Source organism: Anomalospiza imberbis, chromosome 7 (assembly GCF_031753505.1).
Source record: "Anomalospiza imberbis isolate Cuckoo-Finch-1a 21T00152 chromosome 7, ASM3175350v1, whole genome shotgun sequence".
NCBI lineage: Eukaryota > Metazoa > Chordata > Aves > Passeriformes > Viduidae > Anomalospiza > Anomalospiza imberbis.
In genome coordinates this window covers 13,943,528-14,015,616 of record NC_089687.1, presented here as the reverse complement: position 1 = coordinate 14,015,616, position 72,089 = coordinate 13,943,528, and the positions used below count along the sequence as shown (strand labels likewise).

Below are 72,089 nucleotides of genomic sequence, written 5' to 3'. Positions count from 1 at the left end.
GTGCTTGAAATTAAAATATGATGAAAGTTCAAGGATGTATAATGCAGAACTAGAACATTCAGGCTTCACAAGGCAGCAGTTCAGGACCCAGGGCATTTTATTTGATATATTCATTTTTCAAGTGATCCATGCTGAATTTAAATGGTGATAACTCATATGTCTCTCTTTTAATTTACTGCAACTGGGTACTTCCTACAGCAAATCAACTCAGGAGTTGAACATGCATGAGGTGGGTTTTGCTGGGTTTTTCTTCTTATCAACAATATATTGCTTGCATTGATGGGTTTATGACATATGAACTGTGGTCTTGCACTGGTGGGTGTCTCTGTGCTGTGTCTGTGGTTGGGGAAATTCTGGGCTTCACTGAAAAACAGGGTAAAGCCTGGAGCTCCAATTACACAGTGGAAATTGTGTTGTATGACACCGCTTTCTTAAGGGTAACAAATGCATGCTTTTACGAAAAAAAAAAAGTGAAAAAACCTAAAAACCCAACAAATGTGTCCCAGGAAAATTTCTGATTGCATTATGAAACATAAAGACTATTTGTGTTGTCAGCCAGGGAACATTCGTGATTCATTTGATTCCATAAGGAAAAAAATCCAACCAGCTGACAGAAAAAATAATTACTTCAAGCATGAAAGGAACATTTTATTTTTATAAATATACAGGAAATTCAAACCAGCTGCTGTTAAAAATATCCTTTGTTTGCAACCAGCAAGTCAAAATTTTGTTTTGACAGAGTTTTTATGCAAGTATTTGTAACCATTATCTGATATGAAAGCCTGACATAGTGACAGAAGTTTTTATGTGCCTGTATGCCACGTGATCCTCATCTCCTTCCGACATCCCTGTAACTAATTTCACACACACACCTCCCTCAGGACTTGAGATATGTATAAATGGTCAGCTTTGTATTTGTTCTGGAAGTCTTGTTATACATGTTGATACATATACAATTCAAATATAAGTCAGATATTCACAACCAGGAAGGGGATTGCTTGCCTTCTATTGCTATTTTTTTGATAAACAAATCCGTATCAGGATAAAACATTTTGCAAGTCCTAATCAATGTCTCCAATCTAGCAACACTTTTTTTTTCCTGTGATATTTTCAGACTTTGACCTCATGTTTTGTTATTACATCTGTCCTCTTGCTTACATAAGTATGAAAGGATCTTCATAATTCTTGCATTGAATATTTGGTTGACATTGTGGTCCTAAGATGGTAGCAGGAACAAAGGACCTGAGGGAGAGGACAGGTACACAGCTGGCTGCTAAACAGCATAGGAGTGATGTGAGCAGTGTGGGATGGTGCTGGAGTGGGTAGGTAGGTCAGGTGAAGGCTGAAACTACAGGATGGATGGATGGGTGGATGCAGGAGGAGGCAGCCAAGAGATCAGCAAAGAGACAGAGAGGGCAGGACGAGGGAGCCAAGGAAGAAGGGGTAATGAGATTAGAGGATCAGAGAGTTCAGCTGCAAACTAGCTTGGCGGGTAGGTGTGAGAGAAAGTTCAAGGAGGTCAATGTGCTCTGGCTGGAGAAGCGGTGATGCACTGCAGGGGAGCGCTCGGGGCTGCAGCAGCCGGGAAGTGGCCTCTGAAACAAGCACAAAGATCACGAGATCAATAGCTAAACTATTTGAGCTAATTAATTACGTAAATGCTGCATGTTCCTTATTTAACGAATGGAAAATTAAAGAGGCTTACATTGCAAAGCAAACAGCAATTAAACCTGCTGCATCTGCACACGTGTATGTGCACCTGGATACCAAATCACTGCTACCCAGGGCCAGGACGGTTTGCTTCAGCGGTAGCAGCTGAGGTAAAAATAGTGGTGAACTGGTGAGAAAAGCAGTAGCTGCTGCAATGCTTTTAGGGGACACACTTTCAACTAAAACATAAATATTTTAATTGAGTTATTTGCCGTAAACCTATGGATTTATTTCCATGAATCTATGGAAAATAGATTTCTATTTTCTAGAAATCCATTTCTAATGTATATGCATGAGAGAGAGTACTGGAAACCAAAAGTTAAATCCTGTGGTACGTAAACATACATGCATGCATATTGTTTTTGGAAATACATTTGATATAGAAGTGGCTCATTAAGCTGCTGTAGTTTTTAATTAAAACAAAAAGTAAGAAGGCTGGATGCCATAAACAGTACTGACGTGAGTAGAAAAGGGTCAGGCAGGGTGTCAGCCTTGAAATTCAGATTAAGGCAATTACTCAAACCAAAGGCACAAACAAGAAAGCCAGATGTAGTGAGTACTGAAACAAATACCTTCTTCAGAGGAGAGCAAGCAGAGTGAAAAGCTGCCATTCACCCGCAGAGTGATGCCCTAAGGCTGAAATATAACAGCTGGGGAAGGACTGCAAAATTTCGACTGAAGTGCAGATCAGTTTGGTGTTGTGCCTCTGTGCGTGGCATGTGGAATGGGCTCAGCCCGAGTGGGGACAAGGCAGGTCCTCCTCTTGACAGTGGTTCCATCCAGTCCATGGTGTTGCTTAGGGAGGATCAAAGAGCACTGATACTTAGGAGAAGAAATGCAATGGAAACTCAAAAAAAAAAAAAAAAAAAAAAAGGTTGAATTTATGTCTTGTGACACATTCCTTCTCACGTTGTTGTTTGATAACCTTTATGTATTTCACAGGTGCTAACTTTGGTCTCTCTCACCTTCTGTAATCTCTTCTCCCTCACTAAACGCATTTTTACTCCTCTTGCTTCTAATGCCCCTTTCCCTTCAAGTACCTGATTGAGTAAAACATTTAGGTTAACCTGAGGGCATAATTTCTAACCAGTGGTCACATCTTGACTCTGCATCCTTGTTGGGACTGATGAAGGAGCTGCATACCTTTTAGCTTGCATGCTTTTCTACCTCTAAAGTGTCAGCTACAGACTATGCCACTTAAAATGCAAAAGCTGCATTTTTGGCCCATTAAAGTAAATTTCCTCAGGAAATCCACCAAGACTTTAAACTGAAAAGAAGAAAAATAAGAAAAATGTGGAAGATTAATATGTCAAAGTCATACACTTTCCAGCCTGCACTGAATCCCCTATGTGGCAATTCTCTCTCTTCTGACTATGGGAATTACCAAAGCCAACAAAAATATCTGCTCCACTCCAGAGATGAGTGTGACCCTGGAAGCGCCTGCAGTTCCCCTGGGTAGGAATGACAGAGCTTTACTGGTAGCCTTTTTGTCAGCTTCCAGGCACGAGCACAGCTGCCTGTATTTGCAGACTGGAAGGGAAGGACGGTGATACCTGGGAATCAGCCATGGCCCTGTTCATCCTGCTGGGCCAGCCTGACCTCTCTGGCCTTCTTTCTCTCACTGGTCAAAGCAGGGGCTGGCTCTGCAGCTCCTCGGTGACAGAAGCACCAGGCAAGTGCTTTGGTTTTACTTCTCATGTAGTACTTGAACCCACAGATTTATATCTGTGCAATGTACAGTTTTGAAAACACATCAGTGCTCCAACCGGCCACAAAATGCCTCATTACCTTCAAAAAGCAGGACAGTTTATAGCCTGTGAGAGGCCACAGGCTGAGATGTGGCCCTGGTGTAAAGTTCCCAGCAGGAGCCAGGCTGGGAGGAAGCAGCCTCTGAACACCCTCACAGAAATGTGTATGAGCTTGAGCCTTGTGGACGGAGCCCCAGGGCACTGTGGGGAAATGTCTCAAAATGTTTCTAAATTTGGCTTCTGGTTCAGATCAGTTCTTTGCTGATTTAATTTGGGATGAATGAATAAGTAGTTTAATGGATACTAAGAGTCCCTCTTGGCCCTCCCACTGATATGTTGTCAGACACAACTGCACTGGACTGTGGTGCTCCTCTGAACCAGATTATCCAAAACTTGAGCTGGACACCTTAGGCAACTGTACAGATGCTGCTGTTGTCCTATTGAGGTCTAGTGAATCTGGGCTGGTGTGTGAGGTACTAAACTTTGTCTGTTCCTGTACTCTCCCTGAACACTGTAAGTTTGGATTCCCAAAAAGTCCAGAATCTCTCCTTTCAGTGTGCTCAGAAAATTACTTTCAGTCAAGACATTAGCAGTCACAGGTTATTTGCAATTCTCTTAAATGTAAGGACTTAAAACAGATCCTCTTACTTTTGTTCTCTCTGAGCCTCAGGGCTTTTTCATGCAGAGCTGCTACAGTTGTTCCTTTTGTTTACTCGAGTGTGTAATACCCTCAAAGAATTTCCTTCTCAGAACCACGGCAGGAAAAGTCCTGGTGCGGCTGCTGGAGAGAGCTCTGCTGTGCTAAATTAAGGCTGAGTCAAACCCTTCTTTGCAACCCGAATTTGCGCTTATATGGGGGATTGTAAAGGCAGAAATTTCCCTACCACTAACAAAATCTCAAAGTGCTGAGGCGATGAGAGCATTCCTGTTTCCTTCCAGAGGGCTGTGTTACTTCAACTACACAGGGAGAGATGGATGGATGGATGGATGGATAGATGGATGGAGAGGGCACACTAACCTGGTAATGGGCAGTAGTCTGATAAAAGACTCATCAGGGTCAGTCTTCAGGTCAGTCTTCCACAATTCCTGCTTTTCCCAGTGTGGCTGTCTGTGTGAGAACTGAGACACTAAGGGATAGAAATGACCTGCTGCCATTTTACCAGAAGAGTGGAATGTGAGTGTCTTCCTTCAAACACCAACTTCTGGGAAAGGAAATCCCAACAGAAAACTGCAATGGTCCCTGAGGCAAACGTTTGAGCTTGGTTTTGTTTTCTGCTCTTCCACTGACTGTGATGAAATCACATGGTGTTGAAGGATGGGAACCAGGAAACATGGATTCCTCTCTGATGAGCCATCAGGCCTGCTTCCTTCTCTATTTTACTAGGAAAAAATACTTGAGTTGCCTTGAGAATCAAGCCTCTCTCTCTCCTCAACACCCATGACTGCCCCACTCACCTGGGATGTGTGGGGTTCTGATTTAACATATACAGACCTCACTGCTGATGTCCGCCTTTTTCAAATCATTTAGTAAACTCCTTTTTTTTTTTTTTGCAGGTTACCTTAACCTTTTGCTCCACATCCAAACAGACAACCATCTTGTTAGATGTAGAACACTGCCATTTTAAGGCCCAATTTCTCGAAAAGTTTTAGTAAAATCAGAAACAGACTCACTCAGTGTTTAATTTTTTTTTACTTAGGAGGGGTTATAATTCACCCTACAGCTTTCAAAAGCAAATCCAGGGAGTTCAATCTGTGATAAGTATGCTCTAAATATGAAGGAAACCAAACCAGATAAGTGAGCCAGGATCAAAACACTTTTGGGGAAATTCAACAGGCTGTTATGGGGATATAGATCTAAATCTTGCAGGTGGCTTTTCTTTCTTTTCTGATAAGCTGAGACAAATCCCTGCATCTAAAGGTCTCACATCTTTCAAATGTCCTAAGCTTGGAGCAGTTCTGAGTTCCATGGTGGGAGCTGGGCTCCATCCAAAGATACATGAATTTTTTGCTCATCTACAAACACATTTGCCTGCACTGACTCAACTTGGGGCTGTGCTCAGCATAAACCACCTGATAAGCTTATATGAAAAGGTGCAGAGCACTGCCTTGAGCTCAATGGTGAACTGTGAGTTATAAAACTGATTCCCTGTTAAACCTTTGAACAAGCTACAAGTTACATCACTGGCTTGAGGGTGGTGGGGAGAGAAGCTGTGAAAAATATGATGTCCCAGCTATGGAATACACAAGCCGAGATCCAAAGATGTATTTCTAACTTAGTCAATCAAACATGGAGCAAAGGATTGAACCTCAGGCCAGACAACTTTCACAAGCACCAATGATTTAAAATCTGGACTTAACAACAGACCATAATGTCTTCATGTATTTGGAAAAATGAATACCAGTTTCAGGAAGAAGTTGCCAAGGAGTTGCTAAGACTCCAGACATATCACATGTGGTTTGAACAGCAGCTGTTGTTGAAACATCTCAATCAACATTTTCTTTAACACAGTGTCTTTGTGTTACCACCTAGGAAGGAATTCTTAAAGCAAAACATTTTTAGAAATACTCAATTTTATTAAGGAAAGGGGTTCCAGTGGAAACTGATGACAAATTTGTTCACTTCTTCTAAATTTTCTTGGGAAAGGTAATTTTTTTTACTCAAAACAATTTTTTTTTTACATTTTCAGTTATCTAGCAAAACATTCTCGATATTTTCGAGAGATGATGGCAGTTCTTTTGTCATCTCAACCTCTTTTTAACCTTTGATGAAAAATTGTAGCTTGGCAGGTGGTTTCTAGTTGGAGACCCCATCAAGAACAGCAGCAGCAAAAAAATTACTAGCCTCAAGAGCAGAAAAAAAAATTAAGTGACATCAGTACATCCAGTAATTACCTGCAATCACTCTTTGTTTCCCTCTTTAGTAGCCAGGCCTTCCTTTATTAATTTAATTACAGCTCTCTAACCTCAGGTGGCTGCCAAGTATGGGTCTAAGTGGCAAAAGGAGCAGTGTGGCAGAGAGATTCCCCCAGCCCTTAATTTTAGTGGTTCAAAGCACGGCATCTTATTATTTAATAACTTAATTGCCAGCAGCTCCAGTGCTTTTGTAGATCAGAAGTTAATTCTTATTTTCTCTCCCTTGCAGCAAAGCATGCCTCCCTGCAGTCACTCTGTGGTGGTGCCCCTGGCTGGAGGGAAATGGTGTCTCATAGTTTTGGGGAATATCTTCTCTCTTTTTAATTTCAGTGGCCTGGTAATTATAAAAATCTATTCCCACCCACATTGTTAATTTTCATTAAAAAACGACAAGGGTAATCAATCCTTAAGCTTGTATTTGAGGACCTTTTATAAACTGCCTAAACCAAACTGCTCCAAAATGCCACAGCTTTTATTAACACTGGAGAGACTGAGAGTCCAGCCAGAAAGTTAGTGAGGCCTCCCAAGTCCTCAGCACGGTAGAGGAATTGGCCTTTTAGTGAGAATAGTAAAATGCACCCTTTTCACTCTGTCTTGCTCAACCTAAACAACTGATGTCATCTCATCCATCAGGATACTGAAAATTATATAAGCCCATCATTTACCATCAGTAAAAACAGATTGAGTCTGGCTATGGAGCCTGAGTTTAGTTCAATATTTAATGACTCATGTGTTGCATTTTATTTCATCTGCAGTAGTTTTCTGCTTCCTTATTTATTACAATCATCTTTATTCCCTGTAGTAGCATCTTGCAGTCAGACTGTATTCCCAGCTGCTTTGAGGGGATAAAGAAGCCAGCTCCAGAGCTACGATGATGTGAACAGAGAAAATGAGAGGGCGAAGGAAAGACAAGATGGATGGAGAGCAAAGGAATGGCAGTTGTGCTGGTCTACCTGTTTTACATAATGAAATACAGGGTTTTTCAAGGTCCTTTTCCATCCTGTTTGTGATGGTTCTACTGTCCATACTAAACCTGTATGTGAAGGTCTCAGAACTTTGTGATTGCTTTGTTTCTGTGAGATGCAGCAGGACTCTTACCCTGTTGAATGGTGGGGAGCTGTGCACTGCTCCCCATCTACCTGAGGTATCTCAGATGAGTTTAGTAGTGATGCTCCTGCAAATGGGAAAGAGAGCACTAAGGAAAGTCTCCAGGTAAAGTAATTTCTGGAACAGATGGCAAATGTAGAGAAGTTGTCAGGGTCACTGAAACAAACAGCAGCTTTGGGCTAAGAAACTTACCCTGTGTAATAATTTAAATCCAAAAAACATGAAGATCATGAGGATGAAATCAAAGGACTCCCTTCTACCTCAGAATGGGAAACTGGGATTGGTGTCAGGGTTTGTGTAAGAGATTTCTGGTGAAAGAGGCTCACAACAATAATAAATCCTGTGCAAGGTTATTGGCCACACACAGCCAGAGCTGAGCCAGTCCCTTCCAGCTCTGAGGGTTCAGCTTCTTTCTTCCTCAGAGGAAGGACTGTCGCACCAGCCTGGCACATAATGATACATATGCAATGGTGAAAGGGGCAGAATATAGTGAGTCAAGTAAGATGTCCCCTGAGAAGACAGCCCCGGAGTCAGAAACCTGTCCTTGAGAAGCATTTGGAAAGTTGGTTTGCTGTTGATATAATTTTTGGGAGAGATAGAAATCACTCAAAACTTGCTATGAGATTGAGGCATTTGTCTGCCAGCAAGGATTGTGGTGTGGAAACTGCTGAGACAAACAGGATTGTAGAACAAGTTTTGCTAAATTTGAAAACACTGCTTTGTCCTTTTTTTTTATTTTCTTTCTTTTTTTTTTTTTTTGTCTCTGTACCTTGTAGTTCACTAGTGTCATAAATTTAGCTAAAGCATAAGGACAATGCTAGATAATTTGGGTGCTCAAAATAATTTGGGTGGTCTGTTTGAGAACCTAGTGTATCAACATAGGGAAATAATGGTCTGACAGATTCCTGCACATCAGCCAATCTGTGATCAAAGTCCAAAGGCAAAAGGCAGTTCACATCTTGGAAAATAAGGTACCACTCCTATTTAGAGTGCTGTTACGCCAATCCATCCCCTGATTACCACACCCTTACCCGCATTCCAGGCTCACATTCCTCCTCCTGGTAGGAGCTCTCCTGTGGACTTTTGCAGGGCCAGTTCAGCACTAAGATGAAATCAAGCAACTGTTTCACCAATTATTGCTACTACTAGGTAGAACAGCTTTCTGCTTCCCAGCTAAATTGCTGTAGGCTTTTGTGGCAATGCTGCTCGAGGCTGTGGTTCCGTGAATATTTCTTTTGGCAGCTGGGTGAGATGGGGTCCCTCTGCTTGAGCTCTCCATGCTGCTGGTGCACTGCTTTCCTCTGATGAAGAGCTGAAATGGGCTGTGAGGAAGGCATGTTTTCACTCACACTGGACAGTAGGTAGTAAGGCTTACACAGTCATGCGGTGCAGTTTGGATGATGTGCAGTAGTAACTTGTTACCAGCAAAACTGCCATTTTTCCCCTAGATCTCTCAATGACAAAGGCTAAATGGATTATAGTGGAAAACCACACGAAAATTCTTTCAAATGGATCACATATCATGAAGAATTTGACCACTTCAATGGATAAATGTAAGCAGCTATAAGCCATTGATTTTATCTGTGTTCTTGACTAGAGTGATCTTAACTTCAGTGTTACACGTTGCAGTCAGGCTTGCAGAATCCTTAATGGCTAACAGACAGTCTGACCTGGAGAAGAAATGAAGCAGATCTCCAGTGTCCATTTGCTCCTGGTTCTCCTAGAGACTCTTGGGGGGTGCCCCTGTGTGTGTCTGACACTTGCACATCTTTGTGCAAGAGATGGGATTTTTCTTCTCTCTTATTTTGGTTGACTCTTTTGCCAGAGGGAAGGAAAAATACTCAGTGGGAAAATGTTTTCTCAGTAAAGGAGGATTAATTAATGTTAACAAGAAGGTCATATTATTTAGATCAAGACAATTTTTGGTGTCTTAAGGGGACAAAAATGTGCATCTTCATGAAAACCAGAAAAATTTACCCCTAAATATAGTTATCCTCAAACAGAAGACACAAGATTTTACTTTATGAATTTGAAAAGATTCTGGTGACTTTCAAAGCCTACTGTTTAGGAAAATTCAACCTTGGGAAAATGAGATTGAAAAACTGTTGCTGAAGTCTATTTTTTCCAGTGAAGGACAGCTTGTGGTATAGAGGTTTACTTCAGAAGACAAACTAGTGACTTGCATCTTAGAGAGGCAGGTGATAATATGGTATAAAAGGGCCACCTTTTGAACCAGGATTCATTAGAATATGACTTTACAGGATTTATGTCTGTTTGTCATAGATGGATTTAGAAACTCTATTGTGTCCTCACTGAGAAGGGGTATGATTTCTGTACAAAAAGAAATAAAAAAGAGTTCTGCCAGGGACTGAGCTGCCATATGTGGCTGCACACTGCATTTCACTTTTTTGTCACCTGAAGCTGCCTGGAAAGGTCTGTCCCAGCTCAGAAGGGAGGAGATAAGAGCAGATAAGGGCTCTGTGGCACAGGATAGTCCCTCAAATTCTTCATTATACCATTTCACTGACATAATTGGAACTAGTAGTGGCTGCTGTCTTGATTAAATCTGAACAGCCTTTGGGGTTCTCTGACTCTGAGATCAGTCCTGTACAGCATCATGGCACAGAGCTGTATGTCACCCATGGGTACTTTGTATTTCACAATGCTCCGATGAATTAGTAAAAAAGAGAAGAAAAAAAAATACAAACAACAAAACACTCTTCAAAGCAGATGAAAGGTAAAAACCAAACCCTAACAAATTAGTTAGTGACACAAGTTAGGCCTTCCAAAATTTTTTGAAAGAACCGGTCTTTTAGTAAAAACTCTAAAATATACAAGGAAAGGAAGAAAGCCCCAACCAATGTGATGTAGAAACTAATAGACTGATGTGTTTAAATGAGCACTTGTTACCAGGACTTCAAGGTAAAGAGCACTTAAGGGTCTGTACTTTTGTCTTGAGTGAAGAACTGACCCAGTAAAGTTATAAATATGTAGATAGGTTGACTGGGTTCCTCATTCTGGAATGAATATGAAATGGATATAGTTCTCAGTTTTACTCATTTGGAGATTTATTAGTGACTTTTGAACTGTAGATTGTTCCTAAACACCCAGTGCAGATAATAAACAAAAAATTTTAAAAAAATTATTTGTCTTGGTGTTTACTCTAGAGAAATGGGAAATCCCATTCCAATACAGGGAATGAATCTGGAAAAACAGGTCTAAAATTGAAGTTTCAGTGTAAGAGAAAGTTATATATAGTTCATTGAAGAAGTCAAGGCACGGGCTGAAAATAATGCCTTAGGTGGATTAAACATGCTTAGGTTTTTAAGATGTTTTCGGACAGTATAACCAAATTACTGGAGTGAAAAAAAAATGGTGCAAATAATTATATTTGGGTAAAGCATAAAGTCATTGTGAGATAAGATAAAAAAATCTTATAGATTATTTCTTGTTTACTAAAGTTGTCACTTTGCAAAGACTGCAGTTAAAGGAATTCCAACACAATGCAGACGAGTGAGTCATACCAGGGAGCTGGAGCTAATCAAGGTATTAATGAATGATCTGAGAAAAGCAGGGAGTGAAATGACAGTTTGTATTAGCACAAAACTTAGGTTTTGCCATCCTGAAGTTGATGGTGCAGATAAATAGTTGTGGATGGATAAAATGGAGAGGCTGAGTATTAAAATGAAATTCAGTGTTGCTAGGCGCAAAATAATACACAACAAGAACAATAACTCCAGCTATCTACATAAGTTAGATTGAAGTTAGTCATTGCAGATTTCCATGAAAATACTCCCCCTATGCTTGGCAGAGGTCAAAAATATCAGTCAAATGAAAGTATAGAAATGTCTATCAGAAGTTATGAGGAAACTGGTAAGAAAAGGGCATAAAAGATCATTAATTCAGTCTCTAAATCTGGGCTGTGCCCACCTTTCCTGTCTACAATATGTGAGCATAGGAATGACACAGTTTGGGTATATGGACCAGAACAGGATCAGTCTGTTCAAGTGTTGTGCTGGAACCATGAATTTCTCTGGGACACATGAAATATGACCTCAGGGACAGCAAAGAGGCATAGGCAAGGGCTGTCCCCTCTCAACACCTGGGTGAGATTGTAGAGGATTGTGAACGCTGGCCCTTTCCACTTGCTGCTGACCCCTTATGGAGGCCAAAGGCTGGAGCACGGTCACCTCTGGTCTGATACAGTGGGGAGGTTTGTTTCTTCCCATAGCTGCAGCTGCTTCAGCTGAATAGCAGATTGCTGTTATTTAGCTTTGGTAAATTCTTGACTTTGTAATATTCAGATTATGCAGCCAGCTGCATTTTAGACTATTAGGCTAAAGCTGCTTCTCACTTGCTGTAGTTCTGCTATGATAAATATTCATAGCTTCATTACAGGCTGTGGTTTTCCAACCTACGTACTAAGGGATTATTTGGGAGTTTTGCTTTAATGCTGCACAAAAACTGTAATAGTCCTTTCAGAGTCTTATGCAACAATATGTTTGCTTCTTCTAAAAGCTAAATAACTCTTGTTTTGAATGATTTAGTAGCAAACTCACTTAGTCACTGTGCTGTGGTTCAATGATCTGCAAAATTTTCTTTTTAGAAATACAAACCCATTATGTAAATACTAAGGAGCATCTTCAGGAAAATTAACTTCAATTTGTTTTTGTCGGGTTTTTTTTTGTTTATTTCAAATTTTATAAGCTTGAGATCACTCGTAGATTTTTCCCCCCCTTAAAATATGCAAAGTAAAATTGTTAGCTGACTCAAATAATTGATAAACTTTTAGCCATGAAACACTGCTCAAAGTGAATTTTGTATCTCCTAAAAATAGAGGATAGAAGAAGAGGGGTTTGCCCAGCAAATCCCTGAGAAAGGATGTTTATTTGATTAGGAACTGTGGTTTCACAACATGGTCAACTTCTATTATTTGGTCCCTCCATCTTCTTTCTTCTGAGTTTCCTACTTCCATCTCAAAATGCTATCATCTGCAGAAGGGAGGGATCTAAACTTAGTACTTGTTCAAAGATGTGAGATTGATTTTTCTTTACATCCAGCTTCTTCCACATAGGTATCTTGATTCTCTCTAGTAGGTTTATATACTTGTGGAATACAGTCCTTGCTAAACAATTTTCAGTGCCAGAAAAGAATTAGCTCATCAAGGATCCTCACAGTTTAATGACTATAAAATCTTCCACTGAATGAATTTCAAGACTTAAAAATACCCTCACTGAGAGGACTCTGTTTGGAGAAATGTTTTGACCTTACAGAAATGAACTGGGTAGATATCTCCTAGCATGTACTAATTCCAGGATTCATATTGCCCTAAAATAGACACCTGAAACCAAGAAAACTTTTTCTTTAAGCAGTTTGGGGAATTTGAGATACTGACTGAACCTATTTTTCACACAGTGGTATTTATTGAGCTATTAAGCCCATGTTATGAAAACTCAGGTCATTAGAAGAGCAGTGCTGGGCTGACAAGAACAAAATGTGTGAGAGGTGGCAGTGGCTGGAGAGGAAAGTCACATTTTGGTTTATTTTTCCCATTCTAAACAGCACAAAAGTAAAGTGTTTAATTAATTGTTTGCTCTGCAATTAACAACTTTGCATTAGTTCATTTGCTTAAGTGCAGCAGCAATCAAGAACACATTAGCTAATGCTGCTGCTCAGCGAGGGGGGAGGCTACAGGCAGGTGCTGGGGTCAGTGTGTGCAGAATCAGGGGACCATCAGTCTCCTCCTGTGTTAATTTGTCTGCAGGAGTTTTCCAGAGTCACAGCGGCACAGTTGGAGTCACCAGCTATTTCCAGCTGGAGCATTGAGGGTTTTTATGAGTAGATCCAGTTGGAAAAGGTCTGAAGTCAAAGAAGTGTATACTGATGAGTGACACATTGCACTGCCCTCCTGCCAGTCTCTATTAATTCTGCTGTGTGCTTCATCCCCTGCCAAGAAGGATGGTGAAAAAATGAGGGCACTGTGCAGGAGCCATGGAGATTTGAATTAATTTACTTCTTCTCCCTAAACTCCCTTGAACAAATAATTCATGGCAAGATTTGAAAAGGAACATGAAGGTATGGTTTCAAACTTTCAAAAGAAGGTTTAAAAGAAGTCACTGAATTATCCTCATTTGGCTTCAGTTGGACCAAGGCTCACAGTCTCACACAATTTTCAGATGAATAATATGAGACATTGAGACTCATCTCAGGTCTGCCAGATGCATTGTAAATGAAGTTTATGACAATTCAGTGGGAAAGAATCTTTAACAGGGGACCAGGAAATCGTATATGTATTTGTCAAGTTTTGTCAAGGGATTTTACTCAGAGATTTTTTTTTTTTTTTTTTACCTTTCATTGGAATAATGAGGAGTATTTTGGATTTCTTAGATACACATATTCCAGGTACATCTGCCCCAGAGAGGCCAGCTGGGCAGAAGCTGACACTTGTCCCAGATTTTACCTCAGTCACCCAAATCATGAGCTATGGTGAAAATGTAGGCTCCTATTTAAGAGCAATGAGATGTGTCTGAACAATGAGGAATTAACATTAATGTTACCTCCCCCCACCCCCCATCAACTGAACAGCAGTAACCAGCCACATATATACTTCATTTTAAATATGTTACAAATGCCTTGGCTTGAAGCACCACAGGAAGGCTGTACATCACATTTGCTTGTGTACAGGAAGAAGGCAATTGGCCTGTGTAATGACACTAAGATGAAGAAAATGCTCTGTTTTTTCATACAGATGTCTGTACTGGGGAACTTTGGGCCAAATACCAACGCATTCTGATACTTCATAGCTTTTCTTTTAGGTCCTTTGAGTGTAAAACTACCCCAAAGCATATCCCAAGTCTGTGACTGGGGACCAGCAGGAAGAGACCCAGGAAAAGGAACCAAAGAGGTGTGAATTAAACTATTGAGACACAGGAGCAGAATGATACATTTGAATACATCAAATAGATCTCATAGGCAGAAACTTCTTTTTTTATAATTCCCCCTCCACAACCCTCCCCCTTCTGCGTAGTTATATGTCTCTAAAAGCATATTTAATCTTGGCCAATTAAACTTGCTAGCATTCAGCACTTAACAGGCATTTTCTTTTTTTAGTTTGTTTTCAAAGAATGGCATTTGTTGATGATGACAGCCTTCTCAACCCAAGAGGCTCTTTCTGAATTAAAACAGATAAAGGAAGGGATCATTAAGAACAAACATGAGTTTGATTTTTGATTTTCAGATACTTTAACCTTAATTGATTTATTTTTATTCCCTGCTGTGCTTTAAATCATTTTGCTAAATATATCTGCTCTTTTCACCTGATCACAGTGACAGGCACAGGTAACTACAGGAGAAAGCTGTCTGGAGGTGCAGGAGAGGGAAAAAAAGGTGTATAACAAGGTCGAAATATCCCCCCCTTAAAAGTACAGTGAAAATCCAGGAACACTTACTGAATGTAGACCATGACAAAACCCTCTCTTGCTCCTACAGTCTCACAGTGAAACATGTATTTGCAGTCATCATGTCTGTTCCCTTACTCACAGTTCCTGAAGCTTTAATGGCTGGTGCCTGTTTTTGCAGCGCTGCTGTTGGGTTAAAGGTGTTGGTTGCAGGCTGCTGGGTCTGCAGGGGCTGTAGCACCAGCCCTTAGACAAACCCTGTGTCGAAGGTGTGGAGCACCAGGCTGCTGCTGCTGTCATGTATGAGGAAGAAGAAGGAACACCTGTATGACCAATTCACCCCCTCAATGCCACACCTTGCACCTCCCACTGCCATTCTTCATCTCTTCATCTCTTTCCCTTTTCTGCAGCAGGAATGGTCTCAGCTTTGCCTACAATATTCAGCTTTGCCTATATTTCAGAGAAGTGGCCTTCCCACTCACCACAGCATAGCAGAAATGGGCTTCCCCCATAGCTCCTTGCTCTTGGCAAGGAGCTGGATGGAAATCAACACTGACAATGGCTCCTCTGGGTTGCCTGATCATCCCACTGCCTGGCCCAGCTCTCTCACAACAAAGTACAATCTACATACAAATATAAATTTGAAAAATCTATTCTGGGAGCAAGAGCAAGATACAAGGCTCTTGACACCTTTTTTTTAAATTTATTTAAAAAGGCTTATTGAAATATTTTACAGCATTTAAACACCTGTCATTCTCAAATTGGTAGATAAAAGAGCACAGCTGTTTATTAACTGTACCACTGCAGAAGTTAGCTCTGTAAAACAAGTAGACTGGGCAGTTGTGAAATGTTCTTTGATTTAAAAGGCAGAAGAAGCAATACAGAGCTTCACTGCTTAGCTGTAATGTTGATATGCTTCAGTCTCTAAAAGCTTTCTTTTTTTTTCTAGTCTGTCACAAAAACCCTGCACCTTGCCATCATAAATGACTGGAAGAGAGGAGCCACAGGTGAGATCCTGTCAAAAATGGTGTCAATAGGAAATTCCAAGATGAGGTGCTGCCACACATAGAAATATGATCCCAGCCTCCAGGGCATCTATCTCCATATCTAACATCACTATTTACATTCCTATTATTTTTCCATTATTTATTCAAATTCCATTTCAAACCCATGCCAGCTTTTAAAATCAATGGCTATGGCAAAATCTGGGCCAAAACTTTATAGCAGGGCTGCCTAGAATAATTTCCTTAAGTTTTCCTTATTTCTTTGCTTTAGATCAATAAAGTTGTTAGATGAAATGCAGCCGAGCTCTTCAAAAGCTAGTGGGAATCTGCCAGGAGTTGCAGGTTGTTATCTCTCTTTCCAGTTCTGCTGCTGGCACAAACCCACAGCTTTCCCCAGAATGCCATTGGTCAAACAGGGTCAATAAATTCCATGTTCACCAGCCTGGAGGGGATCTCCTGCTCGCTTGCCTATAATGCACGTTAAAAGCTTTAACAGGATTTATGTAAAGCTTACTCCTCAAGTAAAATGTACACGTTGGGCTCTGGTTTATCCTTTCATGTGTGAGTTGATGGCATGCAGAGCATAAATAGCCAAGGAGGAGATATATCTCTGAAAGGATTATGCAGGCCTATTCCTGGTTCAGTCCACTGCTTAAATTGCAGTGATCCCAGCTCAGGCATCCTGCTGCTTCCTGGGAGTACCCGGGTATTGATCAGATCATCAGAAATTACCTGACATGTCTCCCAGCTGGCAAGAACTTGTGTTTATGGCAACACTCAGGATAGCAAACTTACAAGGACAGCATTTTTACAGTGAAGTTTAGAGCCTCAGTCAAAAATAATGGACCATAATCTTCCAAACTGCCCATTGGTTCAAACAGAGGGTTGGCAGTAAAAATGCTTTCCAGTATCCTGTGTACATCAGACCCATACAGTAATAACCCTGTAAAAAAGAAACATTTAATGAAGTAGCTGAATAAAGGATTTATATGGTACCCATGGAAGTCAGTGGAAAAACTCCCCTCGATATCATCAAGCTCTGAAGCTTCAGCTGTGTCCCACATTATCACGAGGACAGCACGCAGTGCTTGATCCTGAAAACAGATGCAGTTTTCAATAAGGGTAACAATAATTTTTCAGTTGTCTCAAGGGTGACAGGCCATAAAAATCAACAGCTTGTACCAAAGCTCTATCAGTGTTTAAAGTGAAAGGACTTCTCTGTTTCCTTTAGTGTACATGGATGTTTTACCTATTGCTGGAGCAGGAGGGTGTGAGGACTCCCAGCTTCCTTCCCTAACTGTGCCTCAGAATCTTTTCTCAGCTCAGAGGGCACCAGTTTTTATTTTTGCTGTGAGTCACACATAATGTTAGGAGTCAGGCCTGGGCCAGATGAAGTCAACAAAGACACAGTTTTAATGGTGTATCTCATGGATTTCTTCTGAGAAATCCTCCATCTACTCCTTATGGCAAATTCCTTACCTAGATTCTATTCTGCCAAAGCCAATGATGAAGAAAAAACTTTTCTTCAGAGTTTTCTGCTCTATCTACTTGCTTTTTGTTCCAAACTAAATAATTGTGATACATCTTCCACAGCTGGAGAATTTGTTCTCATTTTGCAGGGAACTGAGACAACTCTGAGGAATTGCTATGTCACAACAACAGCAGCTGCATTCTCAACTAATGCACAAGTGTCAGAGGCTTTGACCAAGCGCACACACAGAGCATGATGCCTGAGATCTGCAGCTCTGATACAGCATATTGCTGCTTTTAGCAGTGAATGAGCTGCTTGATGTAGCTCTTTGCAGCAGGGCCCAATCAGGAAATCCTTCCAGTGTGTTGAAGGCAGCATTGTGCACCTGCAATACCTCTCTTCAGCAAGAGCTGAAACTTGCATTTCATCCATCAGCAGAAGAGAGAAATTAGTTGTTTCACATCACTGCAACTTACTGCCCTCTAATCTAAACCTTTGGAACTTCTGGGTACAGGGATTGCCTTTACTGCATGTGACCAGAGTTAGCATTAACTGTAAAGACTTTCCAGTTGAGAGAAGTAACAAAATCCACAGTGGAGCCAATTTTTACAATAGAGTTGACAAAAGATGGCAGCCTGTTCAGTCCATAATGAAGGATTATTGTGGTATCCTTCAATGTGGCAGCAGGCTCCTGGATGTGCTTCGGAGCATTATTATAACTCACTCATGGAAAGAGAAGGAATTCCACATGGGATTGTCCTGGGCTGTGCGTCACAAACAGCCTTTGCCCACATTGCTCATGTGGCACTGCCTACCCAGGTGGAAGACAAAGTCTGCCTGTTGTATGACACACTCATCTGCCAGGTCAGGCTCTAAATTATCTGCTAAGGACACTGGAAAGCTCAGGATGTCACATATGCCAACTGGGCAGCTGCTGGCCCAACCAGACCCCACGATCAAAACTTTTGTTACCTGAACTGATGGTGAGCCTCATCATCACGATGGCCCTCAGTGGACAATACTCGGTCAGTGACAGTAAAACAATGGTTTCCAGTGCTACATCAGAGGATGGATTAGTCCGGTGACAATAAAGGGACAGCAATTATGGCCACCAAACTGTTCATCATTACTCAATGAGTGGTGCCCATGAGCTTTAGTCAGTGTTGGCTGCCATTTTGTTGTACAAGCCAAATCTTCCTCTACACCTTTTTGGTCAAGAGAGTATAAAACTCACATGTGGCACAAACTTTTTAATATTTGAGGTGTAGTCTGAGGATGAATTGTATAGGGTAGGCTAACTTCACATTTTTGCTCTTGCAGTGAGGATATTTGGGTGACATAATACTGGTAAAGATAGTTAAACCTGACTCCTTCAGTCCTGCAAAAGCGTTTTTTTTTTTTTTTTTTTCTTTTTTAATTAATGCCTCTGAAACACCGATATGAATTTTATTCAGTTTTTCATGGAGAACAGGAGGTGTCTATAGAGGACAACCCCAGTATGTTTGGTGTATATTTCAGAAGCAGATGGCAGCTTTATAGCAGAGATTTTGTGCATAAAAGTATTGAAGAGACAATCAACACATCCCATGAACTCAAACATGCTTAAACAAAGCCAGATGAAAATCAAAACAACAGGTTCTTGGGAATGTGCAGGATATTAATGAATATTCTATATCAAAAAGCTAAGGGTAGAGTCTCCCTGTGTTTGACAGGGTTTGACTGCCAGACCTACAGGCCCTGTTGATGGCAGCTGAAGGAGTACTCTAACGAATGGCAGCAACATTTTCAGGGTTCCCAATACTGACTTGTGCCCAAATATTCTAGTTATTTCAGCCAAAATAGTGCCAAACTACTAAAGTTTCCATTTTTAGAGAGATTAATCAAATTCTAATGCATAGCAAGTGATGAAAGTTAAAAACAGATTGCAAAATTCAATGGCAGCATCTCCTATGCCAGCAGAAAGTGTGACATGGGGTGCTGCTGTCATTCAGTACTGGAGATGAAACCATGCTATGACACCCTGGGCCACATAAGAAAATGGGGCAAGACACAAAAGAATTATTGTCCTCCACAAACACCATAGTTTTTATGGAAACAATTTTTTATGGAAAAGGACAAAATTGGCACGTGGAGTTAATTTTGTTTCAGTCAAAAGTCAATTTTGTGTTTTTTTCTATTTTATATTTATGCAAACCCATTTTTTTCTTCTGAAAGAGTTTTTAATTGAGTATTTTTCCTGTATTGGTTATGAATCATCCCAGATTAAAGAACCAAAATTAATCTCCCCTTTCCTAAGCCCACGCTGCTTTGAATTTTAGTAAAATTCAAAGTCTGAAAGTCAGAGAGCTTAGAGAGCTACATACTTAGAGAACACCAAGAGCTGGAAAATAGCAATTCACATGATAAGGTTGGGTAATATAGGATAGTGGCATCTCTCTTCGCTAATAGAACTGGAGAGTCTCTTCAGATTTGTGGTTTCGAACAGGATGGGGAGGGACTCTGTCTTATGTCTCTGCCAGGTTTCACTTTGTTAGAGCTTCCTCCTTTCTCAACACCTCCAGTTTTGTCTGTTTTTTCAGCGAATGACAATTAGTCTTCAAATGATAACAACCCCGTTACAGAAACAGCAAGCCTTCTTAGGGGAGACAAGAGCAGCTCAAACCCTGCCACGCAGGGAAAAGCAAATCTCAAGGTTTCTTTCTAGACTTCCCCTCCCACCTTGTGGCATCCTGCTGCTACCTCCAGCTTTAACCTCTCTGCCTTTCCCCCAAGAGGTTCAATTACTTTAATCTTTGCATTTACAGAGCTTACAATGACCTGTCACAACATGAGCTCCCAGCAGCAAAAGGGAGTATGCTGATTTAGACTGGGGGTGGCTGAAAGCTCACTCCTTTTATTCTTCTTTCAAAATCCCAATTGAAAAGAAGTAAGAGTTTTCAGAGAGAGAGGTAAGACCTCCTGGGTTTCTCAAAATCCAGCTGTCTGTAGGTGCCTACTTCAGAGCAGTTCATCTGTATTTTACCAAGTATCCTATGATTGTAAGTGCTTTATGCAATAAATAAAAGCAATCATGCTATCCTGGAACAAAACTTAATGATCAGGTATCAGACAATTGTATTTAATTCCCTTGCAGGAGGGAGGTTGGCAGGTCTAAAATCTGATTATGTTGATATACTATACTATTTCTATCACCTTTCAGTCACTTTAATCTTAATGGCTCAGTTTTCACAAAGCCACACTGAGATAAATAGAAACTTATTTAGGCTGGGTAAAGAGGGAGAGTTGCAAAAGTCATGCCAGAGTCCATGTCCTCCAGTTTGCACTCATGCTGAAGAAAAATTTCTGAAAAATTACACAGAGGAGGTCTAGAAATACTTCTTCTCTTATTTCTACTGTAGTGTTACCTTGCAGGAAGTGTGCCAGGACTTTTGGCATGTACTGCCTATTGGGCTGAGTTAATAGCCCAGCAAAAGCTAAATATAGGGTTGCAAAATGCTTAGAATGCTTTGTGTCCATGTGCATGGTGCGTGTTTAGAGGAGAGCTCCCAGTCCTGCAGTGAGCACTTCATCCAAGTGCTCAAGGCAACACTGATCTAGGATAGATGAGAGAGAAGTTCTTGGCTAAAGGATTTAAAAATGCAGCAACCTGCATGGACACAAACAGAACAAAAGAGGGTATCACTGATGAGCTGCTAACACAAGTGGTCAAAACCCTGGTCTCCTAACTCCAGGAAGCTCAGCGGGAGGTGGAAAGGAAAGATAATCTTGTAATGTTTTCAGTGCACAAATCAGGTGAGAGGTGCAAAACCTGATTAATAGAAACAATTATGATTGTGAATTGGTGTGAGAAAAAAAATTCACCACTGCAATTTCAAAACAGTACCAGTTAGTTTAGTTTTACTTATTTTGCTGAAAACCAATCTGCAAATAGAATTTTGATGGAATGGACAATAAAACTTTAAAAACATCAAAATAGGTAATTAAAACTTTTATTTTTTTCAGTGGAGAATGCTTTTCATGTGGGAGTTTTGTCTTGATAGACTAATTCTTGCTGAAAGCTTTTTTTTCAAAGACAGCGGCATTTTTTTGAAAGCTAAAATGTTTGGTAATAGAATTTCCATCTCTCTTTAGAACACCAAAAACCTAAGAAGAACATCACAACAGTGTTGCTAGAAGTTGAGGTAACGTGCATAAAAAGGTTTTTCTGTCTGGTCTGTCACAACTACTTAGGCTGAGTCCCCTGAGAAGTGCTGTAAATTAATCTTTAAAAAAACCCCCACACAATACATGCTACTTTCTGAGTTCCTGGACTTCACCTCCAGCTCTTTTGATTTTTCAGGACACATATTAATTTCCATCAAGACACTTTTGAACAGCTCAAAAATGTACCTGGACTAATTTAGTAGGAAGAAAAGCCTCTTTAGGACAGTGTGTGCAATATGCCTATTTATTTCCTGCCCACTATAAGGGCGGCTGAAATAAATGAGAAGTTTTCTATTGACGACCTTGGTCTCTGGAGCCAGCCTGTGCAGGGGTGGCATACTTGCAAATGGTGGTGTTAGAAAGACTGGCAGATGAAAACCAAATTTGCCAGAGGTATCTAAGATGGGAGGTAATTTCACTGGGCAACTGAGTTATGAGAGAGCAACAGAGAGGTCCTGCTGATTTATAAGTTGTAGATCTCTGTACTTTGCTGTGGGGACCCAGTTTTCTGCTGCCTATTAACTTAGTTCAATTTGCAAATAGGCAGACACATGTAAGTTATTTTGGGCGTGCTGCTATTCAATTTGCATAGCAAATAGAGCCTGAGACATGAATAAAAAATTCCCTGCACACAAGCTTTTTGAAACTTTTGTTGTGCCTTGAGACATGCAGGTGCCTGAGTGTCATCTCAAGGAAAGGATGAGATTTACAACATTCCTTTTACAGGTGTTTGCTCAGAAAATAATATGTTGAGGTTGTTTTGGAGCTTCCTCAGCTTAAGGAGTTTATGACACAAAGTGTAAGTAACTTCAGTGCAATTTTGAGGAAAATCTTCACATCCAACACTATAGAAATTTTATTCCTGTATAGAAGTTCTTCCTTCTATGGAAGTGTCGTACATTTGAAGAGGTGTTCATCCAGATTCTCCTTAATCCACTTACTTAGCGACTCCACACCTCCTTGTCAAGACCCCTTTATTACATTCTGACTACTTCCTGTGGTTGCCATTGGGCAGAAGGTCTTAGGTTTTCAGAGTGTGGACAACACCCTGGAGGAGAGGAACCACTTGATGCACTGTGAGCTGGACTGTCCTCTCTCCTGCTGTCAGACAGCTCTCCCTGTGGCAATCCATATGGCTGCTCAACTGGAAAAGAAACACCAGGAAAACATTTATTCTTTCAATGTCTTAAAGCAAAATTAGCTACCTGAGAACAAGCAGAAGCCAATCTCAGAATGAAGTACCCTTGGAAAATCACAGACCTCATTTCAGTAAGCTGAGCTACCTAAGTTCATGTATGACAACCTGCCTGAAAGAACTTCCAGCCTTTTGCCATAAGGTAGCCAAATGGTGTCCCTGGAACCAAGCTGGCTATGGCTCAGTAACTAATTCATCCTTGCATACCAGACACACAGAACAAGCAAGATGTACTGCAGATAAATGACTGCGATGGCAACAATGATTATGGAACTTGGAAAAAGATTAAACAAATTTCAGACCCCTGGGTCACCTCCTTTTCCCAACATCTAACTGGGATTATACTCTTCATTCTTCAGCTGTGAAATGAGGCCCACACTGCCTCCTTTCAGTGATTCAACAATGCAGCACAGTATCTCACCATCAGCAGATTTTCATTAAGAATACATTTTCTTTCCCTCAGCTTGGTTTTAATAACTTCCTCAGTCGATTCCCCCTCCAAGAGATAGGTCTACACTTCCCAGTTTTTCTAATATTTTCTTACAAATGCTTAGATTAATAATGATACTCTTTTAAACATATTTTCCCATTTAGATATATTTACTGCCTGGAAATTTTACCTAGACAGAATTTGAGGATATTTGTCCAGAATTTCTGGCTGTTCCATAGATATGCATGAGCACAAATGACCCAAACCATCCTGTGTTTCACAGTTTCTTCTGGATTTTATCTATTTATAGCCTGGAAATCTCAGCTTGAAATTTGGGAGTCCCACTCATCAGGCATAATCTCCCATATAGAATCTGCCATTGCACCAAAGCTGACTAAGCAGCCCAGATCAGATAGAGCAGAATTTCTCAGGTGTGGGGTAGAGCTCAGGTGTACACACAAGAAGAGCCTAAGGCAGGGTCTGGAAGTCATTCTGTTGGCAACAATGAAACATGACCTTTTGCAGGCAGGGAAAAGGGATCCGGGTTATGAATTCAGATTGGAGGGGTGGTCTGTGAAGAATTGTTATCCAGGAGAATCTGAGGCAAACAGTATTTGCATCAGCTTCTACATCTCTGCTTTAGGTGAATTCTCAACAGTAAGGTTATTCATTAATTAATCTCTTTTATCACCCTATTTGTCATCCCCCTTTTCCTTCTCTACTGAACTAATTCAAGCAAACCATAGCATCTGAAACATGTGCAGAAAAATTACAGCATCCGTCTTTAAAGTGACCTGCTTTTCTTTTCAAGCAATTCTACTCCCTATGCAGGCTACGGAGGCTCTTTGCTAGATAATGTAAAATGACACTAACTGGGCTATTTATATCACTGCAAAGTAGTTCATGATGGGATAATTAGCAATGCTGTACCTGCTGGAGTGAGTGATAACACTGTAACACGTTTTTGTGTTAAGCAACACAAACAACAATACCTGCAGGTTAAACAGCACCTGAGAAGCTGATAGGCCTCCTACACTCTTATTTCCAGTAGCAATAGCTACTGGCTTCACTCATTCATGAGGCACAGCTGTGATGCTGGTTGTATTACTTCTTGTGGTACTTGCCCTCTGTAAAGGTGATTTTTGCAGTCAGACTTGCTTTAGGAAATTGTGGGTATTCAAGACATTTTGTGAACAAGGAAGGCTGTCAAGATTTGTAGATCTGGTAACAAAACATCACCCTTGGATGGAAAAGACCAAGTGCTTGGCCAGTTGATCACACACTTTTATTCCTGGATGGAGTCCAACAGCCTCTACTGTGTTTGGCTTACATATTGCTTCAGAAATGTGTAAGACAGCAAGTCTTGACCTGAATCCATAAAAGTGTGGCTGTGATCCATTTAAGCCCACATCTAGGCTGAAAGATTCTAACTTTGCTGATGAGAGCCTGGTTGTTTTTTGTTTTATTTAAGTATTAACACAGACACAGGCACAGAGATCAAGAACTTGCTATGTTCTGATTCTGTGTATTTCAATGGTTAATCACAGTCATTAAAAAATGCTTAATATGAATTTGCTCAATTTCAATTTCTGTAAATTTTCTGTTATGCCTTTCTCTACAAGATTAAAAAATGATTTTGTATATTCTATCTTCTCTTGAGTAAGGCTAATAATGCACCAGTCATGGTTGTCTCAGGACCTCTTTGAGATAAGATCAAATTCCCTTTCCATAAATATTTCTCTCCATCCCTTGAGCTATGTTTGTGACTCCTCCCTACACACCTTGTAGTTTTTCAACATCCTCTTTAAAATGTCAACACTAGAACTGGACATGTCATTCCACTATGCAGGAAATGTGTCAGCATCAGGTGAGCAAGGCCAAATAGGGAAAAAAATCATTGCAATTCTTGTCTGCTGGTGCATCCAAGGAAGGTGTTCACCCATTAGATCACCCTTGCAAAGTATGTTGAGTTTGTTTTGTTGTTATGAACTATAAATATAATTCACACTTGTTATTAGCATTCTGTACCTCACTTCTTTAGATCAGTAATACTACATTTCACTTAATGAAAATGGACTTTGTGAGAAAGACCAAACTTCCAATGCAAAATCTGTAACTACCCCTATTGATCTATATTCATCAAATCACTGATGAGGAGCAATTCTATATTTACCTCCAGCTCACTGATGTGATCCCCCATGGGAAGGTGGACTAGGACATCTACAGGCTTGAAATTCCCTGGTTCTAATGCAGAGCTGATTCATGTTTCATGAAAACACAAGAGAAATTCTATTTAACATTGGTAAAGAACAGCGTTATGATTGTGAAAAGAAACTGGAGAGTGATGTGTGAAACTTCGATGAGTGAAACTTTCTGATAATGTTCCCATGCTGTCAGCTAGTGAGAAATTTGCCACCTTCATAATTAGAATTAACCCTGCCTGCAACTGTTCTGTGTTAGCAGAGATTCCTGCCACCAATTTGTCTGGATACCTTAACCAAGTCCGTCCAAAATAAGACAAACTTAGGGCTCAAGTTTCTTATATACCCATCAGAGCTTGGCCTTGCAAATTATCTCTGTTCAGTCCAATGAGTTCTGTTCACTATCTGGGAAAGAGAACAGCTTTACTACAAAGTGTGGAAGCCAAATTTCTTTTTTTTTTTTTACTATCAAAACTACACATGAAGACAGTCCTGAAAACCCTCTAGTGGTCTATAATAACATGAAGATTAAAATGCTGTCTGTTGCATAGAAGGCATGGATTGCAAAGTGTTACATACTTGAATAAAGCTGCTGCCACAAAGGTAGTGTCTTGCTGACTATATTATGCAGAGAATGGATGTCAAGCTTTAAAAGACTCATTGAACAGAAGTTGAGAGCAATAAAAAAAATCTAAAGAACATAACTTTCCAGCTAATTTAACATTTCTTGAAATTGCTGCTGTACTTTTCCTCACACAAGGCAGGTCATGTTACTGCTGCTGTTTTAAATAGCTTTGCAGAGGGTGGACAGGGCTTCCAAATGACGTAAGGACCACCAAGGAAGTTAATGGAAATAACTCTGTCATCTGTTCTGATGCAAAGACTATAAAGAATCTGCCGAGAAACTAAGGGACAGGTCCAGAACAAAGAAAAGAACGTACTGCTTTATTAAATAAATAAAATTGTGTAACTTATTGCTTCAGCATGTCTGAGACACAAAAAAGAATTATGTTAATTCAAAACATAACCTATTATTAATGAATTAAAAAATTAATGGAGGAAAAACCTTACAATCTGAAAATACAACCTTACTGTGATATGAGAGATTTCTAAATCATAAAATTTCAGAGTATATTTTAGAGAAATTGCATGGTAAGGTTCCTCTGTTCTTGTAGCCTTCCCTTATAGACCTGCTATCAGTAAAGATTTGGAGATGAGGTACCAGGTTACATGGACCTTCTGTCCCACACGGCTCTCTTACAGAGCTACACACATTCCCTACATTATCAGAGTCAGCCTCTAACTGCTTCTGAAGTTTACTCAGATGTCACTACGAGGAAGGTGGGAGAGATTAGTTGACCTGAGTCAACCAGAAACAAAATAAGCTCAAAGAAAACTCACCACATAGTGAAGCAGACTCAGTATTCACTGGTGGGAAGCAACCACTCTAGTAGCAAAGAAACAAGGGCTGGATAAAATCAAGATATTGGTTGGCAGCAGGGTAACAACAGGAGAGCAGGGCAGGAGAGGCACTGCCCAGCACACACACCAGAGTGTGTGGGCTATTCATTCCTCAAGGGGAATGGTGCAATGCTGAGAATTGACTGAAAAGTCCACTCCACACTGGATGAGGTGAGCACAGAGAGAAAAGGAGGGTGGAAGAAATTGCTCTCCCTCTAAGTATCGTGGTGTGCCAGAAAATCAGCCTTACATAGAAAAGCCATTGAGAATTATACAGAAATATGGACCTACTCTTTTAATTCAGAGTGTCCTGTTCTCCAAGAGCTATTTTTAGGTGCTCTTCAGTAAACATCACTGTGTTTTCACATAACAGTTTTTCTTCCTTCAAACTTTTCTCCATACTTCATCTTTGGCTACAAATACATCCTGAAACCAAATGAAAACCATGCTGTTTTGCACCCCTCTAGTCAAATCAAAGGATGACTGAAAAACTTCCTTATAAAATCTTTTTCCCAGCTGTGACTGTTTTCTAAATAAGAGAGGATTTGCTCCCTAGTGGAATTTAGCACAGAAAGTTAACTACACCTAGTTGCTGTGCTAGATTGCAAACCCTAGGTGACTCCTAGGATTCGTGACTCTTGGATAATAGCAGTATTTTGGGGAATGAAGTCCAGGTGTGAAGCAATTGAGTCAGTGTTAAGAAGCAAGGTGTGCTGGGAGTTCTGAGTCATTGATAAAATGCTTCTGGTCATTGAAGCCTAAAATAGCTTTGGTGGAATATGAGTTTAGGTGAAATGAGTTTGAGGCACTTAATGGCAAAGTGCTATTGTCAGTCTTAGCAGCAATGCATAAATAAAGTCTTTGGTATTGACCCTACTTGTCAGTAAATCCAGGCTTTCTGAGATACCTCAGGTGCAGAGGTTTACCTCTCAAATGCACCTCTGTTCAATTTTCTCTTAGGTTTGAAGGATCCAGCTGTGTATCTCTATTGCTTACTCTGAAGCAGCTACTGATAGGAAGGCTGCTTCTGAAGATAGGGTTCAACTCTGACTTAAAAACTCTAATCAAGTCAGGGGTCTTCAGACAGCTTCTGTTCTCAGTTATCTCTGTGGAAATTGAGCAGCTTTATCAGAAACAGCTGATAGTTTAAGAGCAGAATGGTGGGCAGCAACTGTTCTACGTAACTTTGTCTTTTAAATAACCTTCCTTGTACTGCCACTAAATCACTATATTCCAGTTCAAAGAGTACCTGAAATCACTACTCTGCAGAAAAAAAGGAACAGCAAAATTCAGAGTATTCTTCTGGGCTGTGCTTTACTCAGTCCCACACTTAAAGAAGAAAAAAGAAAAATTAACCTAATCATTCAAAAATAAACAAAACTAATTTCATTAACATTGGACCTTTACTTTCAGTTCACAGATTGGTGTAGGAGAAGAATGTTGATTTTCCTCTCATTTTATTCTTTAAATTTAAGGGTGACATCTTTACTTTGCAAAGTGCTTAGGTTATGTATGACGGTAGGACAAAATTTATTCTCCATTTCTTATTTTATCTGTGACTAACTCCACATTTTACCATCCTTTTCTGTCTGTGGTAGTTCCTGGCTGCCATTTGAAGCATGATAAATCTATCAGTCAACTCCCAGATCACTGTGAATTCTGAGTCAGAAACTATATTGTACGTGGACTTTTAACAGTAATAGGAAACTTAAATATAGTTGGCTTTTTGGAATGTATTTTTTCTAAATCAATGACTTTCCAGGAATTTTGATCAAAAGTAATTGCACTTATAAAATGCATATTTTTTTCTCATCTGTTTCAATTTCTTGCCACTAACTTATGCTGTTACTCTTCACAGAAAATGTGAAACACCTTCTTAAGAGAGACTCTTTAGCTTACACCCAATGCAAGATTTTGTGCAAGAGGTGAAAAATCAATTAAAATTATTTTTTTGTCCTCTAAGATATTAAACTCTTGTGGTGTAAAACTTTCAAAATTTTTCCCTTGATCTGAATATTCCTGTGAGGTAACTAACTTTACACAGGCCCATAACAGTAAAACATTGTCAGTAAGTCTTCATTTTCAAATGAGCAGAAAAACTTGTTTAAAGCACCTTCCATCTCTGAATGGATTTTCCCCCTCATAAACCTTGAAGTGCTACAGCAAAGCTGGCTCTGTCTGCATACAGCAGCTTGCCTGTCACTTATGGAAAACTCAAATTTCATGTATCAAGAGCTTGTGTGAAAATTGCTTTGAGTGTTAATTGCCCAAATGATTCAGCTTTATAAGAGCCTCTCTTATGTACTGAAGTATGTCTCATAGCACGCTGAGTGCCAAGCTCCAAGAGAGAGCCAGCTGTGCTTTGCTCCCAGATGTTTGAAGAAGATAATTCTTGCCCATCATTTCTGTCCTCCATCATAAAATCATGAAATTTTGTTTAATGAAGTCATTAATGCAAAATAGCATATTTCTTCTTTTTTTTTTTTTTTTTTTTTTTTTCTGTGATGGTCTCCCTAGAATGCATGCAAGTTTGTCTTGGCTTATAATTACAGTTGCACATTGTCAGATTAACTGTGGTGAGGAGATAAAACAAAAGCCATCAGTTCTGGAAAATTAAGACTCTGCCAACATAATTTAGAAAGGATCAGAACCCTCTGCTTTCAAAGATGCTCGTTCTTTTGCTGCATTTAAGGTCATTTTCATTCTCCAGTTTACCTATTGCAACATTAATTTTTCCTGGAAGCCTAACAAAAAGTACACTTTAGTCCTTAGTGTTGGATTCAGGTCTTTTCATAACTTCTCTTCATGCAGATCTCATTTTTCAGTGTGTTCCTTGGTCCTTGAAAAATTTACGCTAATTTGCGGGGTTTTTTTTCAGTCAAAGTAGCTGAAGTGAATGGTATTGAAGTGAAGGGACCTGTGTTAATTTATAAACTGCTTGTGGGCTGAGCCAAACCTCTGGATACAAATAAGAAAACAGCTTTTACAAGCAAGCTTTTGCTTGGACTTTGCTTGTCAGTGTGCAGGTGCAGAGAATTTCATAGAGAGGTTTTCTGTGCTATGTGGTGATAAAATATTTGTGAGAACCACAGCTTGATCTTCACAGTGAATGACTACCATCAATTCCTGCTGCTTTCTGACTCAGCTGTCAGAAGAGATTTCTCTTAGATTTTGTTGTAGCTGAGTTTGAACAACCACAGATAAAGGGGGCTGGGTTAATTCAGCCTGTCTTTGTGGCCATGCTGCTCTTGAATACAAGTATATGGCTGTGTTTACACAGTGAGGTGCTTGGCAGTATGAATTCACTTTCCACCATTACCAAGGTACCAGGAGAGACCTCACTGCTTTCCCACATCCATGTGTTTGTGTGTTCACCCACCAACACAGCATTTCAAGATCATAGGTTGCTCTGGTTTTACATCTGATCCAATTGCCCCTACAAGTTATGGACTCTGCCCAGCATCTGTGGCCTCTTTCAGTTTTTGCCAAAGTTAATGCAGAGTCCATTTTTGCTGTTTCAGTTGCAGGTAATGAGACCCTCTGGAAAGCATTTTGTCAATAGCTGATGGCCTTCACAAGTTGGTGGCAGGTGTTGGTGTGGAGGTTATTGATATCTGAGACATACGAAACATCAGAGCTCCTTGTCACAGAGATGGGATGAAGCAGCTGCTCTGTCACAGAGCTTCTGGCTCTCAAATGATCCAAAATTAGGGCAGACACACCTGGGGATAAAAATAATTCCCTGATCTTGTTCAGAATAATGATAATGGGTACAGTGGAACAAAGCTTAACTTTCTCTATATGGGTTTAGCATTAGACCTTAAGAATGGACGTGTGTATGTTCTGCATCTCAGCAGCTGGAGGAGAAGGCTATGTAACTTTGGAGGGATTATTTTATTTTACTCCTATCAGGAATTTTGCCAGCTGGGCTATATTGCTGTTAGGAAAAACCTCCAAAAACAACAAAGAAACAAGCAAAAAAACCCCATAACCTCCCCTCTTTATTGAAATCCCAGGGCAAATCAAGGCACATGCAGAGGCATTCCTCATGGGACTAATGGAGTCTTTTATTCCCGTTTTCCCAATTCATTGTAGACTCTCTTGTCTTTTTGGCTGGGAATTCCAACTTGAGAGAGATACATGTTAAATATACAATTTTAGGAAACTATATAGAATTTTCTCAGCAGTTTAATTTGCCATAATAATATCAATAAAATGAAAAAGAGCACTTGGAAGATGGGAACTTTTGCCTGGACATGGAGCTAGACAGTGAATGATTATATATATTTTCCCATCTCCACCTTAAATACCATTCATATAGAGAGAGAGAGGGCAAGGCCCTGGAAGACATTGCACAAAAAAAAATGTTTATTAGCTAAAATGACACAAACACATTTCATGAATGTTCCTGCAGAGGAAAGATGAAACAAAATATTACTTTCTTTGTGTAGTCTTAACAAATTTTACTGTAGAAAGCAGAGCTCCTGGAAAAGAAATTGTTTTAGTGAATAATGATCTCTTATTCATCTCATTGATTAAAAATGCTTTTTCTTCGGACTGATTATTTATTTACTCTTTATTTCAGAGAAGAGACAATTATGGGAGTTCAGCGAATTTTTTTTCAAAACCAATTCAACTTTGCCCAAGAATTTGGTTTATAGAAAAGATATTTGATCCATGTCAGAAAAATATTCTGGTGCTGTTTTCTCTTAAATCTTCAATGCCCCTATGCTTTGGGGAGGCAGGCTGATCTTTAGGAATATGACCTTTATTCACAGCTATTCCATTATCTTCCTTACCAAAAAGCCTGACCAACTGGAGCTTAACAAAACAGTTTTGTCATGTTTTAAGGTTTTTTGTATGGGAAAAAAACCCCACCACAACCAATACAACAACTGTCTCTTCTCTCCCCTCAAGATTGTATCCATGAAAGGGTCAGCCAGAGTCTAACAAGAAAATTCCTAATCCTTCAGCAGGAGAGGATGAAAACAGGACTTGAGGGCTGAAACAAAATGAAAAAATGAGGACAGGTTTTCAAAGTTCACGTGACTTATACCTGTGAGTGGGGCTAAGAGTAAGCTGACGTGGTGGGTCTGATAAGGTTTGAAGTAATCTGATCCTGAACTATTTGCTCTTATCCTTGTGCCTGTAATCCATTTTTCATTGCAGTCAGTGATGTTTCAGAGATGAGAGATAGCTGGTTAAATTTAAGCACAGCTGCCAGATGTTTCTTTGCAGGGAAGAAGGTGAGATAGGTATTGAATGAGAAGAAAAAGAGAAATAATTCTGTGAGGGCCTTTGGCAAATGTTCAGCATCTTGCTGTTCAGGGGAACGCACTTGCTCCTGATTCTCTGCTGTGTCTTCCATTTTTCATTTTGCTTTCTTGCATCAAGGTGTCAGAAACATCATTCATGTCATGCATGAAGAAAGACTCAGAGAGTCCTGAACTCCCTTCATGGAACAAGGGTCTTTATCTCTTTACCAGAAAACTGAGAGATGTAATAATCTCTGATTCTTCAACTTTTGTTCTGCTAGGTAAGTTGTGCTGCTGCTGAACAGAAGGGACTTGAGATATTTCTGCTCTATGGAAAAAATTCTGAGCACAATGCTCTATTTATGCAGAACATTACAGGAAGGAGAAAAGGTATGGAGAGCCCTGAGGGTCTCATATGCATTTGTGAAACAAAAAACTTATGAATGGGGAAGAAAGCAAAAAATTGACAATATAGAATTGCAGAAAGTGTAATTTAATTGAAATACAATATAAAATTTATGTTAAATATGAATAACAGGGGGGCTTTATTAAAATGCTATTGATCACTCCATTAGGTGTAAGAATGAATAAAGATGATTGTTCCCAGTAACTAAGAATGTCATCACATTCTACTGAGCTGCATTTAATCAACATACCCATAGGTCACACTGAGAAGTCCTTCCAAGTGAATTTGGTAGCAATCCCTCAGGGAGATTAAATACTTTCTTTACAAGGTACTGGAATGTGAGTGACCATTCAGGTGTTCCTGGTCATTAAGCAAACATCAGAAATTAAGAAACATCTCTATGTATAGTTCTAGCAAGATTAGTTGCTAAGGTGGGAAATCTTTCTTTTGAAGCTGAAATAGAAAGATTAATCAAAATATTTTCTGGGAGACAGATTTATTACTTCAAGGTCTGGACCCTTTTCTTTCTCAGTGTAGTCAAAATATCTTGTGCTGAAGCTTTAGGTTGATAGAATAGGTATGAAGCGAATCATGTGTATGTGTAAGGTCACGCTATGCGATGGCACTTCATTCTGAAAGCTCTTATTTCCATGTACTGCCCTTTATTTGCTAATCTTTTTCTTTATTCATCTCTTTGTTTCTGCTGTAAGCTTGTCAACTACTGGCCATCCATAAAGGATCCATTTGGTGTGAACACACTTCGATAATTCCTTGGCAGCTAGCCTGTGGCCAGTCTACACAGAATTGCCATGCAGGGCACTGGTAACAGTAAAAGACATCACAGATTTGGGCTGCCAAATTGGAAGCACCTCCAATAACACTGGATCCTGTTGTCTGATGTGGTACCAAGTCAAGGTCCCGTTTTCACAGTGTGCTGGCTAATAATGAAGGATCTGGATAATAGTCTTTATAGTCTGGTTTATAGTCTTCAGTAGCATTTCCTCTCTGCTTATCTTTGCTTCAGCATTAGAAGATTGCTGATGAACCATTTGGCTGGTGCTGGCCTCCAGCCCACACATCAAATCCCATGGCACATTAAAGGCCCATTGGAACAGTTTCTCTACAGATATCAAAACTGAGGTGATCCACTGTCCTTCTGGATCCTCCAGGTTTGACCACTTTAAGGTACCATTTTGACCCAATAACATATTACCTGAAGAGCTTTTCTCACTGACAGAAGTAATCTTTCAAAAAGGGCTTGGCAGTGGCAAGATTGTTAATGGTTGGATTTGTTGATCCTACAGAGTTTCTTCAGCCTTAATGATTCTATGATTAAAATAATTACAATACTTTAAGATATTGTAATTAAGATTACAATACTTGTTACACCAGGCATATCCTCGCAATACTCTTTAACTGGGGATATATTAAGATAAAAGATAAGTTGTATGGAAAGCATGAATAACAAAGCAGAAGTATTCACATTTGTTACCAGCTGGGTGGAAGGCAGGTCAGCAAACAGCAAATAGCCACTGGATGTTTATAATCTGCCCAGAAATTTTACGAATACCATGCCTTAGATCATAGAGCAGTGCACAGGTCCACACAGACATCCACAGGGTAATGTTTCTTCAGAGACAACAATTGTTTGATTTCTCATTTGAAGGTTGACTCCCTCTTAGATCTATCAAAAGCTTCTCTTGTTTTTTAATGCAAACACCAGCAGTATATATTTTAGGGTTTGTATGCTCTATTAAGAAAAATTCTAGCTGACTATTAATTTTTGATCTACATTCACATGAAAGCAACATAATTGGCAATTCTAACAGTTTATGATGTTTTGAAAAAGAAGAAAAATATGAGAAGAGCCTTTCAAATGCTGAAAATTAGAACTTTAATTATAAAGTTATTAATTTCTTCATTTTTTTTCCATTCAAAATATAGTAGATTTACACCATCAGTGTATTAATAGCTTTGGTAAATACAAACATTATAGTCAACTTTAACATAAAATCAGCAGTAAGCTTTGGATGCTCTTTTTCTTCTATTCTTTTCATAGCAATGCTGCAATCCAAAAAGACTTTAGTACAACATGTCAGATACCTTCCATCATATATACAGTTTGAAACAACAGAAAAGGTGTAAAGGCAAGAAGTTATGCTGAGAGATCAGCACTTATAAAGACCGTATTTTAATTTATTGTGTTTCTTTCTGGCATGTGTGGAAATACAATTTTTTTTGCAGGAAGGACAAATATGATCAATAAAATGCTTGTCCCACTGAATGCAGTCAGATTTTGTCCCAACCACACAGAGAATGGGCACATAGAATAAGGATTCCTTATTTTCAGTCACTTATAATACTACTGTCTTGTATTAGAGAAGGATCTGTATTACAACAAATATCTAACTTTGTAATATGGTTGGAATTTTTGCTCACCATCTATGTTTTATTTTGATTTTGTTAGCTTCCTTTATTTACCCAAATTTCCAAACATCAGATGCGGGTTCATTCCTTGTTCAAGTATTTAGTATTCTGTCCTGAATGAACTGATGCTGTGAGGCTTCTGCACTTTCTAAACATACAAAGCTTTCTTATGTGAAGAACGAGAGATTTTAGAAAATGCAGTAAACAGCTTTTAAAACATTTAATGGGAGTGTCCTGTTGGTGTGTACGTACCATCATTTTTTGATTGGACTTGCATATACAAGGAATCCAAACATCTCATTTAACTCAAAGAAAACATCTCAAAAAATTCAAAGAAAGTTGTTGTCAGCAGTTATAGTGAGCAAATACACTGATTTATCCAAACAGGAATATCTATTTTGTTTGAAGAAAAACTCCTCTCCACCCCTATTGGCATCAGATTGCCTTCTCTTGTTCTGCACCTTTTAACTGATTTTCTCAGCATCTTGTCTCAGTGTTTCCTCTGTTCTGTGAGGAATTCTTGCAGGCTTTAACTAGTGCAGTCCTTTTCTGCTTATCCTGGCACTATAAATGTTTCAGCACTTTGTCTGCATTCCTCGTTGAAAGAAAATAGTCCTTTTTATTTCCATGTGCTGAGGTACCCCTGTGATCCCTAGATTTGATTTAAGAGAAAACCTGATGATCTGAGAAATCCCATAGTCCTATTTTTAATAGTATCCCAAAGTGATTTGGTCTTGGTATTCTAAAAAGAAAAAAAAGAATTACACATATGTATATCTCTATATGTCTCCTTTCCTTGAAAACTGGCTAAGTTCTCCTCAGGTCTGTAGTAATGTTCAATGGCACATTGGAACTAGGGAAAGCCTGGAACAATAGAGGCAAAGCCCCAGAAAAAATGCACACCAGGTCCATGGTCTGGTTGGCCAGACACACAATTGGGAATGACTTCTTTTGGACAGAATTACTCTGCTGAGCTGTAATGATGCTTCAGAGGCTGAGATGGGAAAGCAGTCATTTTTGTGCAGGGGAGGACTGTCAGTTATGCTCATAAAGTTAGAAGAAATTGAGCTCGAGATGTTAAGACAATGTCAGAATATTGAATCTGTGAAAACACTTTTCAAAGACTGACAAAAAGAAATGGTTTAAAAGAGATTAATTTCCCTTTGCAAGTGATTATTTTTATCAGTGAAAGAATTTGAATGCTTCATGAACCCACTCTTAAAGCTCACTAATGTCACCAGAAATACTATGTTTAATTTTTAATTTTTAATTTTTTAATTTCCATATATCTTAAAAAAAAATCATGTGTTCCTACAGGATCATATTTATTTTCTGTCTGCAAACTTCAGCAAATATTGGTAATTTTGGTGCACTGCCTTCTCATACATCACTGAAAAATTACTTACTTATACTTGCAAATATGGACCTATGACTTCCTATGCAGTGGGATTCAACAAGTTTTCACAGGGCATTAAGGCATGGGGACAAAAATCAAGCAGCTTGAGGGATCATCATAATGATGCTTTGTTTAGGGAGAAACATTGGAGATGGTCACTGGAGATTTATAGCACTAAATTTAACAACTACAGAACTTACAGTGCTATTTTTAGACCTGTTGTCTGTAAAAATGTGGCATATGTGATCGCTCTGTAAATCTGTCTCAGGTCAGATTGGTCACATTTTCTCAAATTTGGTGTAGGATTGGCAATCCAAACCCAAAACCTTTTTGAAAATTTTTACTGGCTAGCAGAGATGGGCAGAGCAATTTCACAGATAAAAACAGGTAAATAAATACATAAGTAAATGGCTAATCCTTTGCCATAGAGAAGGCAGTAGAGATCCAGATGGGAGCTGAGGGAGTGCGAGCAAGAACAGCAGCCACAGCTGAGAAGATGAAGCACCAAAGAGCTGCAGGACATCAGGCCACATCATTAGGGGGACCCCACATGAAAGTATGTGGGAGAAGAAGAATCTGTTTCATTAATTATTCTATTCAGGAAGCAAATGGTGAAAATCATTTAACCATCAGTGATGAAAAGCTAAGGCTGCCAACTGAGATGTCTCAGCATTGTACACAACGTTTGTTTTAGCACAGCATGCTGCTTGCAGAAGGATGTTTTGCTAATCAGTTATAAAAGTTATAGGGAGTTTTTAACACATTCTTTTTACAACTAAATTTAATGACTCAAGACATTGAGTAGAGTTAGTATGAGTAAAAAACAGCAGGATGAGGCTGTTAGAATGTGCCAGTCACATGATATCATGAGATTTCTTCATTACAAAGCAAAGTTTTTCCTGAAGAAAACAAAGAAACAGCAAATCTCCACAAACCTTCTTCTCTCTGTTGAGTGTGCTTGAGTAATTTCTAAATACACAAGGCCTTGAAACCTAGAAAGACACAGTAAAGAAATAAATTCACTGAAACCACAGCTCATGATAGGAGTGCTGCTGCCCAACTATTCAAAGTGGCTTGTTACCAACAGGGGAGCTGTTCCTGAATGCTTGGACTGTTTGTCAGCCTAGATAAATAGGGAAAATGGGATAAAGATTGTTAGTTAAGCTACAAAGAAGAGATATAGTCAGGGACCAGAAGTTGCATTCAGTTGAGATTTAAGGAAAGCAATGAGACAAAGACTGAAGTTGACTGAACTGGTAAGAATTGGCTGAGCTCCTCCGAGCTCATGCTATGCCACCAGAAAATCTGGCCTCTACAACTCCAGTGTGGCACTTTGTCTAAGTCTACCTCATAATTAAAAACTCACACCCATGCCAAAAGAAACACTAAGTCAGGTTCCCATGTGTAACAGGTACAACACAGATGTCTAATTAAAATCTGCAAGCTCAACTTGCAGAAGCCAGAATTTCATGACTGAGGAGAGAGGCAGGAATTTATTCCCTATGTACATCACACTTTTCTGTAAAATCAATTTTCTTTAACAGTTATACTAATGTTACATATTCTGAATGCATGTAAGGGGACAAAAGGCTGGTAGTCCTCTATAGGTCCTTCTAGGGCTGGAGGAAAGTTCCTTGGTGTTCCCACACTTTGTGTGGGAGATGCAGCAGAGCTCAAGTCACTCCAGTTATCTTTTTCTCAGATGAAACATTTACATTTTTATTGAACTGGAGGATCAGGGGTCTTCAGTTTTATAAACTCAGTCTTACAGTTAAAATCAGTGATTTTTTTCTAACACTTGTCCTAGAGAAAAAAAATAGTTCCTGTTTCAAAAGTAGTAAAATGATTAAAATATTAATGGGTCTAAGAAGGAAACAGGTGCATAATATCAAAATATTTGACCTCTGTGTTTTGTGCATTTTATATTGCACTAGCCACAGACTACAATGTGGTTCTGCAATGGTATGTTACAGAAAGTATCTTAAGCATTTAATAAATTTGTCACGAGTTTCACATTATTTGATTAAAATGCTAACATGTGGATTTAAGATTCAAAATTAAAGGTATTGGGGTTCTAAAAATAATTCAGAGCCCATCTTTTTCAAGTACTGGCAAAAGACTGAGATTGTGATTGAAAGACAAAAATATCTTGTTTCTTCAGTTGTGTCCTCAGAGTCTTACCTTGCTCAGACCTCTTACAACATTTTTGAGGCCAATGTCAGTAATGAACACCAGAGTCCAGGAGCTTTCCAAGCTTTCGTGCCAAGAAGTGAGCACAAGTGATCAGCAATAGTGTCTTGAAAGCACAGCTGTAGAAGACTTTATATATATGTACACACATATATGGATCAAAGCACAGGAAAAAATATAGTGACTTGAGCAGAGCTCATCAGTATCTTGTTTGTTATCTTGCATTTCTCCACCTCTATTTTCAGTAGTCCAGGGCACCATGGCAGCTGTGGATGAGCAGGTGCAGAGAACAATTATCCTATTTCTGGAGGTAATTCTGGGCTTCAATTAGGAAGTCAGCTTACTGGGGTAAAGAAACTCATCACCATTGATTCTTAGGTGAGGAATAAGATCTTTTCATGTGACCCACCATGAATAATCTATTTATTTATTTATTTATAACAAAACATTGATGGCAGTGTAATTCTCTGGTCTAGCACACTGCAGAGGATACACAGAAGCCATACAGAGTGAGAAATAAAGCCAGTGGGATGCAGATGAACAAGCTTCTTTATAGGGACAATCATAAGGTTGCATTTGTGAAAGATGTACTCATATCTGCACCAGAACTGAATTCCTCTCTCTGCAAAAATCTACAGTCCTGTTGGTGGTCACTCAGAGAATTTTCCAATGCAAAATAAATAAATAAATATTCAGGCAAAAATATCTTACATGAAAAAAATGTAGCTGAGCTCCATTGTTTCAAAGGGCCTGCTCAAACCAGGATGCTTTACCTTTCAATATCTATCTATTTATGCATGTGTGCAGAAAACCTACAGACTAATTGGAATCATATTTGTACATCTACTGACTATTTTGAATACTATATTGTAAATTCCAACATTTTACAGTTCTCAAGTTGCCATGTAGAGAGTCAGTAATAAATCCTTCACTCTTATCTTTTCCATGTTTTCCAAGAATTTTATTTCTTTGAATTGTCTTTGATTTATATATATATATATAAAATTCAAATATTAAAAAAAGAAATCTCAGTGTAAATCCCCCCCAAAAAACAACATAAACTCCCCTGTGCCAATAAAAATGCACACTTAAGGGGATGGAGGGGGATGTCTGGGCTATATTTTTTTTTTTCGAGCTAGATCGCTTTTATCTAGTTTAATGTTTATTCTGTTACCATTTGAAATTCAATTTCAGGTAGTTCTTCATCATATCAGAATAGGATGCATCATTAACTCTAAGAGGATGTTTTCATTTGGCATCTGCTATTTTCACCAAATGTCAAGGCTTGACATTTGCTATCTTTATCTGGTTTTGGTGTATCACTCATACTGAGATTTTGTTTCTTCTTATCTGATATTGATTTCAACTGTGACCAGCTGTGTTGCTAATAAAATCAACAGGCAAGTATCTGGCATTTAGTTCTTCACTGCTAGAGGAAAAGAAACAACCCAGTGACAAAAAAAAGCAGAGAGATACTTTTCAATTAGGATGCTCGCCTGTATCCTCATATTAACCACCTCTTAGTACTTCTGTTGATGTTATGCTTCTGACTGATTCCCTTGGGGAAGTCTCCATGGAAATCCTTGTCTCTCAGATGAAATATTCCTTTTTGCTCTCATCCACTGCCTCCTGGAGAGCGGGGTCATTTTTCAAAGCGGCATCAGCGCTTTCGGCGAACTCGGTTCCTTTGGCCTCGTTGGTGTGGTAGGTGCCCTTGTGCCTGTACATGTACCGCACCATCACCACCAGCAGGCAAATGAGGATGAACACCACCGCAGCAATCACACCTAGAGGAAAGAGACCACTTAAATGTATCACCTGTGATAAAATATGAGAAGTGTCTCACAGCCAGATATCATGACCTGAGTTGCTGGGTAGGGAAAAGCCCATGTGTCACAAGGGGTTTGCATGTTACAGTGGCCAGAGTCAGAACACACTGCAAAAAATGAGATGGGATGTAGATACTGCAGGAATAACAGAAACATTTTCACTAGCTTTCTTTTAAATCAATGGCTTGATTTGATTGAACATATTGGAGCTAAAAGTTCATTACAAAATGAGGAGAAATAAAAGAACATAAAGAAAAACCAATAGGTTTATTTTATTCTTCTGGTAACATACACCAGAGGTGGGGGGGTGTTGCAGACAACCCAACCCTGCCTTCTCAAGTGTTCTCAATTTCAGGAAATGTTCAGGGCACAGAGTATTTCATAGGGGACATTCAACAAATAGCAGGACCTGCATGGCTCTGGAACTGCTCTGTATTTGCAAGCTGCCATTTCATTCTGTGCTCTAATTATGAAAGTTTGATTGTAATGAATGTGAAAGGGACACCTGGCAGAAGGAAGGGGTTCTGGGTAGGTCTTTCTTATCTCCTGGACTAAGGCTAATTTCCAGCTGTGTGTTGACTGGACAAAAATTTCTATAGATGACCTCAATATGTGTAGGACTAAATGGTGAATGGAAACATTCTTAGTGAAAGAAAGTAAATTCATGATCCTTTTCCATTGTGAAGGTAGAAGTCCATAAAAGAAACAAGTGCATGAAAAGTCCATTCTTAAAAAACCTACAAAGTCTATCCCTTTCCTTCCACATCAAATTATTGACTTAAAAATTCTGAAAAAATTTAAGTATTTTGAAGTTTATTCAACTTGTGTGACTTTTACAATTTTTTAAACATGATTTTTTGCATGGATTCATGGATGTGCTTATAAACATTTTTGCTGTGATTTTGTATGAGTACATGATACTGAGCTGATGCTATATTCATATGAATCCAGGAATAAGCCAAATATTAAAGAAATACACAATAAAAAGAACAGAACATCCCTAGGGCTTTCTCTGCTGTCAGTGAAGGGGATGTGTGTGTGGGATAATTTCTTCTAGAAGTGAATTTTATGTTTGTCAGAAGAATTGCTCCCTGGAAATGCCTACTACTCTGTGGAGACAATGAGGGGAAGGTGGAGAATACCTCTTTTCTGCATCTTATATTCAAGATAAGTGGCAAGTGTATCTCCAAAGCTTTAGATTTATCAGCATCAGTAAACTGAGTTACTGATGCTGGTCAACTGAGTAAACCCTACTGGCATAAAAACACAGGAATAGACAGAATATTAGCAGGGTAAATAAAGATTATAACTCTGTCTTTAAATATATGCTTTAACATTATCTCCCAGATTTCATAGTGCTTGGTTCTGGAAGGTGAAGTTACTGCTAGCAGAAATGAAATTGCTTATACAAAGAACTTCAAGTTGAAAATGATATCATGGTTGCAGTGTGGGCTTCATCAATTTTTAGGACCTCAGTGGTATCCCTTGACACAAGAGGCTCTAATAGGCTTTAGATGTAGCACAATATTAATAAGCCTAGGGGACTAAGTACAAATCAATTTACCTGCTACTTGTTCATAGGAAGCTGAAATTAAAGTTACAGGAGATGGGACCTGAGGGAAATATAGCAGAACCTCACCAATTTGCACTAATGATTGGTGTAGCCCCTTGTGAATGGCTGAAATTAGTGTGTTAGCATGGAAATGAACAAACACAATAAAAATAAAAAGACAGGTTCACTCCGTGAATGTAGCTTTGCTCATTTATTCTGACAACTGTATTTAGTTTAAATGCATGAGAGAGCTTTAATGGAACACCAGGAAATATAATGTGGTGAATTCTGTAACAATAAAGGGTCAGCTGGTATAAGCTAACATCACTCAAATCAGAGGTACTCCACCAGTTCTGTACTAAAGGACAAGCTTGACCCAGTGAATACTGAAGGAAATCAGAGACTGACATTTCTGTTGGATTGTTTGGTATTTTGTCCTAAAATGGGGAATAGATGAGGGTGGTACTGCTCAGTATATGGTTTGTGCTCATTATCTCATCTTGTTATCTTGCCAATAGCCCCTCTGGGAGCAGATTTCCCACTGGCCTAATTAACTCTAATTGTTCCGTTCCTGTTGTCTTGTCAGCGAAGTAGAGGTTTTGCAAAATGCAAGAAATCAACAAACCTGCTGTTTTAATTCTTATGGTGCTGCTTAGTACAGTCTGCTACTCACCTCCAATAACAGCCACATCTGCTCCAGCTGTGGGGCTCTCCACTTCTCCATCTATAAATAGAATAGAACATAAAAAAGTTAATTATAAAAAAGAAATTGGATCATATGGAGGAGCAGTGACTGTACTGGCAGTTTTGTATTATTTTAACCTGTGAAACTTGGAACTTAATCAATATCTCTTGTTATCAAAAGACATTTATGAAACTTCACATTAGAGTTAGCCTCACTGTAACAATTTTCTGCCATCATAACACTGGAAAAAAATAGCTAGCACATTATGCAAACTATCATGGCCCCCAGGGAAACACCTACTGTGTATTATGAGCACTTACCTGTAACATCCTCCAGTGAATGCTTAAATTAAGAGCATTTAGGTGCTGTGATTACTCTCAGAAAGGTAGTTTTAGAAAAAAAAAGGTTGATGTCTATTTATTTTCCCATTTATGGCTCTTCAGAGCATGGTCTGGATCTTGATTTGATGTAAATTAATCTGTGTGTATTGATTTCAATTAATATTTATTTATCTGCAATGTCCTGTTTTTAATCTTTGCATTTGTTTTCTTTTCAGCTTACATTTGAAATCACAGCAAGTCTCTCATGTGTGTGGTATAAAACACAGTCTCCACCTTTAGTAAGTCTGAATTCAGTGCTGATAAATCAAATAACACCACTTGTATTATGATTTATTTAAAATTTTATTAAAAAATTCCTTTTGGTAAATGTAGTACATAGAAAAGATCTCTGGAAAACATGAAAATGTAACTCCAAATCCTTCTATAAACTCAAGAATGACACTATGGTTGATAACCTGGGATGCCTTTTGCTATATCTGTATATATGATTCGAGGACAAACCACTATCAGCAGTTTTCTCCTTGTTCATGTCTAGTCTCTAACATCAGTTTGCATCATACTGAAGAGAGCTGAGATTCAAAGGATCCACCTCTTTTCAAACATGGGAGATGCTTTTTTTAGAAAGTAAGAGTGCTTTTCTCTCCCCCAGAGATCCTTCCCACATTTTCTTCCATCTATATATTGATGGAAAGATTAAGCACATCTTCTGTAATTTAAAAACTCTTATTATGTCTATTCAAAATCCATGTGCTCAGAAGAGATTAATTACCTCAAGGTCAAAAATGCTCTGTATTTCCTTACTCACCAAATACATGCTGCATGCCAAAAAAGCAGGCTCCTCTACAGCAATCAAACACTTGAAGGTGTGAATTCCAAAGTGCTTCCCAAGCCACACGGCTTGCTGCCAAACATTAATTCCAGATCAAATGATTATCCCCTTAATTAAAAAAAGGTTTATGAGTAACTCTCTGCTCATACCTGGCATTCTTAGGTGCCTCTCAGATTCAGATAACAAGCAGGTGCCTTATCTCCAGGACTTGCCATCACAGTGCTTTTTGATAATGGATTACAGTATCATCACTTTGCAGAAAAGTTTTCATTTCCATCTCTCTAAGTTTGCAACAGAATGCAGGACTCATCTTGAGCTATGGTACAGCTGGCACTGATCTGCTAAGCTGGCAGTGCTGTGCCCTTCAGCTGACACTGTGATGTGGCTTCCCTCACCACAGCTCCCATTTTACTACAAGAACCAGGGCCTGACTCCTCCTCTGTGTGTCTCCTTTTGACCACAGAACAGGTTTGCTGTCCTCCCAGACAACATTTTGCTGCATCAGTTGGAGTGCCAGAACATTGCAGCTACCACCAATGACCAGACAGTCAAGATCTGCTCCCCAGATCAGTTTTGGAGCACTGTTGATGGAGATCACAGAGACACCCTTAATCCCTGTTTCACTGTCTCTAAAATTTCTCTTTGTCCAAAAAGATCTATGTGATTCATGGCAATATTACAGTATTGCTAGGCAGGTGTGAAAGTATTGGCACTGTTCGAGGTTCAAGCAGCGTCGTCCTTCCTGAAATATGGCTGAGGAACACGCAAGGCATGTGTGATGGAATGAGACCATCTTCCCTGAGCAGGAGTGAAACAGTGGCTGCTGTCCAGAAGGGAATCCCTGCTTGGCCAGAACCCCCAGCATGGCCTCTCTAAACTCAGTCTGTGTGAGAAATACAGTGCATTTCTGTACTACTGAGGACTGAATCTTCACTTTCTGAGGCAAAAAGACATCCAGCTTCCTGAAGGAATTTTTAGCTCAGCAATGGCTTTGGCCTTCTTGTACCTTCTTTATTCTGCTCTTCTTTCATATGCAGAGTGCTCAGAGGTCTGTGTTTCAATAGCTGCTGTTGCACCTGTTTTGATTGTTTCCCTTTGTTTCAAGGACATCTTTTGTGTTATCTGTTGCTAAATTGTCGTTGCAAAACCTCCTCTCCCTGTTATATTGGCCCTTGATCAGCTACAGTCTGGTTCTGAATGAGCTTGAACATTGTTATTTACTGCCACTGGTTACCATGACACACAGAAATCAAATGATTGTGGGGAAACATGTTTTTCATAGAATTTCTGGCCATCAGAATGAGTTCACCAAATCAAGAATAGAACACACAAATCAAATTGTATGTTGCTGGAAAGTATTTTCTAAAAGCAGAATGATGAGAAAGAAATGCTTTTGTGTCATGACCTAAAATTCATCAAATTCCAGTTCTGCTCATAAACTTACAGATAAGGAATTTTTTCAATAGAATGACAATTGCTACCTGTCTCGTTCTTATCAATCACATCCTGCTGAGAAGGCAGCAGCCAGTGGAAATCCCAGAAATATTCCTGACTTAAATACTGCAAGTAGATCTCTGGCTTTGTGCTTCACAGGTGGCACACCAGTGCAAATGACTTGTATGTTAACATAGCCAGTGGTGACTTATTCCTGCTAAATTTGTTGGTGAATTTGTTAAACTACCTCCTTCAGGTGCAATTTTCCAATAAAACTTGATTTTTATTTTAGTAGTTCCACCCCACTCCCACCCCCAATTTTAATCTATCCCCTTTCATTTTGGCTAAGGAAGGAACACTTGTTTGAAGTGGGCAGGTCCTGCAGTGAAAATCTTTGCTTGACGTTCAGCACTCTCGTATTCTCATTACGCACTTTTCAGACAGTTGTAATTGTTTCTTTTGTTCTATAAATTGCAAATCTGAACCACTAAAAGCCATAAATCACTTCCTGTCCCAAAATTCTGATACTGGCTTTAATTTTTTTTTTTTAAATTTTACACTTTCTTTATATCTGAGGTTCATTCAAATAGATCTTTCCAGTTCTTCTTTACAATGCCAAGGACTAAATGTTCTTTGTAGATGGAAAGTGAGGTTTTGACATGATTTTGTGACACCAGAGAACAGGTCTTTAAGGAAAACACAAAGTATAATGGCAGTCCTGATAAAGATGCAAGACTTACCAGTGAGCTACTTTAGAAGCCTAACTATGTTAAGACATTCCAACTGACAAGTTGTTCAACTTATATGGTGGTGGGAAAGGGCATATTCATCCCAAATACTTTCTCCCATTCAGCATAGAAAGCTCAGAGTTTAGATGTTGCTCCTTGCAGGAGCCAATACTTTGTGATTCTGTGGCTACTGTCAGTGACACATGGAATAAACTTGCAGAAAGCTTCAAGCTTTCTAATTTTCAGGCATAATTTTTGCCGGTTAAATTAGTTTCCAGAAAAAAAATCCAGTATTTGTATTCTTGGTGGTTCTGCATTCAGGACCTTAGTCAACAATTTAATCACCTACATGTCTGATTGCTATGGATTTACACACGGGAAAAGCATGAAAGGAAAACCAGACCTGCAAAGGGATCCCCATTTGGCACATCTGACAGGAATGACCCTACAGGATAGATCTAATCTACTGGTATGAACTGCCAAATCTCTACTGTGCAATCCACAAGGGCAATTTGATGGTATAACTGTAAACCTTACCCCAGACTTCTCAAGGCCTCTCCAGTTTCTGGAAGATAAAGTTCCAGACTGAAGCTGGTAGCGTTGAGTAGAGAATGAAAAGACTGAGATTACAACTCACATTGTCGTGATTCCCATGCAGCTGTGGGTGATCCTGCATTTTGGAGTTTGTCAGGCTGAGTGAATATACAGATATCTGTGTGATAAGCAGCTCTGACAACAGAGGTTTCAAAGCCACTCGACAGCAGTCAGGCAGCACTGCTCCTGCTCCAGTCTTTCAGGATCTTCCTACCCACAAGCTTGTGCTTTTGATTCTCAACAACCCCAGCATCTCTTATCACGATGCTCCATTGCTGACTGCTAGGTTACAATCTCAGGCAAAGCCTTGGCTGCTAAACTACACTCAGGTAGGTCTTTAAGTGCTTTCTTGTGCAACCCATTCTCTCTCTTGATGTCTCTCTTGATCTCTCTTATGCAAAGATGATCTCGTTGCATAAGAAGTGGTTGAAATTCATTCAATCCATGTGAATGATGGTTGAACTCCTTAAGGCAGTCATTTCCTTCTCAGGACTTTCTTAGGCATGTAGGCTAGGAAATACACAGGAAGATTTCATCTTGAATCAACTCACCTAATTACTTTATGAAAATCTGCTGCTAATGGGATTTTCCAGGTGAGGAACAACCCACCCTTATCTCAGTGTATCCAGGGATCTGCTTTGCAGAGCTGCCCCAAATACTGAGTTGTTGCAGGCAGTGGTGTGTAAGCAGTCTCTATCCGTAAGACACCTGAAAGGTGTCTTTAGAATTTGGCTATTAAATGTTTAATGGTTTTGTATTGAACGTTTCTACTGTCTATCCATGCATGTCCAGTGAACAAGGGAGATGTTCAAACTGAATGATAGTTCATGAATTCAGTTCATGGTTCAGGCCAGATAGAAATGGAACTCAGAGGAGGGTTTCACCTCAATATTGATTGTTCTTTCCTTCTTCCATACATTTTAAAGAGAACTTTGGTTATAACAAGATGAGTGAAATACAGTTTACTCAGTAATAGTCTAGTAAATTTTTGTTTATTTTTTTGGCTTGTATCAATTGACCTAGTACAACATACAATACTAATCTTGCCTTGTTTTTAAAAAGTTGTAATTTAAAAATAAGACTGCCTTTTTATGCAAAAAACTTAGGTAAGGTTCTAATTGCCTCCACTCAGAATAATACTAAGGTATTTGATAGGGTTCAGTAAAACATTATAAACTTCTGAAAGCACTGAGGAGTATATGGAGTCTACCAGGCAGCTTTTGCAGCTGTTAAAAACCTTTTCTATAACTACTGCAATTTAATTTTTTAAAAATATTCTTTATATAAAAATGTGTTTATCATAACTGTTCTTTCCAAAGTGACCTTTTTGTTCATTGTATGCTCTTCTGCAGTTCTGGCTCTTATTGACTGGAAAAGCATGTCCTAACGTGTCCCTGTTTTCTCCATTGATGCAGGACTTTTCTTATCACACACATAGTATAGAAAAACTAATGAATTCTTAACACCTCCATTGTTTATGCAACTATGGTATGTCCTCCTTGCCCTTTGGTTTATATTTGTGCCTTGCCAACACACTGCATTCATGAGAAAATCATTAATCTATTAACCTTAGCACACCAATTTAATTTACAAGCTATAGTTAGAACTGGTTCACTGCAGCTGTATCTGTAAAAATGAGTCAAACCAACTTCTGAAAACTTCATGTTAGAAATATGTTAATTGCTCAAGCTGCTCTCTGGCCCGTTACAATATCAGATGCATCACACTGAGGCCATTCTGAATGAAAAAAAAAATTCATTACCTATTTAAATATTTGCCAGTAAGTGTGCAGTGCACTGCCAGAGCTGGCATCTCTTGTCCTGAAGGGTCATCAGCCTGAACCCATCAATTTGACATATTCGGCTGAAAAAGTCATCACCATCTCCCATTAGACTATGAAACACATTAAGGCTGTTCTTTCAAAATTAAGGAACAGTTTCTCATCTGTCAATCTGGAAAAGAGACAGAATAATTTGGCTGCCACTTGTATACTAAATTATTATAAGGAAAATAATGGTGTCATATAGCAACAACAATCACATGATCTTTTGGACAAGTAAGTGGACTGTGTTGAAAATGTAAGTTATATCTTGCAGATTAAAAATACCTACACAATTAAAATGCTCTGGGCCCAATTCTTTTGCTATCCCAGCTAACAAGCACTTTGTCATTAATTCTAAACAGACTAAATACAGTTTCATTCGAATAAAGGTCTGTTCAAGATTTTTTGACACTTTGTAACATAGAAAGGATAAAAAGCAATTATCAAATTAGTTTAAATAGATTGTCACATAATTTTAATCTCATTTGATTCTAGTATACAGTGTTAGCAAAATAGTTTTTCACCATTCTAGAATGTTATGAAGTAAATAAGAGGAAATATGTTTTACAATGTTTGTGGAAGTAATGGCTTCAATCACATGGTTTCTCCTTCTTTTGTGAAGCTGAATTGCCATTGTGTCTTGGGGAAAATCAGAGATGGAAAGATACACAAAAGTCATCTTGTCAAAAAGCAATCATATGATATCTCTTAATGATAAAAGGGAAAAGGAGAAAATATTAATGAAATTTGGGAAACTATTTTAGATTAAAAATAATAAAGATGTTTTAAAAGGAACAGATATTCTATATTTCGAAATAAAAACCACATATCAAATTTAAAAAGATAAAAAATGTTTTAAAGGATTATATAAACTAAAATACACACAGATTTTTTTAAACTAACTTTTCTCTTTATCCCCCAAAAGAACTGAAAAAGAAGTGACAGTGCCCTCAAATTCCCCTTTCACTTTGAAGAGTTTGAACCATGTACTATTTTTTGTTTAGTTTGAAGTTACTGGAGACTTTAACTTCATTGCTAAGTGGTGCTGAACCCTGAGAATTACTACCAATTCTGATGGCAATTAAGTCCATCTGCCAGAGTATTAAAATGGTCAATGCCCCCTTTGAAGTACTATAAATGTTGCAGTGACCAGTTTTTGCTGTGCTCCTATGGGAAAGCTGCTCAATGTCTGAAGACAAAATGTTGCCTTCTTATCTTACAAAGTTGCATGAAGTGTGAGAACCTGGAAGGTCCAATCTATTGAAAAAATGCTGCATGCGGCAATTTGGAAGTTGTGTCCTGTTTTGTCTTTTTCATATGTATAGTTACATCACTGCAAAATTTCTTACTTTTCCATGGAAGTAGGTTAGTGTAATCAGGCCATCATTTACAGTTTTCCTCTACAGCTGTCAAAGCCAGCTCATATACAACATAAAGATAAATTGACCTGGAATTGTTTCACTGAGGAAGGAGTGACAAATGGAGTATGAATCCATCTGTCACAAACAGCCCATGATCAGGACATTTTCCTGCCTTTGCCTCTCCTCCTCCCACCTTTTCCCTCTTCATCAGAGCAGAGTACTCCTTTTGAAGGCTTTATAATTGAGGAGGTTTTGAAAGAAGCACTAAATACCCAGTGAATCTGATGATTCTTGCTAATTTCTGCCTGACTTTCCTCCAAAGTCAACAATGTTAGGTTCTATTCATTTTTTGTTGAACCAAAATGGGAACAAACCAGCCATTTGGTCCTTCACTGAGGTCAAAGCTGAATAGACAGGAGTTGCTGGTTTAACTGATTAATCATTGCAAATGTTGCAGATGACCATAGGTAATCCAAGCAGCTCACTACTAAAATAGTGAAACCCCATCTCACAACCTGTAGCTTGTATATTTATCTTATAATTCTCAAGAAACAGTTCATGAAAACAGCATATCCCACTGATCTAAACCTTTCCTGTTAAAAACATAAGCATAAAAATTTGAGTCAGAACATTTTAGTGAACAGTCAGAGGCCAAGAAATCTTGGAGTAGGTGATTATTCCTTCCCAGTCCTTTGTGTAAGTGATTACATGAAGCAGTAAGACAACTTAACTGCTAAACTGCTTGTAATTATTTACCAAGACAAGTTTTTAATTTGTACCTAACAGGTCTAGCAGCCTCAGACCTGGCTCTCAAGCCTTTTGATTGTTTCATAAGAGGATAAGGTGATCTCTGTTTCTTAATGTTGTTGTGCTTGATTTTATGACTAAAATAACTTCTAAAGATTAGGTTTTGGTTTACATTTGAAACATATCCTTCTTTATGGACATGGCACTAAGCATTTATGGAGTTGGCACTAAGACAAACATTAGTTAAAATTAGTCCCCTTAACTAAGACAAGCAGAACTACTTGCTAGAATTTGAAACATCAAATACATTCCACAGCATTTTTGCACTGATTTTCTCTGTTCCTGCTATCTGCCTGATTGTCCTTTTATCCTTCACAAATTTTGACTCCATTATTCAACTCCAACTGTTTTTAAAGGAAAAGCAGGCAAAGATAAGGACTGCTTCAATTTTCGTGAAAACTGCAGACTGGAGGAAAAGGGAGACCAGAGTAGCCCAGCACCAAAGGAAAGGCAGAGAGGACTCAGCATTTTTAAGCTCTGTTTAGCAGCAGTCAGTTGTCTGGTGACCATGAGCTTTCCAGCCATCAGGCACATAGATCCAGACGCCCTGCAGCTCCCCCTCTCCATAGGGAGCTGCTGAGGGAGGGAGCCTCTGCATACTGGGGATGGGATTTAGGGGACAAACATCCAAAAGCAAGAGTATTTCACAGACTCTTTTGCTGGCAGAAAACCCCTTTTAATGGACACAGACATGCTGAGATAGAAACATGGCCATTATTCTATTGAGGCTGATAAATGTCTATTTCTCATTGAGATGAAAAAGCTTGACTTTGTGCTTAAACTAAAGATTATATGATCAAACTACACAAAACGTCACATAGAAACCACTTGGAAACTGGTGAAAGCCTGATAATATTGTAAGAGTTCAAAGACTGTAGCACCAGGCTCCTATCCTTAGAAAAGTATAATAATTTTCTCAACATGGGCAGGTTTCTTCATTTATGCTCATTCCCACTGTCAATATTTTGTAGCAAAGCAGTCCAACAGCAGTCCAATAATTCTTGGAAATAGGAGTTCTCTGTACTCCATACCCTGGCTTATTTGATATGAATTGTGTTCAGCTCCAACCAGCTCATACACCAGTGCTTGCCTAAGGCACTGTCTACTGTGCGTTGCAAGTGGAAATGTCAGGTTGTTTAGCATATGTTCTTCAGGGACACAGAGATCTTTCCTGGAGCACAGACGAGATTAATATTATTAATGGAGATATCTGTAGTGGAAACAATCTTCCAAATGCTTTGAATATTGAGCATATTAAACAAAGAAAATAAAACATATTGAAACACCTTAGAAACTTGCAAGGCAAATAGCTCAGGGCAACAATATTTCTTATCACCCAAAGTTTCTTCAATGAATATGCAGATTTCTTTTGCATATTTGCTCTAAAGACAAAGGCCACATTATCTGAAAAGCATTTACATATCAGTTCAAGCTATCTGAACAGAGATGAGGAATTTTAGCAAAACTTCTTTACCATCTATCCCTCATCTGAGCTATTCTAGACAGATTGTGCAATAATTGGGGAAAAAAGGAAAAAGGATCATTTGTGTATTATTTTTGGACAACTGTCTGGAATTATTTGGAAAATAGCATATTGAACACATTAACAGAGCTAAGCATGAAAAGACCTGCAATGAAGCCATATACTGAATGTTTTTCAGCACAGAATTATATTGTTGTGAAATTCATTAACGGTCTATTGCTAATGCTCCTCTCTCCTAATGCGACATGAATGTCAAGGACCATGTAGGTGGGAGGCTAATAACCAGCCTGACGAGATGTTTGACTGCTGGAAAGGAATCTGTGTGATCTCAGCTGTCTCCACAGGTGCTGCAGGAGGACACTAATAGGCAGTTGGTCGAGATGATAGCTGTGTGTCTCTTCCAACTGGAGCTGTTCTGTTCTGTTCTGACATGCCTTCTTGCAAAAAGATCTATTCAGCCTCCACACAGTGTGGTGAATCCTGGAGTATGGTGTGGGAATAATAGCTTAAAGAAGCCTAGATTTCTAGAGTCTATAATTACGGAAAATAAATCCCAAACATTATTGTTACCACAGCTTAACCATCCCTTTCCAAAGCTTGTGCTGAGGGCTTAACCTCGCTATGAGGTAGTGAGACCCGTTTTTTTTTTTTTTTTGCAGAGCTTTCAACATGCCCTAGTCAGAAGGGCCAGATATCTCCTGTAGGTACTTAAATGGGGTCTTACCCTCTGTGTTTTGCTTGTTAAGTTAGAGTCATGTTTATGGAAGGAAACTAATCATGCCAAAACTTGATGCTGCTACAATCTTAAGTAGGAAAGAACTTAATTTAGTTTAATCTTCTAATAAGGAGTCCTTTTTACTGTTCACCTGAATGGCTCTGTGTAGACAGTGTTGACTTTCATGCAACATGGTAAATTACAATAATTTTCAAGGCTCTTGTTTCTCTTTCAAATCTGGTTGAGACTGGTCAGTGGACCCAAAAGTTCTTGATGAGAACTGGCAGATGGATGAACAGATGACTAGGCAGACAGACAGCAGGAAAACATAAGACTCATTTCATTAGGAGACTGGACTGAAAACAGAAGTAGCAGTGGGTACTTGGATAATATTCATATTCTGGTCACCAATTAAAAAAATGCCATGTTTTTGAAACCATTTCAAAGCTTGTAGATGACATCCTTAGTGGTTTAAACAGCAAAGGAAAAAACAAAGGAACATTGCAAAGACCTTTTTCCAGCTCTGTTTTTTAGGTCAGAAGGCTACATTTTTATAGTCTGGACGGTATTTTAAACCTTTAAACCCAGATTCAGCTTGAACAGCCCTGGAAATTTCAATGGAGGATTAATGTGTGTCATTAAGCAAAGAAATATGGTCTAGTAGTCTTCAACAGCAATAAATGCTTGCTATGGTACTTCTCTGATCAACATATTTTTCACTTACTGTAAAGCCTTTGGGCTGCTCCAAGTGTATGAAATATCCATGGAGGAAAGCTGACACTGAATTGTTGGGATTTGAGCTGGCTACTACATTCCTGCAGCAAAGGGCATTCTTGCTCCTAAACATTTTCCTTTCAAGCAGAAAACCAGCTCACCAAAAGGAAAGCTCCTTCCCCCATTTAATATTTATTTATTTACTCATATTTACTGTTTACTTAGAGGGCTATTTACTTATTGGCAAATTGGTCCAAGTCAATCTGTAGTCTGACTGTCATTAACAGGGAGTGATTTGCTAGGTGCAGACAGAGAGGGCAAAAAGCAGGAATGCTCTTTTGAGTGGTTGAAATACATCATAAATCTATATGCAGGAAAAACAAGTTCCCCAGAAGAAAAGCATGAAGAGAAAAGCAGCTGGTTAAAGCTGGAGACTTCTTTTCTAGAGTGATCTGAGCAGAGCAGAGAACCCCAGACATTCAGAGTCCAGTGACTCCTTTGAAGTACAGTAGCTCTAGAAGGCCATGGAAAAAGCAGGGCTTGGCATTTCCTATGTAAGATTATATTGGAATGCACTAAGAATTCGGGCGCCTCTCTCAGCTGTCAGATTGGGACCCTAGGGCAGAGCTGTTTCCCTGAGCCATCCTTCCTTCAGAGGTGCTGCTCCTCCACAGATGCATCAGCAGCCATGGGGCTCTGTGGCCAAGCAGCAGCAGCAGCCACTGCTGGCCCTACTGGCTCAAAGCAGGGCACTTTCCCAACACACCAAGTGAAACACCAAGTGCTTCACATCCAAGGTGGGATTTGCAAGAGCTCTCACTGCTAAACTGTTTCTGCTTCCTTTGAAATTGCTTCTCTCACACATTCCACCTGCTCAGTTGGGCTGATGGTGATAGTTTTGAAAACTCAATTTTATGAGTATGAGAAACATGATAAAATCAAGCCAGAAACATAATATATAGCCTCTGTCCACTTTCTCTGCTTTCCAACTTCCTAGTTTAATTCACCAGTTGATGCTACCTAACAGGTTGCAGAAGTCTGCCTTCTCAAGCAGTCATGAGACAGCCTGCAAATTTCTCAAAGCACTTTTGTAATATAGCAAAACTATTTACCACTGCCTCCAGAGAAGTATGCTTTGGAACAGTCTCATAAGGTCAAGTTATCCCACTGAAACACCTATTACTATAAAGAGAATGAAAAAAAAAAAAAAAAGAAAAATGAACAAGCCAACTGCAGTAGCATAGCCCTGGAAAATATGAAGTCATAAGTAGAGTTCAGCCAGAGCAGACTCCCATTAAATTTTGTTTCAGATCCAAGTTCCACCCTGAGATATGTGTGAGCTGCAGTTTAATTCAGGGGGAGCTGTGCTGTACTTCATGCCATGTCAAGGCTTGGACACAAGTATGTATCTGTTACAAGAGAGGAGTAAAGCCCACTTCCTTTTTGCATATTTTTGGTTCTGTCTGTATAAATCAAGTAGAAAACTTAAATGAGTGGATAAAACAGGCCTCAGGCCACAGCTTTACAGAGCATCTCTGTCAATTTTAATTCATTCTTCCACAAGACCTGAATGTCTGTCTTTCCAAATCTACCAGGTTCTTTTCACAAGATGTGGTAGTCTTTCCCTGTTCCCCTGCTACACCCACGAGTGTTAAACACACAGGCAAGAGCTCTTAAGGATTCTCCAGTCTAGAAGTCCTTCTAGCTTCTTTGCTCTTGAGAGTCCCTTTAGGAGAGAGTCAGCAAGAAATGCTCCCAAGGAGATGCACGTGCTTTGTAAAGAAGGGTCATACCCAGCAGTCTGGCTTTAACTCTTAAAGACCTTGCACTGGATATTTTTGCCTGAGAAGCAGGAGGTCCGCTTAATGAGGAGGGAAGAAGGGGTGGCAGAGATGTTCCCTACCCTGGCTGCATTCCAAGAGAGGGGCTAGGCTTACCAGCACCTTTGTGCTGTGCTGGGTTGCACAGCTGGCTTCAGACAAAAGCCTTTATCATCACTGGGGTGGGCAGCTGCTGCACAGATGGAGGGGACAAAATGATAAAGTCATGGTCACACACCCCTGTAGGCACTGGAGTTACCTCGGAGAACTGGACAGAGGAGTTCCCTGCTTCCTGCCACCAGCTGTACACTCAGTAATGCTGAGCTTCAAAGGTTGAGTTCTTTCAACTCAAGTTAAAAGATCTCGTTCAAGAAGAGCGGCAGACATGGCTCAGTCCCACCAAGTGCTGAGTCTGGATGTGAGCAGGAGGTTAAAGTACTTCATATGAGAAACTCTGGTAAATGCAAAAGCTTTTATACCCCAAGGCACCCATTTAAACACTGAATTACTAATTCTGGTTCAAAACTTTCCCATTCCTCAGATCCCTTGGTTGTCGGCCTGTGCTTTAACTCTCCATTAAGCATCTGCTACAGGCTCTAGTGGGTAAGACAGCCCATCAGCTCCATGCAGCACTTCCATGGGCAGAGATTAAAAAGATTTTATGTCCCGGTTAGTCAAGAAAACGCAGCACCATGAGGATCAAACCCACATTGGCCATCACTGGTCATGGATTCTGTAGCAGATGGGAAGAGGCGGCATTGTCCCTGGGAAAGGAAGTCTCTTTTCCTAATGCTTGTGTAACCTAACAGGTGGTGAGGGCTAAGGGAGACACACAGGCAGCTCTGGCAATGCTACAACATGACTTCATTGTGCAATGGCAGTGAAACAAAGGACAGGGAAAATTGGTACCAAATCCCATTAGCTAGAAGATGGATCGGAAATAACCCAGCAAGGTTGGGGAATGGAAAAGACAGATGTGTGTGGCCCTGGGAGTCTGGAGAGACATATGACCCTCGGCCACAGCTGACATGCCATGGCTTTGTGTCTGTTAAGGGACAGAGTTTGCATTTCTTGCTACATCTCCTCTCACCAAGGATATTTTCAGTGGAGGGAGGAGTGGGAGGAAATTATCCTCTAAGGGATATGGATGTTCATGTCCAGAGACAGCAAGCTGGTGCCCTGAAGTGCCAAGTAGTGGAAAACAAAATCAATTGCAAAGCTGAACACCCACATTTATCCGTATTTCCCTGGCAAACTTCACTTGGCCACCCACAGGTCCTGGACCTTGTTCTGTGCTGCAGGCAGCAGGGCATGACTGGGGAGGGTTGATCCCCAGCTTCTTCTCAGGTATGAGCTGTGAAGGAAATCACTTGGGTGGAAAATGGCATGTGCTACCTTTTACGGTTTCCAAGTCTCTTTTTCTCATTCAATGAGGAAAATATACCCCTATATTCTTGAATAAATCACAGACACAATCTTCAATTACAGAACACGCATGCTTTTCCCCCTCCCACATCTCCCCCCAGTGACTGCTGCAGTTTCATATCTGACAAAAATAGCCATCCAGACCTCCAAAGGGAGGAGCTTGTATTTCTCCCTCTGGCCATCTTCAGCAGCTGCCAGCTCTGCAAGGCCCTGGGGCTGCACCACGATTGAGGGGGGGAAGATTCAGCCAGAGATTTGGTACTCAGGTCACTTAAAAACAGCACAGTGTGAGCAGCAATGTGGAAGCTACACTCCTGTCTGCTCTGCTACTGAACTCTGGAGAAAACAGGACACAGGATATGCTTCCTGTCTGGGGAAGGCTTGTAGCAGCCTGGGAAAGAAGGCATGACCTTTTCCTTAAAGGAAATGCAATTCATGAAGAGGAATAGGGAGGAAAAGTCCAGGCTGCATTTTTTTCTTAAAAAAAGTGTCATGCAGCTGTACCTCATCTCACTTTCTCCCCTGTGTTTAAAGGTGATCTTTATTTATCAAGCAATGCCACATTTTAAAGTTTCATACCTCTCTGCCAACCCATTGTTTGCTCCAGTCAGTCATGAACTTTCTGACATAAGTTAGAGGCTGTCAAAATGAAAGGTTTCATTCATTGCAAGCAAAGGAAGCCAGAGGAGGTACCTTGAGAGCAGAAGGGCTCAGCTCATGCTCTGTTTCCAGCTCACAAATGGTTATGTCCCCAGGATGCTGAGATTAAGCATCTCACACGGAATGTGGGAGGAGGAAGAAGAGTCTTTGTCTGAGATTCACAGATTTTAATGATTCCAGAAGGGAAATCTTTTACCCAGGAGCATCAGCAAAGTTCAGAGAAATGTAAAAGCATTTATCTCCCCAGTTATGTTCCCGTCTGCCAAAAGCAGGAGGGGTGATTTACTCCTCCTTGGTACAAAGAATCCCTTATGGATCATTAATCCACAGGGGGAATGAGCTCAGGAGCCACAGACATCTTTTCTTAATGTGCAAGAACCTTGGATCAGCAGGAGGTTTTCTTTGGGAGCATACAGGATTAGTTTATCTTTATTTGCTCCCCACTACCCCCAGTCTTCAATAGTGTCTCCTACAAGGGTTCTAGTTACCGTTGATAAATCACTTCGCCTTCAATAAAATCTATGGTGATAGTAGATGAGGCTGCTGTGAGCTAAACCAAGGCATTTGAAGCAGAGTAGTATTAAAAACTTAAGATCTGAAATCAGCAAATTCTGATAAAAAGTCCAGTAAAATCAACATGAGCAATCTCAAGTTATGGGGTACAATTATCTCAACAACAGACTTCAGCACTGCAATGGCAGCCTGCAGTAAGTAAGGGATTTCCTGAGAAACTCTGCAGAAACGTGAAGGACACAGAAATAATTGAGTATTTGTTTACAGGCCAGGATCTTAGGTGATCTTGATGAAGTTTTCAACTTACAGCTAGAGCTGTACAGAAAACATGCACAAAAACTTATGATAGGAAAGGGGTTAGATCTGGTGGACAACACTTGTTAATATTTTCCCATTTCTTTAGGAGTAATAAAAAGAAAAATAGTCTCATTTTGTCTCACTTTGACTCTGTGAAAGCACCTGAAAATATTTATATAATGTCTCAGTTGCTAAGTGAAGTACATTATAGACTGTCTCTATATATATTCACAACAAGCAGACATTTACAATATGCCACTGTTCTGTAGTGGATGGCATTTTATATTTTTTACCTCAGCAAAAAAGAAGTGCAGCAGAGAATTACATTTCTGTATTCAAATCTCTCAAGAAGCACTCCATGCTTAGATTTGCCAGGTTCCACATAAGTCTGGTAAATACACATCCTTGTTACTGTAAATGACTTACAAGACCAGAAATGTGGCTGAAAGGGAAAACCCAAAGCTGGCTGGTGTCCGTGGGTTTTATGCTCTCATGTGTGTCTGCATGTGCCCACAGCATCCTTTATTTTGGCTCTTTCTCACACAGTTAGGCTTTGACAAATTGAAAAGTATTAAGATTAGAACAATCATGTTTACATGTATTACCACCTGCTATTTCATTTCTTCCATGGTGCTTAAATGTTCAGGCATGTGGCTTTGAAACACAGTACCTTTAATGCACTTAAAAACCCTGCTGGATTTCCAGCTCTCTTTGATCTCCACAGTCTAGAGACTATCTCAGAGAATACAAATAAATGTGTTTAGGGGAAAAATATTTTCAAGGAGAAACACCAAAAGTCCTTCCAGCTTGATATGCATTACCAGTTGATGTCATACCTAAGGCTGTTTTTTGCATTTTATCTTCATGCTTCAGGAGGCTGAAATCTCTATCCAGAATCAGCAACTTGATGAGGTAACTTGGGAAGACAGATGTGGTCAGCATCACATGAGCACCAAAGTGTCAAATAATTATTTGGTGATTCTTGTTTAGAAAGGAGATGGAGGGAGAGATCATTCTGCCCTGAGAAATTTACAGACTAAGCAAAGTAAAAAGGATGCACATTTGCAATGAAGAAGACTGCATTTTGTCAAGAGGAAATGGGAAGGATGTGAGTGGAAAGCTTGCTATTAATCATGAGTAGGAAGGAGACATTAATTGGAGAGCTGGAGACAGAGGAAAGACTCAGATAACCAAGGGTATGAAAAAAACCAGCTTCTTTTGAGGGCTGTACAACACCATCTTTTCCATCTCTCACCATGCCACATGGTGATGTGTCACTGCCCTTGTGGTAATTGCTTGGATTTGTAGTAATTTCAAATTGTCCCCTGTACAGCAAGTACAAATCACATCTGGGTTCTTGGGTCAGGGTGTGGGATGGTTGACTTTGTAAGAGGTGTTGTGAGGAACCAGATCCATTCAGTCATAGAAAAGGTAAGGCAGAAGGGTATTTTTCACTTTTTAAAGGATGTTCATGGGTCCAGTCACTACCTATTGCTTGAGCTGTAGGTATGATGAGTAGACAGCTCTTAGTGGGAGATGGTAAAGCACCAAAGGCAATCAACAAGGTTTCAAAAGAATTCATTTCTTCACCTTAGGTGGACACAGCCTTCACAAGAAGGACCTACCAAGCTCCCTTTGAATCATATAATCATGGAATAGGTTGGGTTGGAAGGGGCCTTAAAGACCATCTGTTTCCAACCACACCCTCATGGTCAGCAACATCTTCCACTAGACTATGTTTTTCAAAGTCCCAGCCAACCTGGCCTTCCTCCAACTGACCTGGTGGTTAAGAACCAAGGTTCTTCTTGGCTTTGGTGATGTTAGCAGAAGTTGTTCACTCTGCTCTTCTTCATGACTGGAGCAGGGATAGGTTGAGTAACAGTAAAAGTGACAGTGTTCAGAGCACACTGAGTGGTTTTGCAAAAGGTTTTGCCTTTTTTCCCAAAGCAAAGGGGAAGCTGGAATTTGGTTCCCAACAGCAAATTTGTTTCCTAGTGTACTCAGCACATTATGCAGGGTTTTCTGTAGAGAGAGATAAAGCCTAATTTTGTGTATAGGCCCTCTTTCCACCAAGGGCTTAATTGCCATTAGTAACTGGTAGCATAGCTTCTTTAAACAAAAAAAAAAAAAAAGTCCCTATGAGTTCAGTGTGGGGAAAACTGGATTTTTATGCAATAGAGTCCAAAAATCAAAGGCCATTGACATAATTATGGAAATTCAAGAGAGACAGACAATCATCATCTCTCCCAGTTGGGTCATTCAGAATGTAAAAAGCATGTCCCATTTATAAATAAAAATTGCTGTGTGATGACAGGAAAGATCTGCAGAGGGGAGGTGTTGTTTCATAGCAAGCTGTGAATATGAGAGAGCAAAGAGAAATCAATAGAGAAGAGGGAAAGTGGAAGAGAGGGCAACTCCCAAAGGAAACAAAGCCTCAGCCCAGATGGTGACAGGGAAAGATCTATGTCTTCCTGAGCTGTTCTTCCTTCCCACTGGCAGGACTGTGGAAGGTCCTTGAGAAAAGGGGGTAGTGGTGTTTAACAGCTGGGACCTGTGTGTCTCTCGAATGTTCAGAGATGACCATTTACTTGTGGGCCAAAAAAGGGACAGACAGGTAGGATTAGGAGGTGCAGAGGATATCTGAACTAGACAATATGAGAGAGCAGGTGTGAGAGAGGCCACAGATGTATCAAGGATTTAATCTCCTGCTTGCTTTGTTGGATAGGACTGGGATGGGACTGCTCATTACACTTGCATGAACCACTAATAGTTAGAAGCACAACCTCAGCTAGCTCATGAGTGCTGGTTATAAAGTTTCAGGAAATGAAAGACTAGACTACTTCATAAAAAATTGATAAACTTCTAGCCCTAGTACATGCTAAGAAAGTCCTGAAAGCAGAAGTCAACAATATATTCTAGAAGACAGAAATAAAATATAAAAATCCAGCATGTCATTTTAAACATCAGAATTTTTGAAAATGTACACAAGTTTCCTGAACTCTTGGATGACTACATTTTTATGGTAACTCTTCACCATCCACTAGAAATATTTTTCCCTCTTCTCATTCATACAGGTAACTCTTTAATCACTTGTGTTTAAGTGATTTGTGGTCTATTTGTCTCACCTAAGGATTATTTGGTTTATCTAAAGTCAGCCATAAAGCCCTGCTTTTTCATCCCTTCTTAAATGACTGAAATTTTTGAAACATCCAATTAGCAGAAAAGAAGCATCTTACTTTTGTCTTAGTAAGAACACTTTTCAAAGAAAACGAGATGAACAACAGAGAAGTTTGCCTACCAAAAAAAAGGTTAAACTGGAATAACAGTTCTGTAAAATCTCTTCCAGCATAAATTAATCTTCTCAACTGTTTGAGGGGGGTCACAGAATAACGTAACATGATTGAATTGATTCTTGAATAAGTATTTTGTTTTCAAAGGAGGGTACTTTTTTTGAAGAATAACTTTAATTTTGGTATGAATACACTAATATGATCAGCATTTCTAGAAAACTGTCCTAAAGATGCAACTACCAAATTCTCCCAGCGCAGATGAGCTAGAAGAGGAATATAAACCTGAACAAATTAAGCCATATAAGTAGTGGAAAGGATGGTGGGTATAAATACTCATGTCTTTGTGTATGTATGCATACAGATATAAGGTATATTGTATATAGTTACAATCTGGGTGTGTATATATGTGTGAACAGACAGAATTAAAACTCGTTTTCTAGGTTTGGTGTAACTGAAAGAGTCTCTGCTCACAACCTACCATATGTAAGCATGTAAACACCTACCATATGTAAGGATTTGATGTCTGATTCTGTATGGCTGTGAACTTGTTACACCTGTATGGTGTGGACTGCCTCATAAAACTAAATATTTTAAACATGTAGTCCCCAGTAAAATAGGCATTTATCACTCACAATAACAAAGAACTGTCTCAGGGTGTGTTCAAATGCCCCCCTGCAACTTACTGATAAAAAGCTTAACTCAGTTTTGGGGCTTATCTGGAGACAGAAGAGGTAGAGACCCTCATGAAATAACTGAATTCTTTTTTCCCTCTTAAGATGAAAAAGAGAGGCAGAGGAAAGGAAAGAAAAATCACTTTAAAATTCCAATGCAGCGGAACAAGTTTAACCCATTGAGATTTTCAGGGAAGTTTTCTGCTTCATCAGGAAGAACCCTATGGTGAAACATATGTCAGAAGAGAAGAAGATATGAGAAACTGGTGTCCTTTGCATATGAGATGATTAATTAAGAGAAAAATCACTTAGCCAGCTGTCTCATTGGTGAAACTACACGTAGAAGGTACATCTGCAATAAAGGATCAGTTTAGCACAGGCCGTGCATTTGATTTCCATGCTAACATAGCAGAGATAGGAATCTGGTGTGAATTAGATTGTGCTGACTCTTCAAGAAACAGAGGAGTCCAGATCTTATTTCAGTGTCAGGTTATGAGCTGCATGTCTGTAGATATAGCATTGCAGTATTGGTACTTGATGCAGTTATCAGTTACAAATAAATTATCCAGGGAAGAGAGCCCTTTCCTCCATTCATGTTCATAAATTGTTGACAAACTCTGATTTCTCCAAGTGACACTTTTCTCCATTCTCTAAGTAGTTTTTCAGAATGCTTAGCAGCTGATGAATTTTTCATCTACTCATTTCTGGGGTAATGCTGTCAAATTCATCTGACTTAGAAAATCAAGGAAGTAAAACACAATTGTCTGCTGCCCGAATACTTGCCTTCCTAAGGTGTTCCTATAGTCTTGTCACTGTGGCATCTGGGCATTTCATGCAATTTCTATCACAAATTGTATGTGAAGAAAAAAATTGTAAACAAAGCTCCTACTCATGTCAAATGCTGTTTTCAAAGGTTTTCTGATCTTTTTATGGGAAACAAGCAGGCCAGTTCCTAAATAACTTCTGAGCTATGTTTTTTTTTCCTGAGCATGCATTACAAAATTAGGCAGTGGGAAGAAAAGAGCTGTTGCACCAGTGAATCTACTGGAATCAAACCAACTCCTACCTCCCCAGCTTTTCCCAGCTAAAAGCTGTCTCACTAGCAGCGTCCATGGAGAGCAGTCATTTCTCTCCCACCTGTAATCTCTCCTCTTTACCAGCCTTTTGAAGAAGAGGTGACTGTACAGCTCCTAGCACAATCAGATCCCTCTCTTGGCTTGAATTTCTCTGTGCTATAGGAATACTGATCCCTCCTCAACAATAGAGACAGGCACTGAACAGAGTACACACACAAGCAGACTTTCATTATACAATGCAGTCCTGAAAGCCTGTTTTACAAAAGACTTTGCTGATTGGACTCAGTCATTTGGACAATGATGGATACAGGGTATATTACACAAGAGCCTAGAAAGAAAGGTGTAGCAGTATCAGCAATGAGATGCAGACATTGCATAATTCTATAATATTAACAGGCTTAAGCACACAACTAGCCACAACCTGAATCTTTAACATCCACTGTGTATTTTTTTAATGATGCCCAGCTATGCTGAAAATTGTGTATTTTAAAACAGCAGACTCCTATTTGAGTCGACATCCTCCCTATTCCCTCCAACTCAGTGGTTTGCCAACATTTCTGCTGTTAATTACTGAAATTTCAGGTGCATTCTGAGCCTTTCAATTCCCAGACTTTCACATAAATATGTCAGACAATGAGGGTGTCAGGAGAGCCCTGGGGTATAAAGCCAAACTTTCCAATTTGTATGCACAGTGGTGGGAAACAAACATACAAGCAGAGACATTCAATTTACATAAATGCTTGTAGGATAAGTTTTGAGATTTCTGTGCTAAAAATGAGAGGTTATTATAATCTGTAAATTTCCTTGTGTATAAATGCTCACAGGTTTACCCATGAAGACCAGATTTTCATAATCAATAGCCTCTGTTTTTGTTTATCACTTACTGTCACAGGCAAACACTTCTGTTGATTAAGGGCAATGAAATCACATATATTGCCAAGGTGTGAATAACACGATTAAAAACCTAAAGGGTTCATTCAAGGCTTTTCACAAGCCCTGTGTGAAAGACAAGTGGTATTGCTCCAGGAACATACAAAAGAACCAGTTTGCAGCCCTGAAATATATCTCATTATGAGTTGAAGATGTGGAAAGGCCGATCCCAGAACCACACTCCCCATTCACAGCCAGAACTCACTCTGCCTTTATCTGAAGCCACCTTTGTACCTCTCAGCCTCTCTGAGAGGACAGCCCACACATATGTGACTCATTTTGCCAGAACCTCTGTCATCGGGGCAGGTGGAGAAGCTTGGGCTGATGGAGCCAAGACCTCCTGCTTGTAAAACAGAGGCAGCACCAGACTCTGCTCCCCTAAGCAGGGCAGTGCCTGGGTTACTGCTGGAGGACAGCTGGCAATGCAGAGGGAGTGCATACAGCTCAAGAAGGCTTTACTTCACCCTCTCCCTTCCTCTGCAGCTGGGGCATGGCCTGAGGACCAGCCTTGCTTCTTGGTTTCCTTTTGGGCCAATTCTTCTGCACTGCACACATCACACTGCTTCCCTATCCCTCCAGGAAGAGGACCTTATCTGCTGATGGGTGATGAGGAAGAAAAGCCTCCACAAACTATTCTCCTTAACCACTAACTCCTTTGACAGCTGACATTTGGAGTGTAAGAGACTCCAGATAAACATTCCCAGCCTGCTGGGTACAGATGAAATCCTGTAAATTGCTGAGCACCTTCTCCAAAGGGGTGAACACCTTTGACCCAAAAAGATGGCTTTGCACAGATCACTGCCTCCCCAGGCTGAACCTTTCACTTGGTGATGTTTATTGTCCTAATCCTTCACCTCATTTGAGCTGTCCCACTGCCCCAAAATAGGGTCACTGCAGTCTAACAGGAAGAGGGCAAAAGCTGCCAGCTGAATTGAGACTGCCAAACCTGTGGAGTTCCTCGGGTTTCATAGTTAAGTCAGGCAGCTACTGCTTGTTCATCTGAGCAGGAAGCAAATGCATCACAGAGTTACTGTCTCCCTCACCTCTGTTATGTGTACAGAGAGCCCACTCAGATATCTGGGGGATATCTGAGCTGGGCATGGGAAGTACCCAAGGTGAGATGGTGGAGCATCCCCATGTAGAGGCAGAATACATTTACAGCCTTCACAGAGTTGAGTATTTAAAATCTGAAACAGTGCGTGCTCCCCCCTGGATTGACAGGATGGTACTGCATTTATAGAATGAATAAAAATTCCTTATCAGCCGTGGGTGAACACAAGGAGATAAGCAAAGTACATGTGCAATTAGGTAACTTAACACTGTTCAGTTTACATCAGTTGGCAGCTGCTCTGTGGTCTCACCTGCAGGTATTCAGCAAAGAATTCATATGTTCAGGATACGTATCAAAAAGTTTTTGATGATTATTTTAAGCATTTTCACACCCATCTCAAAGATTTTCAGTGTGGCTATGAAGCAAATTTGTTTTCCCAATTATTCTACCTCTCTGGCAAACATCTGCTGTCCATGCTGTGCAGTGCCTGTCAATACACTGAACTTTCAGTTTCTTGTCTTGTTTCTTACAAAAATAGCAGGAATTTTAATAGGAAATAAGACCCTTTTTCCAAAGACCTTCCCTCAAAACCTCAACCATTATCAATGCACCAAACTTGCATTATACAGAAATATGGTACTATTAGACTTCCCTTTTTGTTCCTAATCTATAAATTTTATCCATCTAATTAAAAAAAAAAACAAACAAAAAACCAAAACAACAAAACAAAACCAAAACCCCCAACCAAAGACAATATATCATTACTATTTTTCAGCCAAAATACTCCTAGCTGGATTGCAAGCAATTTATTTTCATGGAGAGAATCATATGATCTTAAAATAGTTCAAGTTGAGAATTCCTGTCCACATAATGGAAAAAAACCCAGGAGAACCTGATGCATCTGTCTTATTTCATTATGAGGTGACAAAATGCCCCATGGGGCATTAACTCCTCATCCGATTTATCCCTAGGGCCTTCTGTGGGGTTTGACAACCTGGGTCTGCCCCAGAGGTTGTTTGTAATGTATTCAGAACTGTAGAGCTGGTCCTGGATGTGTCACTTGGCCAAGCTTGTCACTAAATGTACAAGTTGAGTCTGGACCCTTGTTGATATTTCACAATACACACGAACCTCAGTGAGTCATGACCACCCTCCTGAACATGCTTGGAAAGCACCAATAGCAGTAATTTACACAATCTGTGCCAAACCCAAGCTCTCAGAATGCTGAATTAGCCTGCCTGTATCTTTCCTGGCTATAACAGAAAACAAAATATAATATTCTAAACTGCAGAATGAAGTAGAATAAAATATAAAGGTAACATCTAATCTTTCTTGTTGGCTAAAATCTGCAAAATGGACTAAAGGGTACTAGAAATTTCTGGTTGGGATTCCAGAGCTTCTGCTTGCTGTGTCTTTTCTGCTGCATCAGCGTGCCTCATTCAAAGCTTGGGAAACATTGTCAGTGTCTACAGCCATACAGAACAAATATCCTTATAGCAGTATCTGGATCAAACCCTGAATTGCAGGCTGCTCCCAGCAGGGCTGGCTGTACTTTCTACCTTCATTACTGATACCATGGTCTCATAAACAATTCTGCTATTGGCAGTTTATTTATTAAAAATAAAATAAACGTACTTTCTTGAATTAAAACAAGAAAGATCGCACTAAAGCCATAAGAAAAAAAAAAAAGATATATTGCAGCACCAAAAAACTCAAGAGTTTTTCACAGCTTATCAAATCATAATCCACCCCCTTTCCTTCACCTTTCTTTTTAATACTGCCCCACAATGAACACTACCACAGGGCAGCTGAGCCTCTGTGCTCGATGGACTGTTCGGGCCAAATTCTCTCTTTTAAAATTTACTGAAATATGCAGAGTTACGCAAACAGAGGACTTGCCCTCCTGTACCCTCTCTTGCTGAAGAACCAATTTGCTTGTCCTTAAGCCCATGTTTCTAAATTTCCAGGAGCAGAAACACATTGTGGCTTTAAATATAGACTGTCAGTTTGTGGCTTGAGTCTCATGTTACACGCAGACAGCTTGAGACTCTAAACGCAAGCTGGCCAGCACCATTGCTATCTTAGAAAAGCGTCAGTACGCTTTCAAAATGCTCTATAACTTCATTCCTGAAGGCGGGGGGAGGGAAAAACATTCAAATGAAACTTTTCTAAGCTGGGGTTTAGGCGGAAACGTTACTAACTTTGCCTGGTCCTATTCAGGAGCCAGAGTTTGCAGAGCCTGTTTCAGTTCTTCCCTCACACACGCGCACACACAAACACAAAGAATTAAGAAAGAAAACAGCTTCTTCACAACTTTTTTCCTTCAGGATTACTCTCAGGCATTCCTTTTCTTTTTTTTCCCCATATGAAATGCATTAGACAATCTGTTCCTTAAGCGACGGACTGATAAATCCACTCTTATTGTAAGGGGGGAGGGGGGGTAAGGGTACTCACGTGGTTGAGATGTCGCATTGTTTTGGGAACTCATAATTTACGCCTTTGAAAAATGCCTTATTTGTGTTGACAGTCTCTCTTCCCTGCTCAGAACTGACGGCGGGATTGAACAGAACAGCTGGAAGAACCCAGGAAAATGCTCCTCTTGTTCGGGCTCTCCTTGCCTGGCTCCTGACCCCTTTACAACTGGAAAAGGAAACAGCACATGTGTCATTCTCTTTTGCCTGTGTAGCTCACATGAGCGGGGAGGGGCACCCATTTGCAGATAGCAGTAACTGTATTCAAGTTTTGCAAGTTGGATGTATTCCACCCCTTTGCTTTTATTAGCCAGCAACCAGTGGAAAGAAAATGCTCTTTTCATTCTTAGCCAAATCTAGACACACCTATTAAATCCACTTCCCAAACCCCTAACCACTGCTGTTGATGTTATTACTTTTAAGTGCAAAACTTGCTGCTGACTCCCTTTCCTAAAATGTCTACCATTAGTGGGTAAGACTGAAAGCAGGACTTTCAGTTTTCATTGCTCATCATCCCCCTTAACCCTCACAGTTTGACTGATTCTGTCCTTTTAACAGGTGAAAATTGAGAATGGCATTTATTGGGTCAAAGTAGTTAAATCAGCCTATACCATGAATCTGCACTGTGCTCAGAGCAAGGAGGAACCTGTGGCTACAGCGCAGGCTGAGGCACAAGTAACTCCAGTTACTGACACAGGCTTCCTATGGCACCTTTGGCAAAATATTTAATCTCTGCTCCAGTTTGCCATTGGCAGAATAAAGATGAGACACCTGCTTTCTCCCTAGTCTTGGTATTTTTGTTTTAATGTACAGGCAGGTGTTATTTGTAAATAAGATGTATTTATTGGGCTGCAGAGGTTAATTTGCCTACTCCACTGCAAGTTTTTCAGCCTGGACTAGGGTGCCAGCTGCTGTGTTTATATAGCTGCCATTTAAAGCTATCTGTTTGGTTGTCTGCATGCTGTGCTGCAGTCAGTGGCTTGTAGTCACTGTAAGTGTGCATACACAGCCTGTCTGTAGCTGACATGGACTCGGACTTCTAGGTTATACCAGAATACAAGTAGTTTTCAATGCATATGCCTTAAACACTAAGGAGAGTGGACAAAGTTTCCATTTTCCTGGTGTCTGTTATGAAGTCAGGATGAATTAACAGCCTGCCTGTGACAGCAGAAACGCAGTCACCATCAGGATGGAAGTGGAAAAAAACAGAGTAATGAAATTCAGTTTGAGACCATCCTGTTTTGCAAAATTGTCACAGGATATTTCTGTGAAATCATCTCAGTGACATCCTACAAGAAATCAGTGCCATGAACTTGGCTCACAGTATTTATTTAACAGCTATAGGATGGAAAGAACAGTGACTTATTTACATGCCAACAGCAACTAACAGCTTGTTTGTGAACATGGATGCAGTAAATTACTTCAGTCAGCATTTCCACACTCTGGGCTCGTGGTAGAGAACTCTGGAACATTTAGTGATAGAGCAAAGCACAAAGGCACAAAACAAAGACAGGGAAATAATAGGAAAAACTCCTGATGTTGCTGCACTGGCTTCAGCTCCATAGCGTGACATTCATTTACACTTGATAGCTTCTCTATGAAAATACTGATGGGCATGTTTTTGATTACTGATTCTTCTGTGCAAGAAACACAATGTGTGCAGGTAAAATAAGGGGTTTCTGTTCTGAGGCATGAGAATTGTTGTCATGCAAAGTTTTTACATTTAAATCTTTCATTATCATGATCAAGGACAAGTTGGGTGGCCTTGGAGCAACCTGACTTAGTGTAAGATGTCAGGAGGGTTGTAACTAGATGATCTAACCCAAACTATTGTATGAGTCTATGATTCTGTGATCCCTAAGAAATTTCAGAACTTCTATTGAGAAAAGGTTCCCTAGCTGCTGCAGGTGATGTGAAGGATTGTAGTCGTGATGGCTTTATTATGTTACAGCCAGCGGCTTGGACCGTCTTAGGAATTTTGTGGCAAATGACTCAAAATAGCATGCACAATTAGGTCCTGGTGCTTAACCCCTCCACATCTGTGCAACACTTCCTGCATGTCTGTGTTCTTATTAAAGCTGGTCTCCCCACCACCAAAATCACTGGAAGAGTTATACCCAAGTTATGTAGGAGGATTCTGGCAGGTCCAAACTCACATGGGAAAGTCCCATTTAATGTGTTGCTATCTTCATTTTTTTAGGGACTTCTTCCTTTGCTTATTGAATAGACTGGGGTTCCCAGAAATCAGAGAGCCATTTCCCAAGGCCATTTGCTCTCAAACAGGCCATTAAAGAGACCTGCCTGACCTTTTCCACTCATCATTAATTGGAAATATGTGATGTTGCCAAGGGAAGCAACATGCAGCCCAGCATGCTTCCAGAAGAGTCTGAGACTGAGCACTAAACAAAAAGCATCTCAGTGCTCTCAGCCAACTGATCATGTGGGACAGGAGGCAGCAAAGGAACCCAGAGCAAAAGATGGGAGTAGAGTGCTGGTGGGGAAAATGTGTGTTTAATCATTAATTTTCAATTTGACTGAACTGCCTCCTAATCTTAAATAGCACTTGCTTCTGGCAAAAAAACCCAAAAGCTCTCCAAAAAGGTTAAAGGGAGAGGATAACAGAAGGGTATCTGAAAGTAATTTTTATCTAAAGATTGTGGCATTCATACAGGATTCACTAGGTCTGTGGGAAAACACAGGTATGTTAGGAAATCTGTGTCAGCTCTGTGGTTTCCATCAGCCAATTACTTGATCTCAAGGCCATGTTCCCATTGACCTACAGAAGAACTATTACTTTCTTGCCCTGGTGAATACTTTTGCATCTGCAGCCTTTGAAAGAATCTTTTTCTGAATAAGGAAATGAAATTTCCCTTTTTTTTCTCAGTAGTGCTTTCAGATGTGACAGTGCTTTCAGGTCCAAGAGTGTTAGCTCAGAAGTGGGACCTCTTTTGCCTCCGATACTGTAATTTATCCTACTCCTCCTAAGCCCAGCTATGTAGTGAATGCATGGTCAGGCCCACATAGTTGTTCTCTTTGATGCTATCTTGCTCCAAGGTAAATTATATTTCACAGTCATTCAGGCTTGGCAAGCTGATGCCACATGCTGCAGCTGTTCTTCCCAACAGGAAGGGAGGGTTTAGGCTGCACTTGGAGGAAAATAAATAAATAAAACAAAGGAAGGAGGCTCTCTCCAGGAAGTTATGCTTTGCAACAACAGGACATCACACTAGAAATCCCTCTCTCTGATGGATTTTCATGGCAAAACATAATGCAAAATCTGTAATCTCATCCTGTAAAGGCAATGGCAAGATTGAAAGGGGCTGAGTGGAAAGCTATTAATAATGTCTTTCACTGTCCACCCTGCCCAGCCTGCAAGCTTCAGAGAAGGTGTTTGGATTCTATCATCCAGACATTTGAGGAGAGGATGTAGCAGCAGTTGTGCCCGGCTGTGAGTTCAAGATGGGCCTTGTGACAGCACTGGTGGGCACATTCAGATGAACCAGTGGCTCAGTGTACCACTGGGCTGCCTGCCATGGTCCCCTGGCCAGCTGGCAGGAGAGATGGTGTCTGCTTCCTCCTCTCCTTTGCTGGCTACACACTTCAGACTGTCTTAAACATGCCAAGCTGCTGAGCAGGGTGAGGTTGGGTGGAATCCCAAATTTTGAAGACTTTGTGCAGGTCAAGCACAAGCAGGGACTTTACTGCTAGGCTGAATACTGAAGGAGGGATTCTTCATAGGAAAGCATTTGGCTATGGACATCCCATGAAATACTATTTTCTACTGATTATCTTCCTCTCCATCTCTGTAAGGAATAATAGTTTATTGATTTGTTAGCTTGTGTGTTGGGTTCTCCCCCCACCTTGTTTCCTTTCTGTTTCCCATTTATTTTTGTGCTGAAAGGGCAAGGAATATTTGCCATAAACTGTGTGGATCATCTCAGATCTGGTGTAAAGTCATGGAGAATGAAACCTTTGTGATGCAAAAGGGATCAATATAGACTTATTATCCAGGATGGACTGTGATGCCGGTATAACTCATGTTTTTTGCGGTGCCTAAGCAGCCTGTGACTTTAAGTGCAACAAGATTGTGAAATCCTTGGAACACAGAGGAGGAATGTTCTGTCTGCATTCATAACACTGAACTAGTTCTTGACCCTCATACAAGGCCAGAAGAGAAGAGTTTACCCTGGAGAGAAGAGATCAACACTCCTTCCTACTTTGCATCCCAGGCATTTGTCTTTATTTTTACCACTCCCCCGACTTCTGCTTAAACCTTTGGAATATATTCTTATCCCTGGAACATGTATATCCCCTGCTTTACCTCATTGCACAATTATTTGCAGATAAAGGATGTAGTGTGCCTGTTTGTGTTTAAGGTTCCCACTTAATCTGTTAGTTTATTTGGGTCAAACTCTTTTCCATTTGTGTCTGTACTCAGGGAAAACTTCAGTGTCACTACAATGCAAATGCTTCTCAA

At 39.8% G+C, this 72,089-nt stretch overlaps 1 protein-coding gene and 1 long non-coding RNA gene across 2 annotated transcripts; one reads left to right on the top strand and one right to left on the bottom strand.

Annotated features, from left to right (window-relative positions):
* Positions 1-177: 177 nt before the first annotated feature.
* On the top strand, positions 178-7,361 carry LOC137476970 (uncharacterized). Its single transcript, XR_011000757.1, has 3 exons — positions 178-229; positions 6,601-6,708; positions 7,174-7,361. It is a non-coding gene; the product is annotated as an uncharacterized lncRNA (long non-coding RNA).
* Positions 7,362-34,851: 27,490 nt separating this feature from the next.
* GYPC (glycophorin C (Gerbich blood group)) lies at positions 34,852-67,984 on the bottom strand. The gene is made up of 3 exons (XM_068195460.1): positions 67,596-67,984; positions 42,569-42,619; positions 34,852-40,301 (listed from the first exon to the last, which is right to left on the bottom strand). The coding sequence occupies exons 1-3, from the start codon at positions 67,627-67,629 to the stop codon at positions 40,105-40,107; spliced, it is 282 nt and encodes a 93-aa protein (XP_068051561.1). The 5' UTR covers positions 67,630-67,984; the 3' UTR covers positions 34,852-40,104.
* Between the last annotated feature and the right edge of the window lie 4,105 nt (positions 67,985-72,089).

What these genes read in the sequence shown, in the direction of transcription:
- GYPC (XM_068195460.1), bottom strand. Translation starts at nt 67,629, where the DNA reads ATGAGTTCCCAAAACAATGCGACATCTCAACCAC. An exon ending in CAATGCGACATCTCAACCAC is followed by an intron (nt 42,620 to 67,595) that starts GTGAGTACCCTT and finishes TTCTATTTATAG; the next exon opens with ATGGAGAAGTGGAGAGCCCC. An exon ending in AGATGTGGCTGTTATTGGAG is followed by an intron (nt 40,302 to 42,568) that starts GTGAGTAGCAGA and finishes TCTTTCCTCTAG; the next exon opens with GTGTGATTGCTGCGGTGGTG.